Raw genomic sequence first — 72,089 nt, 5'->3', positions numbered from 1 at the left:
CCAAAGCAATCTTGAACAAACAACAAACCTGAGGTTATCACACTCCCTGACTTCAGAATGTACACCAAAGCTACAGTAATGAAAACAGTATGGTACTGGAACACATAGATCAATGGAACAGAATAGAGAGCCCATAAATAAATCCATGCACTTATGGTCAGTTAAACTATGACAAAGTAGACAAGAATATAAAATGGGGAAAAGAAAGTTTCTTAAGTAAATTGTGCTGGGAAAACTGGACAGCTACAGGTGAAAAAAATGAAATTAGAATATTTTCTCACACAGTATACAAAAGAAAAACCTCAAAATGTATTAAAGACATAAATATAAGCCAGGAAATCATAACAAATATAGAAGAAGCATAGGCAGAATACTCTGAAATAAATCATCATAACATTATTTTTTTTCATTTTTCTTCCTAAGGCAAAGGCAACAAAAGCAAAAATAAACAATTTGGACCTAATTAAATGTAAAAGCTTTTTCATAGCTACAAAAAAAAATTGACAAAGAGAAGACAACCTAGTGAATGGGAGAAAATATTTGCAAATGATATGAACAATAAGGGGCTAAAATTGAAAATATATAAACAGCTTATACAACTCAGTATCAAATAAAACAAACAACACAGTTAAAACTGAGCAGATGGTCTGAATAGACTTTTTCCAAAGAAGACATATATGGCTAATAGGTACATGAAAATTTGCTCAACACCACTAATCATCAGGGAAATGCAAGTCAAAGCCATAATGAGATATGACATCACACGTTTCTGAATGGCTATCATCAAAAAGGCTGCAGATAATAAATGTTGCTGAGGATGTAGAAAAAGGAACCATAGATCACTGTTGGTGGGAATGTAAATTGGCATAGTCACTATACAAAATATTATGGAGGTTCATCACAAAACTAAAAATAGAACTACCATATAATCCAGCAATTCCACGGCTGGGTATTTGTCCAACAAAAAAGAAAACACTATTTGAAAAGAGAAATGCAGCCCAATGTTCATAGCAGCATTATTTATGATAGACAAGGTGTGGAAGCAGCCTAAGTGTCCATCAACATATGAATGGATAAGAAAGATGTGATATACACACACACACTTACATACACACACAGTGAAATATTACTCAGCACTAAAAAATTAAAATTTGCCATTTGCAGGAAAATGGATGGAAATAAGACAGTGAGAAGAAAAATACTGGATGGTATCACATATATGTGGAATCTAAAAAATAGTGTATCAAATGAAAAAAATAGGGCTTCCCTGGTGGCACAGTGGATAGGAATCTACCTGTTAATGCAGGGGACATGGGTTTGATCCCTGGTCCAGGAAGATCCCACATGTCGCGGAGCAATTAAGCCCGTGCGCCACAACTACTGAGCCTGCGCTCTAGAGCCTGCAAACCACAACTACTGAAGCTCGTGTGCCACAACTACTGAAGCCTGCATGCCTAGAGCCCGTGTTCTGCAACAAGAGAAGCCACTGCAATGAGAAGCCTGTGCACCACAATGAAGAGTAGCCCCCGCTCACCGCAACTAGAGAAAGCCTGCGTGCAGCAACGAAGACCCAACACAGCCAAAAATAAATAAATAAATAAAAATTTTTTTTAAATGAAAAGAATAACAAAGAGAAACAGACTTCTAGTTATAGAGTACAAACTTGTGGTTACCAGCAGGGAGAGGGAAGGGGGAAACGTATGTTAGGGTTAGGGTATTAAGAATTACAAACTGCTATGTATAAAATAAATAAGCAAAACATATATATCTTACAATGCAGAAAATATAGCCAGTATTTTATAATAACTTTAAATAGAGTATAAGCTATAAAACTATTGAATCATTGAGTTGTACACCTAAAACTAATATAATATTATAAATTAACTATACTTTAATAAAAAATAAAATAATATGGAAAGCAAAATTCCATTGGAAAAGAAAAGCTCAACCAAAAGTTAGTTCTTAGGTAAAATTAATAAAATTGATAATTATCTGGAAAGACTAAAGAAAAAAGGGAGAATGCACTAATAATAACAGGAATGATAAAAAAATGATAATTACGAAATATGATTCAGTCTTCAAATAGATACAATTACATTATAAACAACTTTGAATATTTATATGAAATTGGTAAATTCCTAGAAAATATATAATTTATCACAACTTACAGAAGAATAAACAGTAAATTTGAATAATAATGTGTCATTAAATAAATTGAATTAGGAAACAAATATTTTCACATGGGAAACTCTGGCCTCATGTGGTTCTATAGGCAAGTTCGACCATATATTCAAGGAAGAAATAATTCTAATCTTACACAAACTATTCCAAAGAATGGAAAGAAATGGTAGAAGTCCAACACATTTTTTGAGAGTAGGATAATCATGATAGGAAAACAAGGAAATTACTGGCCAATTTCACTTATAAACCCAGATGCAAAATCTGCATATATATATATATATATATATATATATATATATATATATATACACACACACAGATTCTTGTATATATATATACAAGTATACCAAAAAGAATTATAACTTATGACCAATTGTGTTTATAAGGAATAAAAAATATGCTTATAATTAGAAATAAATCTAGTCTTTCAACATATTAGAGAGTAAAGAAGAAAGTTCAAAATCATCTCAATAGACACAGAATTTTTCTCATAAAATTTTGTATCTATATATTTTTTTCTAATTTAGCAAACTTGGAATAGAAAAGAAATTTGTTAATATGATAGTATCTACAAAACAAACAAATAAAAAATTTCAGCAAGCTTTTTTAGCCCAAGTCCTCTTGAATCCAAACCCCATGAACTTGGCCAAATTTTAATGCTTCCTTTTCAAATAAATCCAAGAAGTTGAATAGAGCTGGAGAGTAGCATGAAAGAGTAAGGAAAAACAAACAAACAACAAAAAAGTGAAAAAATATCTAAACACTTGAACTAAAATGAAATAAACAGTGAAAAGCCACATGGTATTGGATATTGATCTACTTTATTGGATATGACAACAAAATAATAGACAACAAAAACAAAAAATATATAAACTGTACTATATCAAAATTAAACAGCAAACAAACAACTAATTGTCTTCATTAAAAGACACAGTCAACAGGGCTAAAAATGAGCCTATGTAATTTGAAAAATATTTGAAAATCCTATATCTGCTAAGAGGTTAATATTTAGAATATATATAAAAAACTCCTACAACTCAACAACAGATAAACAAATAACCCAATTAAAAAATTAGCAAAGTATTTACACAGGCATTTCTTCTTGGAAAATATACAAATATCCAACAGTCATAAAATGCTGTTCAACATCACTAATCATTAGCAAATGCCCGTCAAAACCACTATAAGGTAACATCTCATTCCAAGTAAGATGGCCCTTATTTTTTAAAAAATGCCAAAGATGTGGAAGAGTTGGAACGCTTGTACACTGTTGTTGGGAATGTATAATAAGGCAGCTGCTGTGGAAACAGTATGGAAGTTCCTCAAAAAATTAAACATGGAATTACTCTATGATCCACTGATTCAACTTTTGAGTATACATTCAAAAGAAATGAGAAATGAAAACAGAGATCCAAAGAGATATTTATACACATGTGTTGTAGCATTATTCACAATAGCTAAAAGATGGAAGGGAAACAAGTGTCCAACGATGGATGAATGAATAAACAAAATGTTGTATATACACACAATGGAATATAATTCGACTTTAAACAGGAAGTAATTCTGACTTACGCTATAAAATGGGTAAATATTGAGGGCAATATGCTAAGTGAAATAACCTGTCACAAAAAGACAAATATTTTATCATTCCACTTATACGAGGTACCTAGAATTTTCAATATCATGGAGACAAAAAGTAGAAGTTGATAGTCAAAGGCTGGGGAAGGTAATCATGAGGAGTTATGTAATATGTATATGGTTTCAGTTTTGGAAAATTAATCATTCTAGAGATTTGTTGCACAACAATGTGAAAGTGCTTAACATGATCTGTACACTTAAAATTAAGGTGGTATATGTTTTTTGTATTTCACAATTATATATAAAAATGTGATACATGAAAATATTAAATATAAGTTATCTCTAACCAACAAAAAGCAGGAAAGTTTGAAGTTCAGTACTCAAGTAAACTGAAGCTCAAGAGGAATTTATTATCATAATGTAAAAATAATTCAAAACAAAAGTTTTCAAGTTTGATTTTCCAGAGATACACTGTAAATCAAATTTTGCACTCTAATTTACTTTTAGAGAAAACTCTTTTTTATCATTAAGTCACTCTATTATGTTTTCCTAGTCATTTACTAATGAATAACTAATTTCCAAAATATCAATTTACTAATTATGAAATAAGAACTAGTAAGAATGTGAAGTCCCTAAAAGACAAAGATGTATATGTATGTCGTTCCTTTCTTCAAAAAATCCAAAATGGGAGAAAGACACTCAGATCATTATTATTTATCATTGAAAGTATAGTTACAGAGATAGCTAATGCGTGTATTGTGTCTAAGAGGCTGTTCAATTAACCCAATCAGTGATGGCAAGAGTGAAATTTAAGGCAATATGGAGTAGCAGGTATCAGGGGAAAATACTACGGAAGATGTAACACCTCAGCCAAGTTCTTAAAGACGACTCACATTTAGAGTTAGGCAAACATGTGAAGATATTCCAGGCAAGATAATATTCTGGTAGCCCTCAACTCAATAGTGAAACTATCCTATATTTATTTAAAGGAAAAACGTGTTATTACAATGGGATATTCATAGAGAAAGAAGGTTACTAGAGTACACAAATTACTTTAATAAGGAGCAATTTAGCTCTGATCTCATATTTCCATTTCTAATTTCTCATATCCAAAACCATACAAACAATAACAACAAACTCAGCAGTTAATTAGAACCTGTGTTTTTAAAAGGATCTGGTGGTATGTCAACTCCCTTGGATAGCCTCTACTCTGACGTGACACCACTACCTACTTACATACCTCAACAAATTACATTTTTCATCCACAGTCAACAGTCTTCATAGCAGATATCCTGATGAATAAGTATTCTCTCCACTACAAAGCAATCATAATCATTTTATTATGACTAGATATATTGATATCCTACACATCTCCCCAGCTGTTCTACATCCTAGATCTACTCTGCAGAGAGTTAAAATTATGAATGGCAGAAGGGTTGATGTTATTTCAAATACTAGCATGTTTGATCACAGAGTAACAGTATGGTAACATAAAAGATTAAGAAAAAATGATCGTCGTGCCTCAAAATGCCATGCAGATAAGCACATAAATATATTGAAGAAGCCAGCTGTGTGCACTTATCTAGCAACCTATACTTCTATATCATAAACTTTTGTTGAGAAAATTAGTTTTCCATGACGTTCTGCTTGGTATGGTAAACATAATGCTACTAATAGAGCTCCACTATTCTGTATGTAAAACAGTTTCTTAGTTTTCTTCTTAATAATTTAGTTTGTGTACAATTGTTATCTGCACAGTACTGATCTTCTAATCTATGACCATGGAGCATCTTCCCATTTAGGTAAGTCTTTCATTTCTTCCAGCAATATCTGTAATTTTCTGTATATAGGTCTTGTACATCTTTTAATAGAATTTCTAGCAGTTATTCATATTCTAAATGCCATCGTATATTTAAAATTGTATTTTCTAATTTTTGCTAATGGATTATTCACCTTTATCCAGTGCTCACATTACATGTTCTTCCCTGTTCTGTTTATTCTATGAAATTAGTGCGCTTCTGGTGTCTGGCGTGGTTAAACTAATGGGAGAAAGTAGTAGGGTATTTGAGGGTAATGGAACCACAGCCCACAAAGGACAGATTATAAATTCTAACCTGAACAAAACAAAGTTAGTGGCCTGCTTAAACAATACAAAGCAAATCAAAATGCATGTGTGTGGTAAATTAAGAAAAGACAAAGGTCTACCAGGAAGATGGAAGAGCCCCCTAAAAGGCATCTTACTCATACTTAGGTCATTGGCATAATATTTTCAAACCACCCTCAAGTGTGCCAAAATAGTAGATATATTTTTCTATAGTTAAAGATAATAAATTTCCTGGTGGCATAAAATATAACCTTCATATAAAAATACATTTGTGTTTGCACATTTGTCATGGTATTAAACAAGATTCATAACATAATATTCAACATGTATAATTCAAACTATATATGCAATAAATCTTGCTGCTAGCTTCATATTGATGAGAATGTCTATTTCTACTCTATATTCAGGAATTAAAGAAATTAGTATAGTGTGGTGTCATGAACACACTATTCCCACTGGAATATATCCAGGTCAAGACTCCATTTATCGAAGGAGAGTCAAGATGGCAGAGGAGTACGAGGACATGGAGTTCATCTCTCCCCACAAATGCATCAAGAATACATCTATGAAACAATTCTCACAGAGCACCGACTGAACACTAGTAGAGGACCTCAGACACCTAAAAGGACAAGAAAGATCCCTGTATAACCGGGTATGACAAAAGAAAGAAGAAAAGAAGAGGAGAGGAAGCGGGGTGAGACCTGTGCCCCTGGTTGGGGGAGCTGAAGGAGAGAAGAGGTTCCTGCATGTGGGGAAGCTCCCTCACAGGTGGGGAGATCAGTTGGGACAGAAGGGGAGCCTGGGGGGCTATTGGAGGGGATCCCAGCAACCAGTCTGTGGCAGACAGGACAGAGTGAGACCTACACAGAAGGTCTGTGCCACAGCCCTGCTTGCCTCAGCCTGAGACATATATCTGCTTGTGCAGAGAGTGGCTAGGTGCTGGAGTGTGGGGTTTGGAGAGCACCCGGGGAAAGGACTGTTGTTGGCTGTGAGGAGACAGCCTGAGAGGAGGTAAGTGAGGAAATCTGCAACCAGGAATACTTGTGGAGGAAACCCGGACTGCCACAGAAGCAAAGCACCATTGTTGAGTGACGTGCAACGGGCAGGGCCACCATTGCAACCTCTCTCCCCACATCCCCACCTCTGCCTCCTCAGACACTTAGGAAGGGCCCTTGCCAGGGCAGGCTCTCTTGCGCCTGTGGCCTCTGGCTCCCCGGCATGCCCTGTCACTGCCAAGGACAGCTCTATTGTGCCCGTGGCCACCGGCTACCCTGTGTGCCCTGTCCCCACTAGGGCTTCTGCGACCCTGGCCACTGCAGTCTCCATGCCCCCTCCTCACCAGGGAAGACTCAGGAACAGACACCTGTTGATGGCCCACACACAGAGGTGGGGCTGAAACCAGAGTTGAGCCCCAGGGGCTGTGCGACTAAGGAAGAAGAGCTGAAATCTCTCCTTGCAGCTGTGCAAACCATGAATTGACTCCACTATGCCTAGCTTTGTAAACTCAGCACCTACAGAACATCTGGACAGACAATGAGTGCTCCCACAGCCCAGACAGTTCTAGCTTTAGCAGCTGTAGACTTTGTGGGCACATACACATGGGGGTTTGGCAAGGCCAGAGACTCAGCTGCTCCCATAGTGCCCACAGTGGGTCCAGACACATGATTACTGCAAACCTGGGCCTGACTTCAGTGGGTCTACGCTGGTGGCCTGGTGAAAACAACAATTGAGAGACAGCAGGGTCAATTGCTGCATACCCACAGTTAAGGTGAGGCTGAGAGCTGTGTCAACAAGCGTACAATCTGAGAGCTTGCACAATGGGTAAAAGGTGACACAAAAGAGCACACCCACAGGTAAACAGCTCCAGAGGAGGAATACTCATTGGCTTCCCTCCCACTGAGAGTGTTCCAATCCTGTCTACCTCACACTACAGATCACAGATAAGCTAAGAAACAGATATGGGGTCCTCTACTCCAACAACTAGGGAGCAAACCCCACTTCTGACAGGGCAGTGACAAGCACAGAGCAAAGGGGAACACAGACCTGCCCATCAGCAGACAAGCTGTCAAAAGTCATACTGAGCTCACAGTCACCTCAAAACACACCACTTGACAAGGCCCTGTCCATCAGAGGAGCAAGGCCAAGCTCCAACCACCACTGGCAGGCACCAGCCCCTTCCACCAAGAGGCCTGCACAAGCACCCGGACCAATCTCACCCACTAGGGGGCAGACACCAGAAGCAAGAACTATGATCCTGCAGCCTGAGGAAAGGAGACCACAAACAGAAAGTTACACAAAATGAGACAACAGAGAAATATTTTGCAAACAAAGTAACACAATAAAACCCCACAAGAATAGCTAAATGAAGAGGAGATAGGTAATCGACCTGAAAAATAATATAGACTAATTATAGTAAACATGATCCAAAATCTCGGAAAAAGAACGGAGGCACATATCGAGAAGATGCAAGAAATGTTTAACAAGGAGCTAGAAGATATAAAGAACGAACAGTTGAACAATACAATCATGGAAATGAAAAATACACTAGAAGGAATCAATACCAGAATAACTGAGGCAGAAGAACAAATAAGTGAGCTGGAAGGCACAGCAGTGGAAATCACTGCCACAGAACAGAATAAAGAAAAAAAGAATGAAAAGAAATGAGGACACTCTCAGAGACCTCTGGGACAATATTAAACACACCAACATTTGCAATATAGGGGTCCCAGAAGGAGAAGAGCAAGAGAAAGGGCCTGAGAAAATATTTGAAGAGATTATAGCCAAAAACACTCACTCAAGTCCAGGAAGCACAGAGAATCCCATACAGGGTGAAGCCAAGGAGGAATGTGGCAAGACACATATTAATCAAACTGAGAAAAATTAAAGAAAAAATACTAAAAGCAACAAGAGAAAAACAACAAATAATATACAAGGAATTCCCATAAGGTTATCAGCTGATTTTTTTCAGCAGAAACTCTACAAGCCAGAAGGGAGTGACATGATATATTTCAAGTGATGAAAGGAAAAAAACCTACAACAAAGAATACTCTAACCAGCAAGGCTCACTTCAGATTGGATGGAGAAATCAAAAGCTTTACAGACAAGCAAAAGCTAAGAGAATTCAGCACCACCAAACCAGCATTGCAACAAATGCTAAAGGACTTCTCTAGGCAGGAAAGAGACCAGCAATTTATAACAACCTTGTAAATATATACATTGCTATATCAAAACCCCATGGGAACAGCAAACTCAAAAACTACAATAGATACACAAACAAACAGGAAAAAGCAACCCAAACACAACACAAGAGAAAGAAGAACAAACAAAGCCTAAAGTTAGTAGAAGGAAAGAAATAATAAAGATCACAGCAGAAATAGAGGCAAAGAAAACAATAGCAAATATCAATGAAACTAAAAGCTGGTTCTTTGAGAAGATAAACAAAATTGAAAAAGCTTTAGCCAGACTCATCAAGAAAAAGGGAGAGGACTCAAATCAATAAAGTTAGAAATGAAAATGGAGAAGTGATAACTGGCACTACAGAAATAAAAAGGATCCTAAGAGACTACTACAAGCAACTATATGCCAATAAAATGGACCACCTAGAAGAAATGGACACAATCTTAGAAAGGTACAACCTTCCCAGACTGAACCAGGAAGACATAGAAAATATGAACAGACAAATTATAAGTACTGAAATTGAAACTGTGATTTAAAAACTTCCAAGAAACAAAAGTCCAGGACCATATGGCTTCACAGGCCAATTCTATGAAACATTTAGAAAAGAGTTAACACCTATCCTTCTCAAACTCTTCCAAAATATAGCAGAGGGAGGAACACTCCCTAACTCATTCTACGAGGCCACAATCATCCTGATACCAAAACCACACAAAGATGTCACACACACAAAAACGAAAATTATGCGCCTATATCACAGATGAACATAGACACAAAATTCCTCAACAAAATACTAGCAAACCAAATCCAACAATATATTAAAAGTATCATACACGGGCTTCCCTGGTGGCGCAGTGGTTGAGAGTCCGCCTGCCGATGCAGGGGACACGGGTTCGTACCCCGGTCCGGGAAGATCCCACATGCCGCGGAGCGGCTGCGCCCGTGAGCCATGGCCGCTGAGCCTGCGTGTCCAGAGCCTATTGCTCTGCAATGGGAGAGGCCACAACAGTGAGAAGCCCACGTACCGCAAAAAAAAAAAAAAGAAAAAAAAATGTATCATGTATCATACACCATGATCAAGTGGGATTTATCCCAGGTATGCAAGGATTCTTCAGTATACGCAAATGAATCAATGTGACACACCACATAATAAACTGAATAATAAAAACCATATGATCATCTCAATAGATGCAGAAAAGCTTTTGACAAAATTCAACACCCATTTATGATAAAAACTCTCCAGAAAATGGGCATAAAGGGAACCTACCTCAACATAATAAAGGCTATATATGACAAACCCATAGCAAACATCTTTCTCAATGGTGGAAAACCGAAAGCATTTCCTCTAAGATCAGGAACATAACAAGGATCTCCACTCTCTCCACTTTTATTCAACATAATTTTGGAAGTCTTAGTCACAGGAATCACAGAAGGAAAAGAAATTGCAGGAATCCAAATTGGAAAAGAAGAAGTAAAACTGTCACTGTTTGCAGTTGACATGATACTATACATAGAGAATCCTAAAGATGCTACCAGAAAACCACTAGAGCTCGTGAATGAATTCAGTAAAGTTGAAGGATACAAAATTAATACAGAAAAATCTCTTGCATTCCTATACACTAACAATGAAAGATCAGAAAGAGAAATTAAGGAAACAATCTCATTTACCATTTCATCAAAAAGAATAAAATACCTAGGTATAAACCTACCTAAGGAGGCAAAAGAAGTGTACTCTAAAAACTAGAAGATGCTGATGATAGGAATTGATGATGACACAAACAGATGAAAGATATACGGTGTTCATGGAATAGAAGAATCAATGAAAATGACTCTACTACCCAAAGCAATCTACAAATTCAATGCAATACATATAAAATTATCAATGGCATTTTTCGCAGAACTAGAAAAGTCTTGCAATTTGTACAGTGACACAAATGACTGTGAATAGCAAAAGCAATCATGAGAAAGAAAAAGTGAGCTGGAAGAATCAGGCTGCCTAACTTCAGACGATACTACAAAGCTACAGCCATGAAAATATTATGGTACTGGCACAAAAACAGAAATATATATCAATGGAAAAGGAGAGAAATTCCAGAGATAAAATCACACACCTATGGTCACCTAGTCTATGACAAAGGAGGCAAGAGTATACAATGGGAAAAAGAGTCTCTTCAATATGTGGTGCTGGGAAAGCTGGACAGATACATGTAAAAGAATGAAGTTAGAACATTCTCTAACACTATACAGAAAAATAAACTCAAAATGGATTAAAGAACTAAATGTAAGACCAGACACTATAAATCTTTTAGAGGAAAACACACAGGACACTATCTGACATAAATTGCAGCAAAATCTTTTAAAATCTGTCTCCTAGAGTAATGAAAATAAAAACAAAAATAAGCAAATGGGACCTAATTAAACTCAAAATACTTTGCACAGCAAAGGAAACCATAGCAAAACAAAAAGACAACCCACAGAATGGGAGAAAAATATTTGCAAACAAAGTGACCAATTAGGGATTAATCTAAAAATATACAAACAGCTCATGTAGCTCAATATCAGAAAACAAGAACCCAATCAAAAAAATGAGCAGAAGATCTAAATAGTCATTTCTCCAAAGAAGGCATAAAGATGGCCAACAGACACATGAAAAGATGCTCAACATCACTAATTAGTAGAGAAATGCAGATCAAAACTACAATGAGGTATCCCCTCACACCAGTCAGAATGGCCATCATCAAAATATCTACAAACAATAAATGATGGAGAGGATGTGGAGAAAAGGGAACCCTCTTGCACTGTTGGTGGGAATGTAAATTGGTACAGCCACTATGGACAATAGTATAGAGGTTCCTTAAAAAAATAAAGTTGCCATATGATCCAGCAATCCCTCTCCTGGGCATATGTCTGGAAAAGATGAAAACTCTAATTAGAAAATATACATGCACTCTGATGTTCATAGCAATGCTATTTACAACAGCCAAGACATGGAAGAAACCTAAATGTTTATCGACAGGTGAATGAATAAATAAGATGTGGTATATATATATATATATATATATATATATATATATATATATTACACACACACAATGGAATACTACTTAGCCACAAAAAAGGAATGAAATAATGCCATTTGCAGCAGCATGAATGGACCTAGAGATTATCATACTAAGTGAAGTCAGACAGAGAAAGACAAATACCATATGATATCACTTACATGTGGAATTAAAATATGATAAAATGAACATATTTACAAAACAGAAACAGGCTCACAGACATATACAATAAACTTATGGTTGCCAAAACATATGAAAAACTATCAATGAAAATATCTGAATCACTTTGCTGTATACCAGAAACTAACACAACGTTGCAAATCAGCAATACTTCAATAAAAACTTTTTCTAAAAAGAGTAAGTTTGGGGCTTCCCTGGTGGCGCAGTTGTTGAGAGTCTGCCTGCCGATGCAGGGGACACAGGTTCATGCCCTGGTCCGGGAAGATCCCACATGTCGTGGAGCGGCTGGGCCCGTGAGCCATGGCTGCTAAGCCTGCACATCCAGAGCCTATGCTCCGCAACGGGAGAGGCCCCAGCAGTGAGAAGCCCACGTACCACAAAAAAAAAAAAAAAAAAGAGTAAGTTTTTCTTGCCTTTGATGTGCATTATTTTCACCAATAACCAGTGATAATTCAATTAACTTTTTTTTTTTTTTTTGGTCACAGTATAGTCTGGAATACTTGTTCCATCTTCCACTGGCAATTATTGTACCATTCTATTGTCATCTGATCAGATTAGGAGATCAATTTCCGATTCCTATTTTTGAATTTCTATCTCCTAGTACATTTTTTGGCAAAAAAAAAATGCTGTGTATAAAGCATTTCTATTATATTGTAAATAGAATTCACTCATTATTTTCCAGGTATAATTGATTTTTACCATAGGAAATTAGATGCTTGTTTATATTTTAGAAGGGCTGGAAGAATGAAGGCAATTTTGGGGTGGTCTTAGAAACTCACTTGGAAGGTGCTACAAATCTCAGGATTTGTGTGATGGTCCTACAGATGGTCTCAGTCTCTAGCACCTATATAGTATATTTCTTAGAAGCTCACCAGGAAGCTAATTAAAACTCATGTTTGCTTATACATCTGCCTTCCTCAGATAATAACTCCTTTTGTTGTCTTCTATTTTTCAAATCATGTGTAAATTCCTCTCATTTGTAAATGTTAGCCATGAACCATACAGGTAATGGTATTCTGGGGAACATGGGTCGAGTTGATGCCAACCTAATAACAGTGAGCCTGGTATATAAAGATTGTTACTCATGTTAGAAGTAGTGTGATTTTTTTGGACCTTATGCTTCTTTAATAGAAAGGAGATCTTACTGAATGGTCCTTATATTCCCAATTATTTTCATTGATAACAAAACTAGATTAAAACTTTGAGTTATCTTTAAAAAAATTCTAAAGTATTATTGTGCATACGCTATTCTAAAGCCCAAAGGAAACTTTAAGAAAAGACTGAATTTAAGAGAAAAAAAATATATTAATTCCAAAATTATTTTTACACTTTGCCCTTTTTAGTAATTATAATACTAATAATTGGTTTTTTTTACCCTTTTTCTGAATATTTTGGTAAGTTTGCACAAATGAGCACAGTTGTGAAAGGAGAGATGGGCTTTCTAATTACATGGTTGTTGTAATGATTTTGAGGTGTGTTCAAGTCCCTCTCAAATGCTGATTTCTGTTGAATTTAGATTTTCACACTATATTTAAAATTTTTCTAAGTAGAGTAAAAAATTCTAAATCAAAACTTTAGTGATATTAAAGTTGTGTGTATGTAAAACATGGTGGATATGATCACAGGCACTGAAGCAGTATTATTCACAGTGCCTTACTGGTAGGGACATTAGCAGGCCTGAGGATTTAACATAAAGGTAAAGTACTTAGAACTCTGGTTGACACATAGAAAGTAATCAATAAATGATAACACTAGTTTGATATACAAATACACACTAGAAAAATCCAATGGCTAACACTACAACCAATACTACATCAAACGAATCTCACCATGTGACCTAACCTAACTAACCTCACAGTGTGACCTAATTATCTCCCAGGTAACTAAAACTCAGCTAGATGTATCATTCCCAAATTAAGCTCAACTTCTGAGAAACATTATATATGCCTCTCTATATATAGAAAAATGAGAATAATTTTGCAATTAAGAGTGCACAGGGTTACTTTAATAAGATATGTGCAATACTATCACAAATGTACAAAATTCACAAAGGTAGATGCATATTTCTAGTTGAAAAAGACCCAGAAACTTACTGTACATGGGTGATATATAGAGTCACACAGGTAGTTCATTAAAAATATATGTTGGCTGGGCTTCCCTGGTGGTGCAGTGGTTGAGAGTCTGCCTGCCGATGCGGGGGACATGGGTTCGTGCCCCGGTCCGGGAAGATCCCACATGCCGTGGAGCGGCTAGGCCCGTGAGCCATGGACGCTGAGCCTGCGTGTCCGGAGCCTGTGCTCCACAACGGGAGAGGCCACAACAGTGAGAGGCCTGCATAACGCAAAAAAAAAAAAAAAAAAAAAAAAAAAAAAATATATATATATATATATATATATATATATATATATATATATATATATATAGGCTGTTACATAGGTCTCTAGTTTGTGATATGACCAGAAGGTAACACAAAACTATATAGATCAATTCATAGTCCTAATTATATTTAGTCATAAAATTCAAGCTCAACTCCACATCGTGAAATTTTTATTCTCTCCTGTGCACCTTTCACTGTCCTAATAAATTTGCAATAATTAATTAACATTATCCTCACAAAACCCTATACATGTATCCTCTTATTATCCCATTTTATACATGAAAAATCAAAGGTCAAGTAACATATCTGAAGTCACTAAACAATGGTGAAGTCAGGAAAGAAGTACACTTGCTCTGGATCTTAAATGACAGATATTCTATAGTCACATCTATTAAATTCTGAACTGGGATATTGACATGGCAATTTTTGAACTGTCAAGGTGGAGGAATCTGGTGCTGACAAACAAATGATTATGAAATTGACTGATATTATTGTTTGTTTCTAAGGGGACAGGCTTATTTATTTGGGTATTTAAAGGACAATGGAACGATTATGCTACTGTCTACCTAAAGGAGGAGAGAGGCAAACAAGGGACATTTTCTCTGAGGACAGTACAGGTGGAATTATAAGTTGTCACAACTCTTTATGGTAGAGAGGTTTTTGTGGGCTATTTAACCTCCTTAGTTCATTGATAATGTATGGACCTGACATCAAGAGATGAGTCACTCTGGATACTTCTATGTGCAATGCTTCCGTCTACATAAAGAAATTTCTGGTGATATTTTGAGGGAAAAAAATTAAAATTTATAGCTAGTATTTCTGGAAAAAAAATGGATTTATTTGATGCCAAATAATTAGTTGAAAGGCTTGATGTCGACCAGAAGCTTTTCTTTACAAGACACAACATCAGCCTTGTTTTGCAATACAGGTAAAAATAAAATTACAGAATAATTTATTCAAAATTGTAATTCAATATAAATAATAAGTGAAATAGAGCAATACTTTTAAATATCAGATTTATGTACTTACCACATGTATCTGATGTGATATATCCTTCCATTAAAAAAAGAAAAGAAAAACTTGGCTCAATTTTTGAATTAAAAAATATACATACCCAGAATGTATAGCCATTGAATATCTTTTAACATGGACAGTGGGATTTATCTATTTGTTTACTTACTTACTTATGTATTTATTTGCCTCTGAAGATTCAAATTAGGAATCTTTTTAAAATTTGTAAGTGTAAAAATTTTGACTTTATCAAAATAAATATAACAATTTAATATATTTTGTTGAAAAAAGATACATTAGGGAAAATGCATCTTTTGCTCCTAGTCTTAATTAAGCACAAAGGACTGCATATTTGATATGCTTCTTATTCATAATACTTAAACAGTGTAAAAGGTAAGTATTTGAGTTAAAACTGGTTAAACTTTGAGCCGTTTGGATTTTAAGATCCTACCAGTTATTTCAGTTGAATAAATTGACTCTTCATGTAAAAAAAATCTATGCAGTTTTTTAATAAGTTGTCAGTCACATCTGTAAATGTGTTTTTAAAAAGTCTTCAGTACTTAAAATATTGAAAATATAATTGACATATATACACTAATATGTATAAAATGGATAACTAATAAGAACCTGCTGTATAAAAAATTAATAAAATAAAATTTAAAACTTTTTAAAAATTTAATTAATTTTAAAAAAAGAAAATATAATTTTCATCAAATTATGGACTATTATATAAAATATCATTTGTGGAAATCATTTAAACAACATGAGGTAAAATAACATTTTATATTAATACTAAAACAACAGTCTATGATTCTGTCTACTTTCTTGCATGTTAATTTTCACTTTGGAGTGGGTAAACAGAACAAAATACTCACTTCATGTGGTCTTGGACTTCAAGAAATCACATACCAAGTTATTTGGTTGTAAACAAGAAGAGTAGCCAATTGGAAGTAACTCAAAATTTCAAAATTCTTACTGAGTGTCTAAGGTCTTTATGGCGCTGTAATAACACTATCTGTTCAAGGGAGAACATCACACTAAGAGAGGATTAAAGATATAGAAGGATAGCCTTTTAATAAATTACTTACTATTTTATAATTCCCTTATCCTATCTAGGTTACATCTGCATCTGCCAACAGTGGTAACATGCACTACTGGTTTAGGATAGCTGACTCTGTAAAATATACATTTTTATACTAAAAGATGCATTTATATTTAGAGACAATACAATTAATTTACCATCAGGAATTAAAATACTTAGTGTTTTTTTTAAATTTTCTCATTGAAGCATTTTACTCACTTCTTTTCCTTCAAGCAAAGTGTATGTAACTTCATAGACACTGTTCATAAAGACTTGGGATAAGAAGAGATACCAAATAAATCCTGAGTGAAGGTAATCTTTTTTTTTTTCCTAATTGAGTTGGCTTGTTTAAAGAAATTCTTGTTCAGGAGTCAATGCTAATTTTGGTGGAATTTCTTATATAGAACAACATATAAATGGTCAAGTTTCAAGTCATAAAAGCAAGTCACTATAGATCATGACAGCCACTAACTACATTCTTCAAGGAGCAAGTCTAATTGTGTGAAATTTAATTTTTGGTATTATTGTGCTTTATTATGTCACAATTTTGAGGGACACCTTGAAAAATGTAATGCCTGTACATAAGCAAATTACTTCTCAAATTGCACTTGAAACCTATCAATGGAGCTTCTCTCCAGTTTTTTCTCTACAGAATAGGTTATTTTCTCATTAGATTAGGTGCTGTATGTTTTCTTACACCCAGAGTTTTACTGAACTACAGCACAGATAAAGAAAATTACCAAGCCCACTGGCTAGAATAGATCAATAACAGTCATTTGATTGTTTGCTACTGTTTTGTTTTTCATAGTATCAACAGTCTTGTGATTATGTGACCTCAGGATTTGGAATCTGACTCAGCAAGCAGCCTGTTTGAGCTTTTTTCTGTACTTTCTGGATGGTCTTAGATTGTCAGTTGTCAAATTTCAAAAAAAAGTTCTTATATATTCTTTATTTAAAAACAGAACACCTTAAACCAATTTTGTTTTTAGAGAATTAGGTAACAGCTAAGACTAGATCAGAACACTTGCAAACATTTACATCTAATTATAGTTCTAGTTCCAGTACTCTATATCTGCACGTATTAGTTGATCTCTTTGAGAGTCTAATCATATTTTGAAAACAAAGAAAGTAACCCTTTGAAGACTGTTATAGTGGTCAAAATGACATATGTAAAACACTGAAAAGATTTTGTGTAGGTGTACAGAAGATTACTTATTTACTTAAGACTGAAAACTTATCTAATCTCTAGTACTTGGAAATCAGAACTATTCAAGACCACGGAATGACTTTAAGTATGTGTTGGATATTTTTTATAGATAAATAGATAGATCTATAGAGATCTATATTTAAGTTTTTATTCTTTTAATTAAATTGTACTTAGAAAATTTCAAAGATTTTAAATACATTTCCTTAAAATACTGAATGTGTCCAATCCTGAGAATTATTTATAAATCTGTCTTAAGAAATTTTGCACTAAAGTTGTGAGAGTGACAACATTCTGTGATAAACACATATAATTAAATGTAGTCAAACCACATTATATATAAAATATATCATTGATATTGCTAAGAAGAAAATGAAAGTGACACATTGTAAAATAAGAGTGGTACAAAAGTGGATAGAGAGTGGATCTAAAGATTTTTGTAAACTCTATCCAAGGTAATGAATTAGGATGGACAGAAAGGAGATATGGAAAAATAGGACCACCGGGACTGCCTTTGTTCTCCTGGGACTGTTTTACCAAATCCAGACCCCCAAGCTACTTTTTACTTTCTTCTTCCTAGTTTTTCTTGTCTCCCATATTGTCAATGTTATGATGGTGATTCTCATTTGGTTGGACTCTCACCTCCATACTCCTATGAAATTTCTTCTCAGTTAACTTTCTTTGATGGACCTCTTGTATATCTCTACTTTTGTCTGGAAAAAACAACATTTCCTATACTAATTATGTAATTCAGCATTTCCTGTTCATGACTCTGGTGGGAGCAGAGTGCCTTCTCATGGCAGTCATGGCTTACGACTGCTACGTGGCAATATTGCATCCCCTCCACTACTCAGTTCTCATGTGCCCTACAGTTTGCATTTTCATGGTGGTTGGCACTTGGCTGGATGCACTTCTCAATGCCTTCATCAATGTTGTCTATGTTCTGAATCTTCCTTATTGTGGCTCCAGGGACATCCATCATTTCTTCCTTGAGATTCCAGCTCTCCTGGAACTTGTTTGTGCTGACACTTCTCTTTATGAAAATGGTCTTTTTGTCAGTGGTGTTGTATTTCTCCTCTTTCCAATATCCACCATAATGGCTTCATATGGGCAGATTCTCTACACTGTTTTGAGATTAGGATTAAATATGGGGATGAGGAAGACTTTGGCAACGTGTTCTTCCCATACGATTGTGGTGACTCTCTTCTATGGACTAGTCATCATCAAGTATTTTCTCCTCAAAGCCTATCACACTGTTGAGCAGGACAAAGTGGTCTCTATCTTTTACACCATCTTCACTCCCATGCTCAATCCCCTCATCTACAGTCTGAGAAACAGAGATGGCTGGAGCCCTCAGGAAAGTCTTCAGAAGAAAAGTAACCATAAGAAGTTGATATCTATTGAGAATAGGAGAAGAAAGGATAGACCTTAGTTACAGAAGGATTTCACTGTAACAGAGATAAGCAATATGCAGCCAGCAAATGGTACTTTTCTGTAGACGTCTCATGGCCAAACCACTTCACCCTATCCCCTGTGGGCTACTAATGAAACAGAGCATGCCTTGCTGCTATGCCGCATAAGATCTTCACACGTTTATTAAGAAAAATGCAGTGTCAAAGATCTGCCAGTCGACAATCAATATAAAAAACAACTCTTTTTTTTTTGATTAGGGAAGAGAAAAAATGTGAATCCTAAGTAGTATTGACTCTATACTACATTTTAAACTAATTTTCCCTAAACCACTGTATTGTAACAATATTTGTCAATACTTATTATACATTGCTCATAACTTTATTTTCCAATTCTTATGACAACATATTTAATTTTGAATATATTATTCAAGTGTGGCTCACAAACACAAAATTTTCTTCTTGTTCTTACCACTTTATATTGGAAGTGATGTTGTATGTTTGTTTTTTTTTTGTTTTGTTTTACTAACTTCTAGAACCACAATAGTATAGCTTTGATAATATTTATCTAATTATCTATAGTAGTTTGACTTTATAATTATAGTCTATTTAACTATTTTTAAAATTTATCATACCATTTCCTTCCAAATTATAAACTTCTTTCTATGAAAGGTCCCACTTTGTGAAAAATTCTTTTTTCTTCCTAAATCTTCAAAAGTGAAAATAATGGGTCCAAGGGAATAATTATTTTTTGATGTTTATTTCTTATCAAATTGATGAGTCATGTACATTTATAACATAACAAATAGATATATATATGTGTGTGCATAGTTTATGTGTATACAAACCAATTCATAAAATTGGTATATATGATTTTATGCTTTTTATTTTATTGAGTTAGTAAATGATGAGTCCTCATTGTAATTGCAATATATATTTATTCATTTAGTTTCAATTGATTTTGAAAATTTTCTTGTGTGTGTGCTATATTAACATTCTTGTTTTGGATTTTTTTCATGCTATACTTACCCATTTATTATTTCTGATCTTTATATTTTTTACATATTTGACTTATTGACATATTTGACCTTTAACAATTTATTCTTAAAAATCCATTAATTCTCTTATAGTTCAATGCTGTGGCCATAAATTACACATTTGAATTTACACAACTTTCACTGAGTAATTTTTACTGGTTGTTTTTGTCTTTTAAATGTAAATTAGAATTACATCTTCAACTAGATTAAAAATATTTTATCTTTGTGTCTACATATAGTCCTGCAGCTGTATTTAATAAGCAATAAATTGTCTCTCATTCTGAAAAGATACTTAATTAGATATTATGTTCTCAGCTAGACCTGATTCACCACAGCAATGAAAGTAAATATAATTGTTTTCCGGAGATAACAACTGTTCTCATTTTTATAGTTTTATAGTATACTCTAATATTTGAATTTTTTTATCCCTGCTTATATTTTTAATAAACACACTCTATTAATTGCATGATAATGGGTCCTACGGAGATTTTCAGGAGTAAGTAATGATTCTTCAATAGAGAAACTCTGACAGGAGATGTTTAATAAATAGAGCAAAAATAAACTGAAATGAATGTAAAAAGTGTGCATGTAAAAATTATTTCTTTGTTTTAGGTGACCATCTTTGTTCACTTACTTATTTAAAAGAGAATTATTTCTCTTTTCTCACTTTTCTAGTTAGCCAATATTTTCAAACTGTGATTTTTTCAGGTAAAAAGCACCAGAATTTCATAAACTAATATACATTAAATTGTCCCAGTATTTCAGTCACCCTATAGATAAATGTTTTACCTCTCCCATAGGTTTAGCCTATCCCATAGCATATCTGGACTCTCTACTTCAGGAAAATGAACTATACAAATTGGGTATATTGAACAGATAACCCCTTGTTGCAATATTTCTGGTAACCACACATCTGTATATTCAGAAAATACATCTCCTTCATTTTCATTGTCAGGATCTTGACTTGTCTGTCCATCACAGTATCCTAACCCTTAGTGATATGTGCAAACATGTGATTCAGGCCCAGACAATATTGCTCCATCTTTCTGGCCACAAATACTGACCCAGCAATGTGCATACATTCAAATCAGGATCACCCATTCTCTTCCTTTCGATTTTTAGAAGTTAATCTAGTTGGCAAATCAAGAAGTAACAAATTTCTCTTTCAGGTGAAATATTCAACTTAGCAAAGACTTCTGTTACTCTTCATAGTGTTTGAAAACCCATTGAATCAATATTTAAAATTAGTTGTCACATACAAATATTAATACTAATAGAAAAATCCCTAGATTTTGAAATAACAAACATACATTTTCCCATGGATTATCAGATGGAGCTGAGCCACTCCTGTGTTTCTCACCCAGGAATGGCTTTCTACCATTGGCCACCCTTCTCAACTGTACATTTTCATTTATGTGCATTAGCAGACAGGTCTCTGTGAATACTGAATTTGCTATTCTTTTAAAGAGAAGACTTTACTATGTCCTTAGTAACCATTCATATAGTTTAACTAGGGAGTGCTATTATATGTATAATGTTAAGATTTTTGATACCTATGTACAGGAAGGCTGAAATTGTATATGGATTTATAATCCATTTACCAATGTGCAAGAATGTGCGTTCTCTTTCCTGCTTTGCTAACGTTGTCCAGTTAACTTAAAAAATATTTTACTTACATTGTACCAATGATGAGAATTTTTTAAATGCATTTTTCTACATTTTAAGATTGTGTTCTTGAACTTAATCAGTCTTTATATTAGAGTGTTTGTATCTTTTTGACAGATTATTTTTTTAACATTGAACATATTAAATTATTTTGTATGCATATGAGAATTGTGTTTATTTTTTCTGCTACCTCATAGTATTTCATGTGTCAGAATTTGGAAGTAGCAGAGATAAAAGCACTGGATTACAAAAATAGTAAGTTGTGTTTATTATGCATATAAAAATGGTTCATTATCTAGGAGCTTTTAAACTAACAATGGAATGAGGCTCAGAGGAATATTGTTATAAGACAACCTATAGAGTGGGAGCACAGAGGCTGTTTATTATTTACAGTGATTGGTTATAAAATTAGAGCTTTCCAAGAGGTAGATAGAGGATTGGTTAAAGTGGTTACCTCATAGCTATTTGGGGGAACAGTTTGTTTTGGTTATGATTTCCAGAGGCATTTAAAAGAAGTGGTCTATGATAAGTTTTGCTTGCTGTGCAGAATAAGCTAAGTTAAGTTTTGCATGTATGTCTTAATTGGTTTTGCCTGCTCAGGTAATTTTCAAGTCTGGTATCTATTTGTACTTGATTTTAACACTTGGTTTGACTTCAGATATGGACATAAGGCCACCAAAATATATTTACAAGTTATTACAAAGAAATAGCTTAAGAAATAAATGTGAGCTTAAGAGATTCTCTTTTCACCCATAACTTAGATATAAAGAAAGAAGAAAATATCAAATCTCAAGAAGAGATTGCTGAATTTTAACTATCACTTTACAATGCCACCACTAAGTGAACACAAAAACATTATATGCATTCATGCTTAACAGTGTGGGCACTTAATTGTATTTAAAATGTTAACATTTAATCACACTCTGAGTCATATCATGTAGGATGACCAGTGTTCAACATATGTTCAAATTAAGATTTATCTCTCTGGAGAGTATTTTGTTCCATTTAGTTTTTAGTATCTTATTGTTAATTTATTTGGATATGTTTTGAAATTTCTCTTCTCTAATTTGGATGTTGACACATCTGCTTTTGCTATTATTTATTTTTGTTTTATGAAAGGCTATTTACCTAGGTACAGCTTAACTATGACCCTTTCATTTTTATATATTGCTTGGAATTAACTCCTTAGTCCATAGATATGTAACTATGCCATTAAAAGTTATTACTCTTTTACTAGAAAACTTTTACAGAGAGTGTTTTTAATTTTTAAGATGTTGACAACTTTAAACTTCAAATTTTTACTTGAGAGAAATGTTCACTATGTTTCTGTCTATTCATGCAGTTTCTAACTTTACAGAAAATAATGTGACATGAATTATAATAATTTGTTGAGAATTTGGAAAAAATAAACAATTCATTTTTTGTGAATATTCCTTAGATGTTAGAAAATATACAACTTCCATTATTTTACAAAATGCTTACGATTTATTATTCATTTTGTGTATCACTTAAAATAAAAGGTATCTTAATTAAAAAGGAAGAAATAGAACTATCACTATTTGCGTATGACATGATTTTATATATAGAAAACCTTAAAGACTCCATCAAATACTATTAGAAATAATAAATACAGTAAAGTTGCAGAGTACAAAATGGATAAAAATCTGTTGCATTTATATATACTGATGATGGTATAGCAAAAAGGGAGAGTAAAATCCCATTTACAATCACAACAAAAAGTATAAAATACCTAGGAATAAATTTAGCCAAGGAGGTGAAAAACTTGGTCACTGAAAACTATGACATTGCTGAAAGAGATTTAAGAAGACACAAATAAATGGAAAGATATTCTATGCTAATGGATTGGGAGAAGTAATATTGTCAAAATGCCCATAGTAGCTACAGATTCAATGCAATTCTTATCAAAATTCCAAGAATATTTTTCAGAAAAACAGAAGCAAAAATTATAAAATTTATATGGATTCACAAAACACCCTGAATATACAAAATAATCACACTCCCTGATTTTAAGCATATTACAAAGCTATAGGAATCAAAATAGCATGATATTGGCAAAAAAATATATACAAATTAATAAAACAGAATTGAGAGTTCAGAAATAAACCCACACATATATGGACAATTAGTTTATGATGAAGGAGCCAAGAACATAACGATGAAGACAGGATAGTCTCTTTAATAAATGATGTTAGGAAAACTGGACAGCCACATACTAAAAAATAAAACTAGACAACTATCTCACACCATATACAAAAATCAACTCAAAATGGATTAAAGCCTTGAATATAAAACCTAAATTTTAATTTTTAACCAAATATAAATTGAAAATATATGTATCTGTTCTGTCTTGTTTCCTTCTACTTAACATTTTGCTTGTGAAATTTTCCCCAAAGTTTTTATTTTAATTATAATTTATTTTTTACCTTTATAAACTTTTGTAGCATTAATATACATAAATTATTCAACTTTCAAATGTATTGGACTTTGGAGTGCTTTCTGTTCTTAACTGTTGTGAACAACTTCACTATCAATACTCGTATACATATATCTTGGTACAAATAGACATGAATTTTAAAAAATTATGCCTGTGAGTATAATTGCTAGGGAGAAGGTACACACATCTTAAAATTTATGATGTGTATTAAATTTCTAAGGTTACCATAAAAAAATCAACACACACTTTGATGAATTAAAACAATAGAAATTTATTCTCTCACAGTTCTATAGGCCAGACATTCTATTTCAAGTTTTTGACAGGGCCAGGCTACATGTAAAGGTCCCAGTTGGCTATCCTTCTTAGACTCTTTCAGCTTCTGATTGTTCCTCATGTTCCTTGGCTTGTGCAGCATAACTCCAATCCGTCCTTTTCTTCACATGGTCTTCATTCTTCTGTACATTTTAATGTGTTCTTTTCTCTTATAAAAACATTACTCATTTGATTTAGAACCCACTCTAAATCCAAGATGATTTCCTCTTAAGATCCCAAAGTAAGTACATATGCTAAGCCCTACTTCCAAAGGTCCCATTCTCATGTTCTGAGGGAACATGAATTTTGGGGGGAAATATTTCAACCCACTATACTAGGTAATATCAAACTAGTTTTCTAAATTGTTTTACTAGTTCAACACATTCTAGCATGAGTTCCTTTTATTTCACAACCTTAAAACATGCATGATTTTTAAGATAATATATTTCTGCCTATATAGTGAGTGTACTTGTATGATATTGTTGCTATTTATTTTGCCTATTTTTGATTACTAGTGAAGTTGTGAAATTCCTCACATGTTTACTGTATGTTTTTATTTCATTGTTTCAGAGTTGCATTTTAAACAGTTTGCCTCTTTTTATGTTTTTTATTCTTTTTTATGTTTTTAATTAATTTTTATTGGAGTATACTTACTTTACAAAGTTGTGTTAGTTTCTTGCTGTTCAGCGAAGAGAATCAGTCATACATGTACATATATCCACTCTTTTTTAGATTTCCTTCCCATTTAGGTCACCACAGAGCACTGAGTAGAGTTCCCTGTGCTATACAGTAGATTCCCATTAGTTAAATATTTTATACATAGTAGTGTATATATGTCAGTCCCAATCTCCCGGTTCATCCCACCCCCTTGGTAACCATAAATTTTTTCTCTACATCTGTGACTTTATTTCTGCTTTGCAAATAAGTTCATCTCTACCATTTTTCTAGATTTCATATATAAGTGATATTATATATTTGTTTTCTCTTTCTGACTTACTTCACTCTGTATGACAATGTCTAGGTCCATCCAAGTCTCTGCAAATGGCACTATTTCATTCATTTTTATGGCTGAGTAATATTCCATTGTATATATGTACCACATCTTCTTTATCCATTCCTCTGTCAGCTGCTTCCATGACCTGGCTATTGTAAATAGTGCTGCAATAAATATCAGGGTGCATACATCCTTTCAAATTATGGTTTTCCCAGGATATATGCCTAGGAATGGGATTGCTGGGTCATATGGTAATTCTATTTTTAGTTTTTTTAAAGGAACCTCCCTACTGTTCTCCATAGTACCAATTTACATTCCCACCAACAGTGTTGGAAGGTTCCCTTTTCTCCACACCCTCTCCAGCAATTATTGTTTGTACATTTTTTGATGATGACCATTCTGACTTGTGTGAGGTGATACCTCATTGTAGTTTTGATTTACATTTCTCTAATAGTTAGTGATGTTGACAATTTTTTCATGCGTTTGTTGGCCATCTGTATGTCTTCTTTGGAGAAATGTCTATTTAGGTCTTCTGCCCATTTTTGGATTGGCTTGTTTGTTTTTTTTTTCTTTTGATACTGAGCTGCATGGGTTGTTTGTATATGTTGGAGATTAATCCCTTGTCAGTCACTTCATTTACAAATATTTTCTCCCATTCTGAGGGTTGTCTTTTTATTTTGTTTATGGTTTCCTTTGCTGTGCAAAACCTTTTGTTTCATTAGGTCACATTTGTTTATTTTTTTTAATTTTCATTACTGTAGGCAGTGGGTCGAAAAAGATCTTGCTGTGATTTATGTTAAAGATTGCTCTGCCTATATTTTCCTCTAAGAGTTTTATAGTATCCAGCCTTACATAAAGATCTTTAATCCATTTTGAGTTTATTTTTGTGTATGGTGTTAGGGAGTGTTCTAATTTCATTCTTTTACATGTAGCTGTCCAGTTTTCCCAGCACCACTTATTGAAGAGTCTGTATTTCTCTAGTGTATATTCTTGTCTCCTTTGTTGTAGATTAGGTGGCCATAGGTGTGTGGGTTTATCTCTGGATTTTCTATCCTGTTCCATTGATCTATATCCCTGTTTTTGTGCCAGTACCATACTGTTTTGATGACTGTAGCTTTGTAGTATAGTCTGAAGTCTGGGAGCCTGAGCTAATCTCCTTTAAAATGTATGTGCCTATCTATGTGTGACAAATACTGATAGAACTGCAAGGAGAAATAGGTGAATCCACTATCATAGTTGGAGGTTTTAACATGCCTGTCTCAGAAAGGGAAAGGTCCAGCAGGCAGCAAATCAGTAAGGACTTAGTTGAGCCCAACAACAGCATCAGTCAACTGGATATAATGGATATCTACTGATTACTTCATACAACAACAGCAGAATACACATTTTTTACAAGCTCATATGGAACATGAAGCAAGACAGACCACATTCTGCGGTGTAAAACACACATAAGCTAGGGTTTCCCTGGTGGCGCAGTGGTTGAGAATCTGCCTGCTAATGCAGGGGACACAGGTTCGAGCCCTGGTCTGGGAAGATCCCACATGCCGTGGAGCAACCAGGCCCGTGAGCCACAACTACTGAGCCTGCGCGTCTGGAGCCTGTGCTCCGCAACAAGAGAGGCCGTGATAGTGAGAGGCCCGTGCACCGTGATGAAGAGTGGCCCCCGCTTGCCACAACTAGAGAAAGCCCTCGCACAGAAACGAAAACCCAACACAGCCAAAAATAAATAAATAAATAATTTTAAAAATATATTAAAAAAAAACACACACAAGCTAAAGAAAGAAGTGCATATTAAATCCAAAGTAAGCAGAAGAAAGTAAATAATTAGAATCAGACAGATGTCAATAAAATTGAAAATAGAAAATCAGTAGGAAAGGTCAATATAACCAAAAGCTTGTTCTTTGGAAAAAATCAATAAAACTGATAAGTCTCTACTTAGGCTAACTAAGAAAAAATAGTGATACAGACATTATTAATATCAGAAATGAAAGAGCGTAGGGCATTGCTATAGAGTCTATGTACTTTAAAAGAAGAATAAAAGAATACTATGGACAACTCTATGACCACAAATTTAATAACTTAGATGAAATGGGCCAATTCACTAAAAGTCACAATTTGTCAAAACTCATAAAAAAAAGAAAATCGACAGTCTGAATAGACTTATCTTTGTTACAGAAATTGAATCAATAATAAATAACCTTTCGAACTACAAAGCATCAGACCTAGACAGGTCTGCTGTTGAAGTCTCCCAAACATTTAAGGAATAAATTAGACACGTTCTCTACAATCTCTTTTAGAAGGTAGAAGCAGAGATGATACTTCCGGGGACTTCCCTGGTGATGCAGTGGTTAGAAATCCTCCTGCCAATGCAGGGGACATGGGTTCCATCCCTGGTCCGGGAAAATCTCACATGCCATGTAGCAACTAAGCCCATGTGCCACAACTACTGAGCCTGTGCTCTAGAGCCCTTGAGCTACAACTACTGAGCTCATGTGCCACAGCTACTGAAGCCCACATGCCTAGGGCCCGAGCTCCACAACAAAAGAAGCCACTGCACTGAGAAGCACACGCACTGCAATGAAGAGTAGCCCCTGCTCACCACAACTAGAGAAAGTCCACACGCAGAAATGAAGACCCAATGCAGCCATAAATAAATTAAATAAATAAAAAGCGATGATACTTCCTACCTCATTCTATGAAGCCAGCATTACCCTAATACCAAAACCAAAGATGCTACAAGAAAAGAAAACTTCATATCTCATGAATATAGATTCAAAAATCCTCAAGAAGGTATTAGCAAATTAAATCCAACAATGTATAAAAAGAATTATACATCATATCCAAGTGAGCTTTTCCCAATTTATGTAAGGCAAGTTCAACTTTTAAAACATAGTTGATGTAATCCATCATACCAACAGGCTAAAAAAGAAAATCACATGATCATATCAATAGATGTGGGAAAAGTATTTGACAAAATCTAACACCCATTCATGATAAAAACTCTCAGTAACTAGGAATACCTTGACTTACAGAATACCCACAAAAACCTACAGCTAAAATCATATTTTATGGGGAGAAACTTGAAGCTTTCCCAGTAAGATCAGGTATTAGAAAAATGACATCCCCTTTCACAACTTCTTTTCAACATTATACTGGAATTTCTGCTTAATGCAATAAGACAAGATAAGAAAATAAAAAATATCAGGGAAGGAATAAATAAAAATACATTTGCTACAGATGACATGATTGTCTATGTATAAAATCTGAAACGGCTGACAAAGAAAACCTTTTGGGATGAAGAAAGGTTTTTAGCATGGTTACAGGATAGAAGATTGATATAAAATGTCGATTGCTTTTTATATACCAGCAGTCAGCAAGGAAAAATTAAAAACACAGAACCATTTACATAAGTATCCAAAATGATATACATGGGTATAAATCTAACAAAATATGAACAGGAAGCCTACAAAACTCTAATGATTAAATCAATGAAGAACTAAATAAATGGAGTTATTCCACGTTTGTGGGAAGGAATACTCAATATTGTCTTGATATTAGTTTCTTTCAACTTATTTTCTAGATTCACTTAAATTTCGATCAAGATCCCACCAAGTAATTTTGTAGATATCAACAAACTAATTCTAAAGTGTATGAGGAGTGACAATAACTTTATGGCAGTGTAACACATTCATCCTTTTTGTTCCCCCTAATAAACAAGTAATTCTACATCTATCTGCAAAGGAATGTGCTCCTGTGGGTATTATGAAATCCAGCACCATATGCCAAGGAACCCAGGAGGAGTCTTGCCCACCTGTGCATCCAATAATAGGCAGACAGAACTCAGTACAGGCTGCAGAACCAGTGTAGTCAGAAAACACCTCAACCACTCTCATTCACAGTTGGGAAAAATTTGGAGAATGCTGACTTGGGAAGATACCTATGGATGAGGCTTTGTGGAAGTCCAACTTTACTGAAGGGATATTCCAGCACAATATGGAGCAAAACATGTATAAGTATATTACACATTTGTATATGTATATATACATATACATAAATATATATATATTTGAATGCTATATATATATATATTTGAATGCAATGGAGAGAGTAAAAATGAGCTTTGCCAATAAAAGGGAGCACTTACTATAAGCCAGGCAATCTTCTATGTTTTTACATTTATTTACTCACCAACTCTAAAAAGAATGATTTGAAGTTGGCACTCTTATTATCCCTGACTTACAGAAAAGGACACTGAGGCAGATGTATGTTAAGTAAGTCATCGTATTCTAGGAGTAGAACTAATTTTGAAACCCAGGAAATGGGGCTTAGAGTCTTTATCCTTCACTGCCGATACTGCCTCTAATTCCAATGACAGGAAAGATAAATCACAACCCAACTACTGATTCTTCTCAAGACACAAGTTCTTAAGCTCCTGCTAAAACCTTAAAGGCCCCAAATGGACTCCATGAATAACCATTTCATAGTATTTATATGCAGAATACTGATCTACTCTTTATCTCAAAGATACACTTCACTCATTTGATCATTATTCTTGAGGTAATTTTAAAGTATCTGAGTAGATAAGTAATGTATGAGATGATAAAATATTACTAAAGCAATATGCACATAAAGTTAATCTCTCCCCCCACCCTCTCTCTCCCTCTGTCTCTGTCTCTGTCTGTCTGTCTGCCTGTGTGTGTCTCTCTCTCAGATAGGTCTGGTAAAAAAAGACATTTTATTTCTCTTCCAAAATACTATATACTGCTCGAGGGGAAAAATTCACAAAATTTTATAACGGATGATACAACCTGAATGCAATAATTCACGTACATGTTCAGAAACCTCTATTAAATTGCAATTCCAAGAACATATCACATTCAAAGAAAATTATGTTTGAGGACACAAACCACAAGTCTTACAGGGAGATACAGAGGAGTAGATTGAAAACATCTTGGGCTACAGTCCCAATCTCCCCTGTCACAATCCCTTAGCCAACAAGATCTTAGAAAGCTCACTTACCTTTACATAGTTTTCTTATCTAAAATGATAATAGTCAAACTACTTTACAGATATGTTTTAATATTTTATTAATATGAAAGAAAGTTGGTAAATATAAAAGTTTATAGGTATGTTACATAAAACTTATATGACATACAAATGGAATGGGAAAATAAGCCCATGAGACTAAGCATTCTAGTCTAGGAAAATTCTGAAGGAAAAAGAAAAAAGTCTAATGAGGAGAAATTATCCTTAACATATATCCAAACATACACTAAAAATATAATAACTAAAACATGACCATTGACAAGGCATTTGGGGTTGGGGTGTGTGGATACCTAAATTACTCCATTCACCAAAACTAATTACAAATCAAATACTTAAAAACGTTAAAAACTACAGCCACTATAAGAAAGCATGATCATTGTTCAATACATCTCTCTCTCTCTTTCTCTCTCTCTCTTTTTTCTCTCATCATCTTGGATTTAGGTAGATCTCACTAGGCAAGTTGCAATTTTTGAAAGCTATGATACAAAATATAAATAAATTTGATTCCATATTGTTTTTCAAATCTATACTATAGAAAGATGACTAACAAAGTCTAAAGAATAATGTCAGTACTAGAGAAATTCAACATGCAAATTGAAAGGCTACCTTGTTTAATATGTTTTTCAAAAATGGCAAGAAAAGATGTAACAAAATAAAAGAAGGTAATGCTTGAAGAGCAGTTAACAGAAAAACAATTATTTACAACGTGACTTAAAAACATCAGAATTGTTCTCACTGATGATTGAGTATATAAAATTAAAATGTAAATATAAAGATATTTGCTTTTTTAGATATGTAAATATTTAAAGGTATGATATATACAGAGATGGGAAAAGTGTGGGGAAATGAGCCCATTAATTCTTGATAGGAATTTAAATTGGTATAGTATCTTCGACAGGATCTTAGAAAAGATAATTAATTGCGAATAACATATATTTTGACATTCTTCATGTTATTTTAACAAAAGAAATATCTATCCTCCATAAAATTACATGTTTAAGTTACATGTTTAAATTACATGGTTTTTTGACCCATTAATTCTGCATATTGAACTATTTCCTGCATTTATTATTGCACAACATGTAATATAAATCCTCCATAATCTTCATTATAGCATTGATTGAAATGGATAATACTCAGAAACAATGTATATGTCCAAAGTTATTGAAATGATTTTATAAACGATTTAATAAATAAGACTTATGAGCTGGAAACAAACAATGACTAAATGAAAATAGTATATGTTATGTGGCTTCACTTGGAAATTTTTCCCAAAATCTTATTAATTTCAAACAAGGAGAAGGCAAAGTGTAATATATAGTGAGATTTTATAATAAAATCTCATGTTTGATAAAAACATGATAACCCATGTTTTTGGTCACAGAATCTCTCTATGTATGAATATTTACATTAAAATAGAAACAATATCTAGAAGTATATAGACTGAACTGTCAGAAAGACTCACTTCTAGAGCATGAGATGGAGTTTAAGGGAGACTTTAATGTTTACCTATCCTTCGTTTATAAAGTAGTAATCAATAATCATGAGTCATTAAGAAATTAGAAAAAAAGAAATTAGAAAAGAATACATATACATGTATGCATATAAGATAATATGATATTTAGGAAATTTCCCTATGAATGATTTTCTGTCTTTTAAAAAAATCTCTTAATATATCTTTTTAATTTTGTTATTCCTTCTTTACACAAGTCATTGCCTCATTGCCCTTAAGTGTTTTTTTTATTGTTGTTTTGGGTTGTTTTTGTTTGTTTTTTTGGTAATTATCAAACTGAAAGGGAGAAAAGTAGGAAGAAAGACAGGAAGTTAGGAAAGAAAAAAGACTGAAAGGAATTTTCCATCTCCATAGTAACACCAGTGTTTTAAAACAAACTGCTGCACAATTTCACAGTCTTAAAACTGTAAATCCCGTGCAACACGAGAAAATTGAGAATGAGGAGCTGAAAATGAGCCAAATGCAGTGAAAGGGCATGAGTTTGGTTTTCAAAAGAACTGGAGTTCCAATCTCCGGAATCGTTTTCACAACTTTGATGTGGAGGTGAGAATGGCTTCTTCACGGGAAGTTTGAGACAATTGAAAGAAAACGTTCTTGCTAATAACTCACAGCTTGTCAGGTTTTAACCAAAGTGTTGCCCCTTTTCTCCTCTTGGAACAAGACTGGAGCACTTGTCTTAGCCACTGGGGATCTGGGATGGATGTTTCTAGCACACACCTCTGTCCATGGAAGAAACCTGTCTCTCAGATGGGATACAGAGTACCTTTACTTTCTAAATGGCCCTGGGAAGGGACAAATAGTTTCTCCCCTTAAATTAAAACTTTGGAAGGAAGATAATCAGTTTTCTTTTCTCTGTTTGAGGTCCTTCTCAGCATACTGTTCTAGTATTAACAGTCTCCCCACCCTTTCCACTTCTCCACCTGCAGTTTACACTTCATAAGTACCTTCTATAGCCCCTGTGAATATCTTCATATTTAATTGTGTACTTGTTCTTGCACACAATGAATTTTACTGTATGTCATGTGGATCTGTCATCACTCTCTTGGTGAGGGGAGAGATCGGGCAATAACCATTCATTCATCTTATATACATGGGCATAGCTTGGAAGCTCAAAGAATGAACTATTAGGGACTTCCCTGGTGGTCCAGTGGTAAAGAATCCACCTTACAATGTAGGGGACGTGTGTTCAATCCCTGGTTGAGGAATTGGGATCCCACATGCCACAGGGCAGCTAGGTCTGCACACCACAACTACTGAGCTCGTGCACCTCAACTAGAGTCCGCATGCCGTAAACTACAGAGCCCATGCGCTCTGGAGCCTGTGCGGCACAACTGCAGAGCCCACGCGCCCTGGAGCCTGCGTGCCACAACTAGAGAAGCCTGCACACTGCAACTAAAGAGAAACCCATGCACCACAATAAAAAGCCCGTACGCCCCAACGAAAGATCCTGCATGCCTCAACGAAGATCCCGCATGCCGCAACTAAGACACAACACAGCCAAAAATAAATAAATTAAATAAATCTTTTTAAAAAAAGAGTGAACAATTAATTGCTTAATGTGGTAGTACAAGTCTTCTCAGCCTTGGGGAAACACTTTCTCTTCATTGCTCAAAGTTAGAAAAACTGAAAGGCGGTAACAAGTGCTAAACTGGAGAGATCTGAGCTCTCCCCCCACACATGGGCAATGACTCATGGAAAGGTCAGGAAATGAATCCAATGACTGACAACTCACAGCTTTTCAGATATGATTTTGCATGAGTTGGAGACAGCAGAGCAGATCACCTGCATTAAGACTATTAATTTGTAAAACATTTAATTTGTGTATTTAGGAAAGTGTGTGCTAACAGTGTACCAAAAGGTAAACTTTATTTTCCCTGTAGATGCTGGTCAGAGTGTGAGCACTGTTGTCCCCAAATGCACCATTCCACCTCAGAAATGCCCACACTCAAACAACAAATCAAAGAAATTATTTTGCATTGGTAAATTTATTGCTTTCTTGTGATTAAAAATATGAGTTTTATGTATGTATTTGTCTATAAATTTGTGTCTTGGTATATCAGTCATAATCCACAAACTTTCCAAGAGCAAGGAGGATGTTTCCCATTTTCTATTTTTCTATTTCTTTGATGCATTTCCTATGTTTTTTAAACTTAACAAAACAACAAAGAAGTGCAGACTTATGAGTAGAGCTCCTTTTATGGAGGTTCTGAGACCCAGTTTCCAACATGGTGGATGGGGAGTGTCCCCACACCAACAAACCTTGGACAGCAGCAGTGTGTCTAAGAGTACAACTCAATTCTGACACTAACTACCCAGGCAAAGTATCAGATTCCACAGGTTAAGTGTTCAGTCCTATAAGATTTCCTCAACGCCCTAACCACTTCAGAAGCCAGTTGCAAACCCAAGCTGTTACCTGCGCTTCTGATCAATTGGCTACAGACTGGAGGTTCCATCAATCCCCTCCTTGGACTTCAGATTCCAGCCACAAGTCCAGGTTGTTACCTGTGCTTCTGAGCAGCTGGCTATAAATCAGAAGTTCCCATGATCCCCTCCTCAGGTTAGATTAATTTGTTAGAGTGACTCATAGAACATGGAAAAACATTTTACTTACTAGACCACCAGTATATTTTAAAAGGATATAACTCAGGAACAGCCAGGTGAAAGAGGTGCATAGGGCAAGCATGTTGGAAGGGCATTCTCCTTGTATCTCTATGTGTTCACTGACCCAGAAGCTCTCCCAACCCTGTCCTTTTAGGGTTTTATGGAGGCTTCATTCATAGATATGATTGATTGATTACATCATTGTCTACTGGCTATTGATTCAACCTCTATCCCCTCTCCCCTCCCCAGAGGTCTAGAGGTGAGACTGAAAATTCCAGCCCTCTAATCACATGGTTGTCCATTGGCAACAGTCCTCATCCTTAGGTGCTTTCCAAACTCACCTTGTTAATATAACAAAAGACATCTTTATCACTCTCAACACTTAGGAAATTCCAACGGTTTGGGAGCTGTGAGCCAGGAACTGTGGATGAAGACCAACATAGGTGAGAAATATATGTTTGGTCATCTGAATGACCAAACATATATTTCTTACAAGTCACAATATCACAGCTCCTAAATCCAGAAATTTACTCACGTTTTTACTTGTATGCCACCAGGTATCATTAAAAATCAGAAGCCAAAATGTGTGGATCTAATGGGAGGATTTCCACGGGATTGTGTGATCTCTTCTTCCCTCCTGTGTGCACACAGGTGGTCCAGCCAGGTGCAATTCCAGATGTGGGAGGAAATGAAGGCATTTCTCCTGGTCTTGACCCATTCCTCTATGAATGAAAGGGGCCATGATATTTGTGCAGAGGAGCATATGGCAATGACAGTAAAATGCAGCTCTCCTGAGTAAAGGCTGAGAGGGACCCTGATGGTGGTTTGGGTTTCTCAACAGCCCCAAGGTCTGGTGAAACTTCTAAACCCACAGGGGTCATTAGTAGATACACTGATGTGTGCTGTAGGTATACATCACAACAAACTCTATAATCTCCCCTAGGGTCCAGACAGAAAATGAGCCCCATGAAAATTTGTCCCTTGATATGGAAAGAATTTATTACTTCATGTAAGTAAAATCAGGGACTCAATCCATTTTTGTTCTCTAAACATAAATACTGATGGATCATTTGCTTCCTTCCTCTTTTCCCAAGAATTATTATGTAACTAAAAAACAACTGAGGTATAATCAGTCCCATCCCACTTGGAAAGAATCACTTTTTTTCCCCTTAGACCTACTGAAAATGGGGCAGAAGTATTCAGACATTGTTTTATTAAGACTTTTATGTATTAAAAAGAAAGAACCCATTGTCCTAGATAGTTGAAAAATTGTTTAGGTGCATCGATCAATTGAAAGTTTATTACTAATTTAAGAAAATGACAGGGAGAACAATTTTGCTTTATTTGGTTAGTTAGTTAGGATTTATACTTTAGTTTCAAAACCTAACTAGAGGGAAATTGAGCAAGTATCATGAACTCCTAATTTATTAGACTGTGTATATATGGCTGTGTTTTTAATGCTCTTACAGAGGCATGCCAAGGCTGAAACAGAAAACGAACAATAATAGATAAATGAATACAAATTGAGGCCCTGCAATCAGCCATGCAATATCAGAGAAAAACAGGCTAGCTTGAATCAATTGGCTAAGAGATTTATCAAAATAATTATTGGGTTCTTTGGAATACACACAGTTACAGAGTCAAGGAGTAAAAATTTACCATATAGGTAAATGTTTAGAACTTGTAGATTTGTGGAATATGTTTTTTATACAGACATATATACATATATGTGTTTATATGCCAACCGCCTCCATCCTTCCCTGTTATAATAAAAGAGTAAATCCACAGAAGACCCCAGAAGCACACAGAAAACATGCATGGAGGGGTCAGTTCTCGGAGAGCAGACAGATTTAATAAATCCCAGTGTTCCCAATTTCTCTGCCCTTTTGGGGCAATAAGTGTCAAATCACCACTGTAAATTAGCTCAGGTCCTTCTGCCTGCTGATGAAGCTATTTTACTTCCTGTTCCCAGCCAGCCCCACATATCACCCTCCTCCTAGTCCCCTTCCTTCAGGGCCTTTCCATCATGCTAGGATAGCTAGTTTAGTTAGTTAATTCACTTGACAAATCAGTCACATGATTGGGTGGTGGGGAAAATGATCAAATTAGTTATTTGAATAAATCAGCCAGTCTTTTGGTAAACTATAAACATAGCTCTGGAGAGTTACAGCTTCGGAAAAACTAAGGTTTGAGAACAACTTTTTAATCATTCTTTATGATTTTAGTCATTCTTTATAATGATTTGTGCTAGAAAAAAGTCCAGCTGTAACAGAGGGATGCCTGGAAGAAAGGGAGCGATGCTGGGGAGAGCAGACCAAAGACATCCTGTAGGGAGAAGAGGTAGCTCTACCTTGCAGTTAAGATGAAGAGGGGTTCATAAAGCATGAAAGAGTCAATTTCTATAAAACTTTTATTCCATATAATTTTATATAACTTTCCCCACATTCTTAGTGAGTATGAGAATTTGCATACGGAGTGCATACAAGGCAACGCATGAGTCAAAGGTGTCGTATTGCCATAGGGAATCAAAGCTACAGGAGGCTCAGTGGAACCATTCCTGGGCACAGCAATTCATCATGTCATGAGAATCATTACCTCTATTCAAATTTCCTCTATTCAAATTTAGCCTTCTATTCAAATTTCCTCTACACTTAAGCATTGATTTTACTCATTTAGAACTTGACATTAAGCTTTATGTCAGTGGTAGTCTAGTTATAAATTAATAATAATACCACTATATTACATTTCACAAAATATTTTCAGACCCAGAATTTAATTCTGTCCACAAAAAGTTAATCATTTATTTATTCAACAAGTATGCATTGAGTGATAACCACATACAAACCAGTACTTGAGGTGTTGAGATATGTCAGATATATCATTATCAATAGACAATGATCCCTCCCCTCAGGATGCTTACATTCTATCCAGAAAAGGCAAAAGCAAAAATAAATAAATAAATAAAAATAAACCCAATAAATAGGATAACAATAAAATATATTAGAAGCTGATAAGTACTATATTGAAGAAAAGTGCCTCCATTGGGCCCAGTGAAGGGGAGTGGGAGGGTAAGCTCTGGGTGGGTTCTGGGGTAGGTCAGGTTGTATAGTTTTGAGAAGCTGGATTTGAGCAGGCTTAAAGAAAGAAAGGGAATGAATTAAAGAAGCATCTGGGAAAAGGAAATTGCAGGTAGAAGGCACAGCTGGGAGAAAGGTCCAATAGTAGGAAGTGCCTGGTGGTGTAAACCCAGCCAGGAGGCCAGAATAGATGGAGAATAATAAAAGGGGAAGTAAGGGGAGGGAGTCAGAATCAGAGTAGGAACTTGTGCTCAGATCTTCTAGGGTCTGAGAGTTTGTTGTAAAGATTTTGGCTATAACTATAATAAGTTGGATGGAAGGTAGCTGCAATGGTACCACAATCTTGGGTGCTAAAAGGATCAGTCTGGCTGCCGCATTGAGAAAGGACACAGAAGTGGCCGAGGTAAAGCCAGGATTATTGTTAGGAAACTAATGTAATAACCCAGAGGGAGAGGATGGATGTTAAGACGATGGTTTTAGCAGCAGAGTGGTTAGGTTAGCTCTGGCTGAACTCTAGATATATGCTGAAGGTAGAGCCAACAGGCCTTACTGATGGACTAGATACGAGAAAGTAAAATCAGGAAAGGAGTTAGCCAGATTGTGGAGTCTTTATCCACTGGAAAAGATTCTGTGTATTGTGTGAGTGAGTGTGTGTGTGTGTGTGTGTGTGTGTGTGTGTATGGAATTGGGGAGGGAAGGAGTAGGGACTATAATAGGAGATGCACAAAGTTTTGTGAAACTTGGAATGCAAGGGATGAAGAAAGATTTAAGTTGGTTTAGTAACTAACATACCTCATGATAAGATGCACATTGGGATAATAGGATTAAAGGGTGACAGTGGAGACTAGGATGTTAGCTTTCTTGGTAGGGAGGAGGCATTCGTGGGATTCCCTTTTCGCCCCTTGAAGAGGGTAGCAGGCCTGAGGCCATGAGGCTTCCTTGTCCTGGTGAATGGGTGGGGCCCCCAGGGGTGACACGATCTTAGACCAGTGACCCTGTCCCTCTTGATCCCTATGGGGAAGGGGCTCTACTGCTCTGAGTGTATGTTCTCTGTCATGACTCCTCTCATAATTGCTGGCCCTATAGTGACATGGACACTCAAGTGTTACAACAAGTTGCCATGTCTCATTTAAGCCCTGATCATGGGGAAGCATGAACTGAGACCCACTGCATGGGCCAGTTTCTACTTAGTTCATGAACAGAAAAGGCCTAGAGAATTCATGGTATATAAAATATCAACAAGAGGGATGTAAGGGTACATTATTATTACCTCTGTTTCCAAAAGAGACAAAGAGGGGAATTATTTGTTCATGATCAAACATACATGTATCAAATATGAATATACAGAAATCTTTGTTTAATACAAGGCCCCTTCAATAAAATATGTAGAGCCATCTGGAAATACAGTTTGATAAAATTTTGCTATTTCTAAAATTATTACACTCCATAATGTTCCTCCAAATGTAAAAAGTCTGAAAAGAAATATATTAATAAATATAGAAAGAAAACTATATTAGTAATGTTACTGCAAAGTATGTGAAAGATTTCAGTCAAAGAAATCTCTCTAGATGAGAAAAGCTCCTTAAAAGTCAAGGTAGAGTTAAAGTAGAGGATCAAAGTCTTGGCGGATTATTATCAGGATTAGGTTATCTAAATTTTCTATTAATTAATAATTATTTAGCATTTAAGCATTTTAGCATTTGGTTAGCAATTATTTATTAGACATAGATATAGAGAAAGATGGTAGCAGAGTTAGCTTTCAATAATTTTTAAGAATTTTGTTGGACATGTACAGAATATACTTTTAAAATAAGTCAAATATTATTATCATTTCATCATTCTGGTCATTTTTACATTGTATTTAAGTAGTAAAGTTGAATTTAAACCAATCATATAAATCACAACCTTACTTATTTCCCAAAACATTGGGAGGTCAATATCATTGTTGCATGTACAGGAATCATACTAAGCAGCTGAGACTGAGAGAGAGAGGTTGCTTGTTTGAAGTCTTACAACTAGGTAATGACTAGGTCAAAGAACTAGTTGAATCAGAATTCTGAGAAATTTCTACTCTAAAAAATGTATCGATGCTGTACACCTGAAACTAACACAATACTAACACAAACTAACACAAAATCAACTATGCTTCAATTTAAAAAAATGTATCCAAAGATAAAGGAAAAAGTTGTAAGGGATAAGGCATGAGGCTCAGTGATATTAGAATCAGAGGAATGAATTTCATCATTCTCAAAAATTGACCCCTGAGTGAAGAGGATTTAAAGGGTAATTGAATAGTCATAGGAATCATGAATATAAAAAGGGATGGTTCTGAATATATTAATCTAGAAGGAAATGGAAGGTTAAACAATAAGAGGTATAAAGCAAGAAAAGAAGAAAGAGGCAATAAAGAGCAAAAGTGAGAGAGACAGAGACAGAAAGATGCAGAGGCAGAGAGACAGAGAAAGAGGAGAGAATAAGAGAAGGAAAATAAGGAGGAGGAAAAAGAATTACGGAGCTGATGCTAGAACAATATTGGACTGTTCTGAACCAATTTAAGAATTGCCATTTCTAATTCTTAATATATGGAAGATTGGAATGAAGAGATATTAAAAGGAATGAGACATTAAAATAAATGTATAGATATCTTTGTTTAATATGAGGTCCATTCATTTGAAGAAAACACATCAAGAAAGTATGTGGAGCTATTTGGGAAAGGAGTGGTAAGACTGCTCCATTTCTAAAATGACTATTCTATACAATCCTTGTCCAAACACAAATATTTTATATTTTCTCTTTTGCCCCTATGGGAAAATGTCCATAGTGACAAGGAATGAAGTGCTGACTGTTGAGCCTTCACATATGTATACCCTCCATTCTACTCCAGGAAACTTTGCTAGGCTTGGGGTGTATCTTAGCAACAGAATTTTAGGAAGGATCGTCTCTAATGTTAGAAGCAGGGTGAAAATGACCCCTGGATGCCCAATTTTCTAACTCCACTTCTGTCATAGGTGGTAAGATAAGAGGAGTCGTGTCACAAATGAAAAAATAAGGTCGAAGGAAACCAGAGAAAAGGTGATTGAACGTGTAAATATAAGACCCATGTGTGATGTTGTAAAAGGAGATTTCACCTGCTTCATAGTCCAAGAAAATCCCAATGCAGCGAGGCCGTTCCAGGTGGAGGAGAGGAACTGATGGAGAGGCAAGGACCATGTACTCACTCCCTTTCAGTAGCCACATGGCCCAGACCCCGTTCTCAGGAGATGGTGTGGTTTCCCCCTTTCTTGACACTGTGTCTTGACAGACACCTAACCCCCATTCTGCTCTTTCTCCCACCATGACTTCCCAGTAATGCCTCCCTGATGAGAAGTTCTGCAAACCCAGGATACAAGGCCATGTGTCAAATCGCTCAGGGTTGTTGGGGACATCCCTCCATAGTTCTCCATCCTGCACACTGCGCAGGTCAGCAGTCAAGAGGAGGCTAGGATGTGCTGTGGCGGGATCCAGTTTTATGTCAACTGCAGAAAGAATTTTGTGGAACATGTAAAAGAACAGAAAAGACTGGTGAAAACTTAGGAAGCCATGATATTGAGAACTGTCACGCCATTCCTCACTCTCCCTCTAATAACTCCTGGAGACAACAAAATATGTATTTCACCTTGCAGATCGATGAGTATATGCTTCATTGCTTTTGAGTGTATTCCACTGCTATGTCTGCATAATCCAGGACTCATTACTGCCGCAGTTCAAACATAACCATTGATGATAAGACAAACCATGTGCATGACCATTTAGATTCCTTTTATCTCTATCCAGAGCACTTTGGAAGATCTTTGGTGCTCTTTGGAAGATCTGCATTTAAAATAAAATTTACAGCTCCCTTGGGATTTTTTTTTTCTCCTCAAAGCCTATAGGAAAAATTCATTGGTATAAAATCCACCACTTTCAAAGCTATGTTACTATGGTAGGAAGAATTCTAAGATGAGCCTCATGACCTTCAGACCCTGGTGGTACTCTCATGATTCTGTTATATTATGTGACAAGAGGGAGATTATCTGAGTGGGTCTAATAAAACCACCTTTTAAAATCAGAGAGGTTTCTTTGGCTATCAGGCTGCCACCAGAAGTGAAAATCAGAGAGATTTGGATTTGATGGGTCATTGCTGCCTTTGAAGATGGAGTGGGCCACAGCTGAGGAGAAGGGTGAGTGACCCCCAACTGATAACCAGCAAGGAGATAGAAATCTCAGTCCCACAACTGCAAGGAACTGCTTTACATCAACAAACTGAATAAGCTTGCAAGTGGACTCTTCCCTGGATCCTTTAGAGAAGGCCAGCCTGGTCAACACCTTGATTTCTGATCTTATGAAATCTTAAGCAGAGATGCCAGCTGATCCCATGTGGTTATCTGATCTGAAGAACTGTGAGCCAATAAATGGATGTGGTTTTGGGTAGCTAAGTTTGTGGTAATTTGCTATGCAGCAATAGAAAACTACTACTGATACTGTGAAGTCCCAGTGAGATTGATATGAAATTTTATTTGTACATATAATTAATAAATACATCTACAAATGAAATGACCTCAGTGAAGAAGGGAGGATGTAAAATATTCAGTGTCTTTTTTTTTGGTAAACATTCAAAATTAGTAAATTTCATTAATCATATTTTAATTTTTAATATACTAATAACAAATACTAATATGCTGACTGTTATTCTTATTTGTCTCTAAACCACTTCTAACTATCTTTTATTGATACTTAAACCTGAATGGGTCACATAAGTAGTACATCATCTATACTATCCCATGGAACCCCACCCTCAAGGGTGCCACTATCATCCTCATATTGTAGATGAGGAGACTCAGAGTCCAAGAGATTATGTGATTTTCCCAAATTATATGATTTTCCTGTCATAAATAATGGGAATTGAAAAGTGGGTCTCCGTGGAATTGTGTTAGGCCTATTTAACAGAGTTCATGTCATCATGCATCATTCCCACTCCAGCACACTTATTTGCTCCATTTATAAGAAAATAAATCTGTGAAATAGTTGTTAATACATCTATCTCCAGTTCCTCTCCCTACCTCTTCTTTCTTAAACTCAGTTGCTCACCAAGATAGAATAATACCTTAAGCAAACTACTCCTTCTTCCCAGTGCCCCATGCATTGATAAATGATCAGTCCTTAAAGTTCACCTTAAATGACTTTTCTGTAGCACTCAACACTGTTGAGAATCCTTTTGTCCTGGGAAACTTCACTTCTCTTTCCCAAAGACACCAGTCATCATGCTTTCCCTCCCTCTCCACTGGCCTCCCCTTCTTGGTCTCCTTTGCTGTTTTCTCCTCTTCTCCTCCATCACTGCTATTCGAGAAGCCAGTGGTCTCAGGATTGGGAACTCTTGCCTCTTTCTCAGATCACTTCTGATGTGTTCTGGGGCTGGCAGGCACATTGCATTCATTAAATTCCATTCATATGCTTACTAATTCCAAATATATATATATCTAGCCTAGACTTTTCTCCTGGAACTCCATATTTGTAAATTCATCTGTGTACCTGACATCAACATTTGGATATTTAACATTCATCACAGCATTGATGTGTCTAAAACCCATTTCCCTTTTTCTGCCTCACCTGCAGCTTTACCTGTCAATGTAAACAGCAATTTCATTACCCAGTTCTGGAGATTTAAATCTTGGAATCATTCATGACTTTTCTCCTTCTCTGACACCTCATATCTAATCCAACAGCAGATCTTGCCAGCTTTGCCTTCAAAATACCAAGATTCTGTCCATTTCTCTGCACCTCCAGTACTACTATCCTTGTCCAATGGACAATCGTCTCTGATTGGATTATTACAACGGATCCTAACGGGCTTTCCCACATCAAGACTTTCCCCTCAGTAATTTATTCTCAATAAAGCACACAGAGTGATCGCCACAAAACATTAATCCAATCATCCTATTCCTCCATTTACAGCTTTTAACTGATGTTCTATTTCACTTGGAGGTAAAGCATTGCTCACAGTGGCCTGCCTGTTGGGTCCTGTGCTACTTGGACTTTTCTTGGCCTCCCCAGCTCTCCCCTCACTCACTCCACCACAGCCGCACAGAACTCCTCATAGCTCCTGGAATGCATCTTCCATATTTCCATCTCAGGCCTTGGCACTCATTTCTGATGCCTGGAATGCTTTCCTCGATGATCAAATTCCAAATTAGATGCCCTAACCCCAGAACTTCCAGCCACCCTTAATTTATTCTTTTTTTCAATATTCTGTATCATCTTCTAACATTCTGTGTATTTTGCATAATTTAAGCAAATATATGCAAATGAAGCTGTAGATTTGTAAGTTGATGTTATTGTTCAATTTTATATTCTAATGTTTAGAAGAGTTGCTGTCATAAAATACACAATATTTGTGGAATTGATTAGTTAATTCAGTAAAAATAAGTGGGAATATGGAGACACTGATTATGAGAGTGTAGTAACTTGCAACATTTCATGCAGTTAGTACATATTACTTTGCCCATCAGAACATTGATTAAATCATTGAACAGGACTGATAAGATGGGTTTTCTCATCATGGGACAAAGTGGTTTCCCTGTAAGTAATAAAGCCACTATTTAGCCACTGTCTGTTTTCATTACTTGGTATAAATTGAACATAAAAAAGAAATTAAAAGTATTGAAACATTACTGTTTTAAAAAACAACATAATAGGACCAAACAAACTAATTATAATACCACAGAGCCTACAGAGAGTACTTAAATATAATTGACTGAATATTTTTGGCTTTATTAACTATCTAATTTAAGAAATTCATCAAATTGCCAGATAATAAAATAATCCAAACCTTATATTATTTGATACGCTGCAATGCTTTCATATATTGATGATTTTTTGTTTTCAAATGTTTCATTTTGTCCTCCAAACAATACAATTTTTTAGCATTTTATAAACAAGGAAATGGAAATTGATTAGAAGTAATGTTACTTATATCACAGCTAATATCACTTTCAAGCCCACCATTCTAACCAAATGTAGCTTATATGGGTGTCAGTGACTCTGATATTCTTTCAGACTATTCAGAAGTATCTCAACATTCTTTTTTTTTTTTATTCTGAGCACGGTGCTCTCTCCCTTCCTCCCTTATAGTTTGGCATAAACGTGTGACTCACTTCTATCAATAAAATCCTCAGGAAAGCCCTGTGTGCCACTTCGGAGTAGTGCATGATTCATCATAATCTTGCCCTTTTCCATGGCTACCAGCAACAGGAAGGAGGTGGGGCTCTGTCTGCACGGGTCCCCAGAGTGAGATTATGTGAAATTAAAGCCTCCACAATCTAGTAATCAACCTAAAACATGATCTCGAAATAAAACCTTTCTGATTTTAGCCACTAAACTTTGGGTCCTGTTTGTTACTATAGCCTGACTGGTACAGTAACAAATTGCAATAAGAGGCAAATTCCAGGTATCATAGTTCCTCGAGCTCTAAAATGCAGCCTACCTTGGAACTTTCTCAACATTTCCCTCATCCCAGGGATGCGACACATTGTCTTCAGCTCCATGGGGATGGTCTCCAGATCCAGCCGTGTGACACTCTCACTTCTGAGAAGAGCGCAGAACCCACAGTTCTCAGTAGGGTTATCCACCAACCTCCCCAGCCTCTCCCAACCCATTCTTTGATTCAGAAAGTAAACATACCGGCTCAAGGCTCCTCCCACACCCTGAAAGTGAAAGAGAAACAAGTAGGTGTGAGTTAGACCTCTGAACTGCTTTTGACAGACTGGGGACACACCATGAACATCTCTTTAGGAATTATTGGAAATCATTAACTATTAAGGTAAAACTATAAGAAACATGACTCTCAATAAAAGCTAAAAACAGGCTGTTGTTGAGTTTTCTCATGAATTTAAAATAATATAATCAGTTTGCCTCTATTAAAATAAAATCAGACCACACAAAGTTTAGGTTAATTCCTATAATATCTATTGGTTTAACTATTTTCTGAATTGATAATTCTGACATTTCAATATTTTAGTAAAGAGTTACATTCTGTGAATGCAATTAGGGTAAAAACAGATTCTAAGTATCTTCAGAATTTATTTGAGTAACAGTGAAAGGTTAGACATAAAATGTTGCTCTCAATGTCCTTTTAAGAAAACCCTAAATTCCTCATTCTTTGAACCAACATACCATGTCTAAATTACCTAAGTGGATAAAAATAAGAGTCATTAATATCTAGCAACATTTTATCTCAAAGTAGATTAAATCACCTGCATTGCATTTCCCCTCTCCCTCTAAAAAATAGCTACCTGTCAGATTAATTTTGACAGCGCATAAAGACAGGGAAATGATTAGCTTTACTTTTCATCAGAATGACAGGCCTTGTTTTTGGCCATTGCGGGTGAAATATAGCTTACTGGTACTGAGAAAGAAAGGGAAAAGAGGGTATAAAAATGAAACTAAATTATTTGAGAATATATTCCCCCTAAGATTTATAAGACATTTTAACATTTCTTCAGTGCTAATAAACGATAACTTTATATACATTGTGTTTTGAGATATGGTAAGATGAGACAATGAATATTATTGAAAATGCCAGAGTTCTTGTGTTTATTTACTGTCTGAAATTTAGAAAATTTTTTCCTTTCTGACAGTTTGCTCACTAGGAAGTGGGCATAGCAATACTAATAAAAATAATAATAACAATATTAATAACAACAACACAAGTTTTACTGATATATAGATATATTGAAGACAAAATGGGACAAATTAAATAAAAATGTTTTGTAAATGCATTCATTTAATGACCCCCCACGCTGTAACCAGTGCTATTTATCACAGTACTTGCATGAGGATAGGAATTACTTAGTTCAGAAATCCCTAAATGAGGCACTGGGGATGAGATACAATGAAGCGTGCCCAGAAAATTTCCATTGCAGTGAGTTCTATCATGATAGCATGCATCCAGCAACAACGATGACTTTCTCAATTCACTTGGGATTTAATGCCTTCAAGGAAGATTAAAAGGAAATATTTCCTTTTCCCTGTTATTTGTCTCTTTGTTCTATAATCTCAAATATAGCATGGGCAAGCTGCATGGAGCCCAGGCAATTTCTCCCTACCACACCTGCAATAGTCATGCAATATGGGCTAGAAAATTAGCATTTGTCTTAAAAATTAACGTGCGAATTTCAAGGTGGACAATTTAAAATATTATTCATACTTTTGGTTATTGACATTTAAATGGGTTAATAAGACTTTTTTGGATTGGCCATCACTGAAATACAGCAATATCATCATTGACCGATTTTGAGGTTATAGATTGTCCTTTTTCTGTTTAATCATCTGTAAATCATTAAATTGATTTTAGTTTTAAAAATATTTAAGTTTTGTCTTTAGTATGAACTATTTTATATGATTCTCTAGGGTCCCTTCAGATTCTGATGCTAAGATTAAGAATTAAGATGCTTTCCAAGTAAATTCTAGGGTGCCCTTTCCCTAAAGATCATAAATGCTTAAGCTGTTTGTCTCTGAAAGCTGCTATTTGTCCCCTTGTTCTCAAGTCTACCCATCCCTCCCCTCCCAGGCACCCAGCCCCACCTCCAGCAGACCCAGGGCTGGGCGCTGGCACCTCTCCTCCAGCTCCTCTGCCAGATCCTTCAAGGCTCTGCTCTGCTGAACCAGCCGGTTCTTGCTCTCCCGCAGTCTCTGCAGGGTGGCTCGTTCCTCCTCCTCCAGTCTTCTAAGCTGCAGTTGCTCCTCCAGGGCTAGTAAGCCACGATACTTTTCAAACTCCAACCTGAAGCGTTGCCTCTGCGTTTCCACTTTCTCCTGGAGTGACACAGTGCATCGAATGATCAGCAGTTGGGGCAGAGCATTTGGCCTCCACCTTCATGGATGGGATGACGAAGCTGGAGAAGGCAATGTCTGGAGTGATCTCATCTTCATAACTCTATGAACGGACCCACTGCATTTTAACAACATGCAGAAGCCAGAGACTACTTATGAGAAGTGGCCTGCTAGAGTTTTCAAATTTAGAGTTTGAGAAATACTGTTGGATTTGGGATCCCATTTCCATGGACTTGAGGACAAGGCACTTTCATATTCAAGTTTCAGTACCATATATAAAATGGGGGAAAAGAAGGGTCTGGGAATTAGAATTAAATATCAAACTGTTGAGCACAGTGACTAACATAGAGTCGTTGCTCAATAGAAGTTAAAATTTACTATTAGTCACTGGAATGAGAACTGTGTGGAAATAACTGAATTATGAAGAGAGATTAGAGAGACCTGGATTTGTAAATGTGAATAAGAAAATGTTTATAGAGATTAGAAAATATTCCTCAATAATGTGGTAATCATGAAACTATAAGGCTAACATTCTCTGCAGAGCCAAGAAAGAAATAAGTTATTCTCAGGTCACTTATTGCAAAGGTTCAGGGAACTCATCTTGATTTCTACCCAAATCTCACCTCTATAATATTTTAATAGACCTAAGGAACACATTTCGATACAGCATTAATATATCTAAATTTTATTCTCTGGAGACTGGTGTGTGGAAAAGTAGCTTTAAACTAAGAATAAGAGGCAAATTGCCCTCCCATAGTCTCTCCACATTTTGAATTCTCTGGTCCATTATTAAACATTATACCATTTTGGTTCAATTTAAGAACACAAGCTAGTGCCTTTAAAAGAATTCTAATAACGATTTTCCTCAAATTTCATAAGATTCAACTCTTTCCTCCAATTTCCCATTTCTACCTCCTTGTGCCACTTTCTAAACAACTAGATTCATATAATTCTGACCTCTTTAAAGTCAACCAACTGTGAATTCCATATTCTGATCTGAAAGGTACAACTCATTGAATTTCTCCCCCATTCTCCATGTTGGAGGCTGGGCTATTGAGGAGTGGTGCTAATAACTCAGTCATTGAAAAACAGTGGAATTATATTTGGGTCATAAGAGATAACATGGTCCAGTGGGTTTTAGTTGCAATTCACTCTTCTCTCATATCATCCTTCTGAGTACTACAATTATATCTACAGATACAGAAAGGCTAAGGGTTTTCACAGAATTCAGAGTTTATTTCATTTAAGCCCATGCTTGTTGCTTTTGGCTCACATAGATACATTTTCAAAGGTAAAAATCATGCTAGTTTATTTGGCCTAGGACAGGGATCTTAGAATCATCTCTACTTTAGAATAATCAGCGGAGGGTTCAAAAAATGAAGGAACCCATATCTCAGATATGGAATTTCTGATTTTGTAAATTTGTGGTCAGGTCAGGATTAAAAACAATTGACTTGGATTGTTAGCATAAAAAGAATAAAAATTATCAATAAACATCACTATCAATGAACTTTACATATAATATACATAACTATGGGAAAAGATAAGACTTATCACAGAAGAAAAATACAGCAAAAATAATCCTTATGAAAATATGGTCAGAAAACAGAGCACAAGACAAATTTTTTGAGAAAAGAAGAAAGAATTATAAAAATAAAAGGGTTCCTTGGAGAAGGACAGAGAAGAGAAATATTCTATAAAATAGATTCTATATATATTATAATACATATTATATAAATAAAAACATCTATGTAATTTCCATATACAGCTTCTCAATATTGACCCTATTGACATTAGACCAGGTGATTCTTTGCTGTGATTTTTTGGGGGGAAAGGTGACTGTCCTGTGCATTAGGGTGTCTAGCAGCATTTCTGGCCTCTACACATGAGTTGCTAGTAGAGCACCCACCCTCTCCCAGTTGTGACAACCAAAAACATCTACACATATTACAAAATATCTCTTGGAAGGCAGCACTGCGCCAGGTTCAGAATCACTCTGTGTATGTTTGTGTGTGTGTGTATGTATAAATAGGTAAGAGAAAAAAAGAGCTCATGAGGGGCTTCCCTGGTGGTGCAGTGGTTAAGAATCCACCTGCCAATGCAGGAGACATGGGTTTGAGCCCTGGTCCGTGAAGATTTCACATGCCATGGAGCAACTAAGCCCATGCGCCACAACTACTGAGCCTGTGCTCTAGAGCCCGCGAGCCACAACTACTGAGCCCGTGTGCCACGACTACTGAGGCCTGCATGCCTAGAGCCCATGCTCCGCACCGAGAAGCCACTGCAATGAGAAGCCCGCACACCGCAACAAAGAGTAGCCCCCACTTGCCACAACTAGAGCTGTGCCCATGCACAGCAACGAAGACCCAACACAGCCATAAATAAATAAATAAATAAATAAATAAGAGAGCTGATGAGGTATAATAAAGATAAAAAATATTTATGGATGACTGAAAAAGACTGAAAACTCAGACTGTCTTTCTATATGTAAGATGATGACTATTAACCTGTATTTCATATATATAAGTGATGTGAAGTATTTACTATTTCATTCATCTAACAAATATATATTTTTTAAACTAGTACTGACAGTACAAAACTCTGTTCTAGGTGATGCAGTGAGTTAAGATGAGTAAAATCAAGTGGGTGAGTAAGATCAAGACCAGTAAAGTTTATTTACAATTTGGACTGGGGTCATATTAACAGAGATAAAAAGAACACAACTGTACAATATAATTTGAGGGGATGAGGTGATCCAGGGTGAAGCTGAGATTTTTTTTCTTGAGTACCTTTGTAGATGGAACAAAAGTGCTGGAGTGCTGGTGGAAGAATGATTTAGTGACCCAAATTTGGATCCTTCAAATAGGCTAGCCTCCTGAACCCCAATATTCTCTCACCTTCCAAATGACAGTTTTCCTTCCCACACTGGCCTCCTGAGTCAAGGCTTCCTCCATCTCTTTCCTCACATGTTCCTGGGCCATCTGGAGCTTTACCTGTTTGGGAAGATATGCGGCAGCCATTACAGATACCCTCATTCAGTACTTAATATTGACTGGGTATGGGGGGAAATACAAAGATCAGCTAAAACAGGCCCTAGAAAACATATAAAAATGTTCAACCTCGTTAATAACTGTTAAATATGTTTTTAAATGTTGATGCCAGATGGAATCAAAGATGTATCTAAAAGTGTGTTCATTGTATTTTAAATAGTAAAACTGTAATTAACCAAAGTGTTAAAAATACGGGAGTGAGAAAATTTTATTTTCACAGGATGGAATTAAAATAAGGCGTTGCAGAATATTTAATGACAAGAAATACAAGTATAAAGAAAATTAAAATAAGTATACTTCATGCAACTTTGCACCAAGTTTGAAAAATAAAAATGCTTATGATGAATATATAAAAACTAGGCAGAGACCAATGAAAATATATTCAATAAACAAAATCTCATATACTAATTCTTGGTTGAAAAGTGATGCTATTCCTTATATCTATATATTTCAACTGCTTACAGAATTATTTATTACTTTATAATCAGAAGTGTATTTATTATATTTGGCAGAAGAAAACTTGTAAGTTAATATTTACTAAATGAAAAAGAAATACAGAATGTCATAAATCTTACAAGGGGTAGAAAAATAATTTAATGACAAGTAAATCTCTTTCAACCCTAGGACCCCTGCTAGAGGGAAACACATGTATTTTATTTACGAAGAACACACACAAAGATAGACATATATACACATTTTAAAACTCTTCTCAAAGTCATTCAATAAGTCTCAGAAAAAACAAAACAAAAACAAAAACTAGCAAACAAAAAATGAGATTCTTCCCAAAGTCACTGAACAAGTCCTACACATCAAGGTTGTTCTTTTTTAAAGATAACATTCTAAGGTAGAGCACATAAAATAGCAGTAGAATCCATGGAGGCATTTAAAAAGATGAAGAAACTAGCAATTTTTTTGGTGTTTGGAAGGAATAGAATACTTCAACACTTATGGACAAAAGAAATTGTAAGCAAAAGCAAGGAAGTAAAAACCTGTGGCATGTTTGGGGACAACAGTGATTAGGCTAGTTTTGCTGGATCGAATGATTGGTTTAGACAAGAGCTATAGTAAGAAAACTTAGGGCCTTAGAATGTCTTGATTGATAGGCTAAGGAGTTTAGAAGATATTTATTTGGTATTTAGTTGAAGAGCTACTGAAATAGAGAAAACTTCCTTAGAAATATGACATTATCTATGCAATATATAGTACCTTATGGATTAAAAGAAAAAAAGGCAGGAATATATTTCAAAAGTCTAGCTAGAAAGTAGCTAGCAACTGAATTTTGCAGAAGACAACCAAAATCAAGAAGAAACAGTAAGAAAGATATTTCTTGGTAGGTCCAGAGGGAAGTTGAGGGAAAAAAAATCACAAACCTTGATTTAGAACAATCAAAGTTAAAATAATAATAATTATTATTACTAATTATTTTGTTATTATAAATTATAGTACATAATATAAATATACAAAATATTATAAATTATACATTATTAATAATAATTTGTTAATTAAATTTATTATTATTTTAGAAAGTTGATATTTGCACTTTATTTCATCGTGATAGTACTTCAGGTAAAGGTTGGTAGATTAAAGATGACTTTAACCTCCTTTGTGCTAGCAGCCGTTCCAGATATTGAGAATTTAAATGTGTTCAGAATATGTCTAAAAACTTTTGATGAGCACCAGCAGGGAGAATCTTATTCATAGGGTTTCACAGATGCCACTTTTGTGGGCCAGGTACTCCAATATGAGTCACCTTTTCATTGAGGATGCTCACATCGTAAGTCCACAAATACGTGTTGACTAGAGAAGGGCCTATGTGCTTAGCTACTGGATTTCTACTTCAGAGTAACATGCATTGGCAGGCTTTAAAGGTGATCAGAGCCCTGTGCCCATCCAGAAACTATTCTTAGCAAATGTTCAAACATGAAGATTGCTTTATGCACCCCAATGTTCACTGCAGCACTTTTACAATAGCCAAGACATGGAAACAACCTAAATGTCCATTGACAGATGGACGGATAAAGAAGATGTGGTACATATATACCATGGGATATTACTCAGCCATAAAAAAGAATGAAACAATGCCATTTACAGCAACATGGATGGACCTAGAGATTATCATACTAAGTGAAGTAAGTCAGACAGAGAAAGACAAATATCATATGATATCACTTATATGTGGAATCTAAAAAAAAATGATACAAATGAACGTATTTACAAAACAGAAATAGGCTCACAGACTTCAAAAACAAATTTATGGTTACCAAAGTGGAAAAGGGCGGGGGAGGGATAAATTAGGAGTTTGGGATTAACATATACACACTACTACATATAAAATAGATAATCAACAAGGACCTACTGCATAGCACAGGGAACTGTACTCAATATTCTGTAATAACCTATATTGGAAAAGAATCTGAAAAAGAAGGGAGATATGTATATATATATTGAATCACTTTGCTGTACACCTGAAACTAACACAACATTGTAAATCAACTGTACTCCAAAATAAAATAAAAATTTTTTTAAAATGAAGGTTGTTTTGGTGACAATATTAATTAACATAAACACTATGCAAAAGCAAGACATTATACAAATGATAGTTATTCGGAAGTGTTTCCAATAACTATGCGCACCTGTAACTAAGAGCCCATTGGACAACACAGCCCTCTACACCAGAGCTCTAGCTGTGGAACCCAGATTACCAACATCAGGAAAATTAAGACCAGCATGAAATTAAATGTCCAGGGAGAATTTCATGGGAGAGGAGGGCAACCTAAAATAATGGTATGTCTGAGCTCCTGAACAGGGGTCCCTAGAGGTGGGGTGTCCCTAGAGGCACGGAGCAAAGGCATGGAGACCTCAAGGTGAATGTGAGCCAGGAGGGTGGTTGGTGCGGAGGGCACAGGTCATTCAGATCAGGTGGTAGCATTTGGCTCTGTCCCTAGCAAGGCACTCTTCACACCTCTGACTCAGTCGGCTCCTCTGTTACAGATCAGCATTTCCAGACCCAGGAATCGTGGCCCTCCACGTGCCGTGGTAACACCTCTCACCTGGTAGCACCTGGCGGCCTCCTGCAGCGGTGTTGTGCGGTGGCTCCTGTGCTCTGGGGTGGTGTCACAGACCCAGCACAGAGCCTCCTGGTCCTCCTCACAGAAGCGGCTCAGCTCCTCGCCGTGCCTCACACACAGGCGCGCCCCCGAGGGCCCCGCGCCGAGCCCCAGCTGCCGCACGCTGTCCACCAAGCTGGCCAGCTGCCTGTTGGGGCGGAAGCTCTCCAGCCTGAAGGGACCCCGGCACTGCGGACAGGCATAGAGGCCGCTCTGTGCACTGTCGGACTTCTCGCAGAACTCGGAGATGCATCTGAGGCAGAAGCTGTGGCCGCAGTCCACACTGACCGGTTTCTGCAGGAAATCCAGGCACACTGGGCACCTAGCCTCCTCGCACAGCCGCTCCCCGGGCCCCCCCGAGGCCATGGCCGGCCGGGCCTCGCCCGGCCCTGCTGATAGCAGAGCCGCCTTCCCCAGCTGCCTGCGCTATCTCCCCTGGTGGTCTGGCACAGAAGGGAGGAACCCCACAGCGTGAGAAACAGACCCAAGATGGGTTTTATCCGCTGGCTAGAGTCCAAATGAGCTACTCCCAGGGAAAAGTTGTAACTCAGGCACCCTCAACCACAAGGATAAAATTAACATTCTAGTTACCCTAGCCTCCTAGGAAACTGATCATTTCTAACGGAATCCCTCATAGTATACCTTATTGGAACCCGAATTCTCATGTTTTCACTGTCAGTAAATTTGGAGAATTGCTTAGCTCCTTCCTTCCATTATTTTCTAACTACCCCATGACCTTCTTATCCTTATACGGCATAATGATTTCTTAGTTTTTTTTTTTTTTCCAAACTTTATTTTTTCTACCTCCTGTTAATTAGCCCATGATAAAAAATTTGGGTAGGTGGGTTGATAGGGAGATCCAAAAAAAATGTGTGTATAATAACGATGGGTCTATAGCCCAACAACAATGCAAAGCATTTAAATAAATACCTGGCCCAGTTCAGTGAGTCCTATAATGACTGCACACATGTTGTGATTGTTGCAAAGCATATCTTGGAGGTGGCAAAGCTGTAGGTTAAGGCATTGGTTATAAGAAATAATTCAAGCATATGTGGCACCTGTGAGGTGGCGAAGGCTGAGAAAGATATAGAAGAAGAGAGATGATTTGACAGAAAGGATGTGATCCCTACTTGGGATGAATATGGTGAGGTCATTAGGTCAGCCAGAAAGTAGACAAATGTGGAAAGTGTCTGTCATCTGCACAAAATGTAATTTTCATTTTGTTGAGTTTGAAGCAAAGATGCGCATGGCATGCCTGTAGCAAATCCTTCAGTCCTTCAATATGTGTTCCTCAGCACAAACTGCAAGTCTCAGAGACAAGGGTAAGCAAAAGACAAATGACCCAGCTCTCAAGGGAACCTTAAGATGCATCAGGAGAACTCATAAAAGTATAAACTAATACCTGGGAGAAAGGACACTCACCAGTGCTGCAAGAATATAACAGGGCTTTGAACTAGCCTGTGGGGTTGGAGTTTGGCCCTGGGGAGTCTCTGAGTTAATAACTGAAGGGTGACTACAGGCTGAGCATAGGAAGGGGACTCTATCAAGCAGAACAGTCAGAGGGCACAGGGTACACAAGATGAACTGCTGCTGGAGGGAGCAGCTTTGCCCCAGGACATGAGGCAGCCAAGCAGGCTGGTATGTGTTCAAGGTGAGGATGAGTGGCAGTGGATAAGGTCCCAGTGGGAGGCAGGGACAGATGACTCAGGTCCTTGCAGCTCCTGTGTGGTTTGTGGGTCCTCATTCTAAGGCCCAGGGCTTGGCCTGGAGCTTTGGTGGAGGGCAGGGCCTAAAGGGTTTTGAAGTTGTCTACCTAAAGGTTAGGTGGATAATTAAAACAGACAGATTCTTTGAGAACAAGAAGAGACAGTTATGAGCACAACATCAAAGATGTGAATTTAGAAAAGAAAGGAAAAGGGCAAAAGTCTCAACAATAGAAAAGCAGACCCTGGTCCCAGGCTGAAGACTGTGCCACTTGCTAGATAAGGGGCTTTAGACAAGTTTCTCTACCAAACTTCCTTTAAAATATTAGGACATTGTTAGTGCCACTCCTACAGGGCTGTTCAGAGGATTGAATAAGCTAATAGATGTCACACATTTGATACAGGTTCCGGCATGTAGTATTTATATTTAATTAAAGAAAAAGAGAAGAAATAGCAAAATAAATGGATAATTAGAATGTAAGCAGGAGATTTTTTTTTCTATTTTCTTCAATATTATATCCCTAGTAACTTGAAGAGTAACTGACACATAAGACACCCAATGAATACTGGTTGAATAAATGAGTGTGGGAATGAATGAACAGAATCAGTACAGTTTATCCTAGAAGCTAATGGAGGATAAAATTTCACTGACTATGTCAAATGTGAGATCCATATTTTTCTACATTTTACATATATGATTTTGACTTATATTGCTGTGACTCTCTAAGATGCTAGAACACATTTCTATGTTATTTGGAGACATAATAAAGCATCATATTGCTCAAATGTATAGAGGAATTAATAACTCAGCTCACCTGAATGCAGATTTCCGAGTGCCTAAAAGGCTAAGGGAAGGTCACTGACCTTGGATGTGGGGGTCAAAGTGGTTTTCAGGAGGGTGAGATGGACTGGGTGAGCTGACATCAGATGGCACTTCTTCCCTGACTGGTTCTAGGGTCACTGAATTTAAGCTTGGCTTTGTCTCTAGCACTGGGAGGTTAGGAATGACCTCTGTACCACTGTTCTTAAAAAACCAAATATTCCTTACAGCGCATTTGTGCAGGTAAGTAGTGGACTGGATTATAAGTAGATGTCACTGTATTTACAAATGCCTTCCTGAGCACTTTCTTGTTTAATAGGATTGGTCTAAATTAAATTTGTGTTTTCTCATGATCATTCTTCTGGGGTGAATAAAACACATCTTAACCACATTTTGGTGCACCCACTCCTGGATCCTTACCCTGACTCCTTTCTCTGATTCATTTGCAGAGTGCATAGTTCTAAATCTTTTAGTTAATATCCTCACCCCTTGCCATCATCCTTCTCTAATACTCCACTTCACATGTGTTCTGCCTTCTCTGACACAGGATTCTCCTCCTCTGACCATTCCTCCCTGCTCACCTTTCCTAACTACTTTGACATGGTGGCTTTGGGCTCCTGAACCATCTCTCCAGGACATCCTTATTTTCTTTCCTAGCCTGAGTCTTTTTCAGCAAGGTTCTCAGATCTCTTGGCCACACCTTTGCCTCAGCTTCGGGAATTTATAATCTCCTAGCCCCAAGCTCAGCCCACTCTGTAATGAAAACAACAAAAAAACAGCCAGCACAAACCTCAAAAGCAACTGACACAGCACTTTCCTTCCTGCTTGTGGTTTTTAAAAAGATCTCTATTGGTTATTTTTTTTTCTCAGTTTTTCCTCTTTTTTTATTGTTTTTTAATTGAAGTATGGTTGATTTACAGTGCTGTGTTAGTTTCTGGTGTACAGCAAAGTGATTCAGTTACACATACATATGTGTGTCTATATATGTATAAGTATATACATATGTATTCTTTTTTATATTATTTTCCATTATGATTTATTACAGGATATTGAATATAGCTCCCTGTGCTATACAGTAAGACATTGTTTATCTATTTTATATATAGTAGTTTGTATCTGCCAACCCCAAACTCCTAATTTTTTCCATCTTTCCCCTTGGATAACCATAAGTTTATCTATGTCTGTGAGTCTATCTCTGTTTTGTAAGTAAGTTCATTTGTATCATACTTTAGATTCTATGTATAAGTGATATCACATGGTATTTGTTTTTCTCTGTCTGACTTACTTAACCTGATAATTTCTAGGTCCATCCATGTTGCTGTAAATGGCATTATTTCATTCTTTTTTATGGCTGAGTAGTATTTCATTATCTGTTGGTTTTCATTTCAGCAGTTGTATCCTGCATTTTTATTGTTCCTTTCCCCCTGAGTCTATATTGATAATTCACTGAGCTTAAGGTTGTCTAATGTCCTCTGTAGGCACAGCTTCAGCTTTCACTGGCTATGTAAGGGGTACTTCTATGGAGGGGATTCAGAGAAAGTTTGGGGCAGAGAAGGCTCCTTGTGACAGTGAGTGATAACTGAAGGTCTCTAAGACACTGATCAGTGCAGTGGGAATAATGCTGGCCCTTGGCCTTTTTCCCATGCATATGAGCTCCAATCAGCACATGTACATGTTAATAAAAGTAGATTTATTCAGTAATGTTATATTCAAAATGAATTTACGTTAAGAATTTTTTAAGTGATTTGATGGGTTCAAGGTTCTTATTCAAATTTTACTCCAAAGTACCTTCACTCTGAGCCTGCATAGAGTAAGGGGCCACTATAGCTTCTGGAATAAATTAATACATGCAAGGTCCTGTGTGAGATTTATAACACTCTCTGAAGGAGGTGTTGTAAACCACATCCATATATTAAATGTGAGAAATTCAAGATGTGAGCAAATGCAGGGTTGTAGAAATGAGCCCTGTCTTACCTCTAGTTCTAGGTCTTGTGTTTGATGATGCTTCTGGTGTGCTCAGCAGGCCCTATAAGGACTCTCATATTCTTTCTGCAGACATGTAGGAATTACAAGATCTGGATTTAGGATCAGATATAAAAACCCTACCCAAAGAGTGGACTATCATGCAGTCCATAAATGGTATTTAATTATTTTTCCAAAATTCAACAGCACAAGAAAAGACCTATGATGCAAATTAGCTGTAAAATTATCTGAAAAAACAGGCCAAGATACAGGCTAAAAATTTACCTGCACATATGCCAAGCTATAGGCTATAAGTAGTAATGCAGTTATACTACCCCACGTGTGGGACACACACAAAAAAGTTTGGAAGGTAAGATATGAGACATTTAATTCTGGGAGACAGTACAATAGACATTTAAAAAGATATATTTTTGTCTGTATTTTCTTCTCCAAGTTTCCTAAGAAATATATATACATGAATCATATTATTTTGAAATCATATTATTATGAATATATTTTTAATTATATTAATTAAATCAAACATCAATATATAAGGAATTATGTCAGCCTACCTCATCTGGCTATAGTGTTTGATTCACTGGTGAATCCCAATGCAGGGATGAGCCCCAAGCACATAGTAGGTGCTAAATGCATATTTGCTGACTAAATGGATCATCAAAAACTATCCAAAATAAATGCAATTTTAATTTTTTTAAATTTGTTCAATCGTTTAATATTTTATTTTAAATTAAAAGAGACAAATTTCATTTAACTAGAAATATTAATAAATTTGGTCTTTAGTTAGACAGACTTCCATACACTTGAATTTTTTTTTTAATTCTGCTATATTATGGATGGGTTAAGAACTTTTTCTTTTCCAATTCATCTCCTAATTCTCAAATTGCATTTTTGTGTTAGATCGACAGATTAACACTCAGAATGAGCTTGGGTACAGATTGCTTTAATTGAATGAATGAATGAATTTGCAGTCATGAGTTTTTAAAATTTAGTCTCACCTGTAATTAAAGCTTGGAGAGGGCTTCCCTGGTGGCGCAGTGGTTGAGAGTCCGCCTGCCAATGCAGGGGACACGGGTTCGTGCCCCGGTCCGGGAAGATCCCACATGCCGCGGAGCGGCTAGGCCCGTGAGCCATGGCCGCTGAGCCTGAGCATCCGGAGCCTGTGCTCCGCAACGGGAGAGGCCACAACAGTGAGAGGCCTGCGTACTGCAAAAAAAAAAAAAAAAAATTAAAAAAAAAAAAAAAAAGCTTGGAGAAATGCCATTCAACAAAAAACAGCTGTCATACATTCAGTCCTCAGGGTAGCCACTCACACTAATTACATGCTTGCTAGATTTAAAAAAGACACTTTTTAAATTGATTTAATTTTTAGTTAAATATCATTGGGACTGATCTTAAGCTAAATTTTAAAATTATACTTCCAAAAGAATGTAAGAATTGCATCTATCCCGAGTGTTACCGACATCTAAGCCTCAGTGGGAAGAGTTGAATCTCAGAAGGTTGGTTCCATGGTTTACTAATTTGATTGGCAAATTACAGAAGAATGTCTGGGGAACAGGATTCTCGGAAGAGCCAAGTCCTCAAGAACACATAGTTATTGAAAGGAGAAGTCTGCTTTCGCAGCATCCAACGCCAGCAAAAGATGGCAAATTCCTGCTCTCAAGAAAAAAAGCACAGTCCGTATTTGGGTTACAAGAGAGCAAGGCAGATCCTGGATCCATGATTTAGGGCTCTTCATGCTGGGGAGACTGACAGGTAGGGGAGGTTCATGTGGACAGGCTCGAAGTTTCTCAGAAGGAAATCCAAATGGTGTGTGTTTTAGTGTTGATGACACAAATTTTGTTATTTTGGTTGTTGTGGCAAGGCAATTTTAGCCTTTGCTGATGCTCTATCTACTTGGAAACAAATTAAATTATCTTGCCTAAATTATTTAGCATATAAAACTGTAATAGCTAAAAAGTAACCAAAAAAGAAATCTTGAGATGCCAAAGCTCATTTAGTTGACTCTAGGAAAGACTGCATATAAGGACAATAACATTCTAGATTATATTTATTTTCACATAATTTCATATGTATATAATTTGCATAATAAAGCTACAGCATTAGATCTGAGGTTACACTGGTTATTCTAGTACTGAAGTAAACTCAGCACAGCATTTTAGGAATCAGCATTTTTTTTTAGCTCAATGTAATTAAGGTAATTCTACCACTTGGAAATAATTAGTAAATAATCAGTATTTCATTAGGTGAGTTTCTTATTTCTGAAAGTATTTAAGCAAAGAATGGTGATTAGTAGAGTTTGGTTTCCTTGTGCACTTGAATGTGCATTATAGGAGAGATTTTAGATGACTAGGAAACTGGGCCAAATGCCTGATAAACTTAGTCTCATGATACAATGTTGTTTTGCTTTCCCTGTGGGCTCCCAAACAAGGTCCTTATTGTTCTCCATGTTTAATTATTTTTTTAATCTATTCATTGTTTATTTTAAATTGAGTCCCATGGTAATATACATACCAAAAAATGAGAGAAGGCAGGCAACAAAGGATCATTTTCCAAAATGGCTTTGTGACTTTACTAAGAGAATTTGTGAGCATTGCTGTCTCAGGAAATCTTCCATCATATCTCTCTTTCTGAACAAATCAATCAATCAAGAAAACAATCAATCAGAATCCCTCCCACAATGCAATTCAAGTGCTCAAGGAAACTGAACTTTTCTTAAATACTTTCTGTAATGAGGAACTCACCAGCTATTGAAATAATTTAAACACTGATTATTTCCAAATGCTAGAATTACCTTAATTACTTTGAGCTTAAAGGATCAATCAATCTTTTTTATTAAATAATAATATTCTAGTATCCTTTAGTTGTTCATTCAATGGCTTCAAGTCAGAACTTTTGGAATATTCTGTCTTTGAACCAAGATACACACAAAAAATTTATCTTGAATTGATGTCACAGGCTCCCAGAATGATGGTAGAGTAGTCAGGGAAGGCATCATGGAGAAGGTGGTATCTGAGAAGAATGGAAGAACATGATATATTAACCATTTAGAAATGTGCAGGGACAATATCCCAGGAAACTGGGATGTGTTGAATAGAAAAGGAGGCAAGACCTGTGTAGTTTGAACAATACTAAGGAAGACAGAGTGTCTGGAGCAGAATGAGCAAGGAGGAACATAGAGAAAGAGATTGGAGAGGCAGTGCATAGAGAGAATAAGTAGGGCCTGGTAAACTGTGAAGGCTTTGGCAATATTTCCCTTTCTAAAGCTTTAAGAAATTTCATACCATACAGTTCAGTATATATTTATACGACAAATCCTTTAATGTGTTCCTGGTAACAAATGCATAGATTTTGTTAAAATACCATTTTTACTCTCCCTGAATTTTTCATTGTCAAATGAAGATAAGATTCCTAGTGATCTTACCCAAGTACAAGAGGAGAAAACAGAACATAGCAAAAATAGAGGACTAAAATAAAAACAATGAATTAGCAGAACAGTGGATTTGTGACATATGAAGAAGCTGATTGGCCACTTATTTACTTATCAGGAAGATTTCACAGTACATTTATATTCCCTGTGTAAGCTGGGTGTTGCACTGGGCTTTAAGCAGAGGAATGGCATGCTCTGTTCTAAAAGTTTCACTCTGGCTGCTTTACTGAGTATTTACTGAAGAAGGGCAGATGGATGTGTAGGGGCTGCAAGGAGACTATTGAACAATCCAGGTGAGAGGAGTTGGAACTTTTTTTTTTCCCAGGGAGGATGCAATGTTGTTGTTAAATGGTGATCAGCTTCTGGATATATTTTCAGGTGGAGCCAGGCAGTTTGGGTAAGAAATCAGATACTGGGTGTGAGAGAAACAAGAATCAAATTCCAGGTTTCTGGCCTGAGCAAGTGGGAGGATGGAAGGACCCAATGAGATGGGAGGAGACTTGCTAAGGGGAGGCTGGTGGGTGAGGCAGGAATGCAGGATAGTTTGTGTTGTTTCAGATGCTGATTAAATGTGTCAGTATGCATTTCAAATAGGGCAGTTGTTTACATGAGTTTTATATTCAAGTTTGATTCACACTTTAGGGTGTTGAAAGCCAAGTGATGGCATTTAAAGTCAAAAGGCTGCATGAAACCATGAAGGAAGTGAGGTAGATTGAGAGGTATTCAGCCCCGAGGTCATACATATGCAGGTTGGAGGATGTAGAGCTGCTAGAAGAAGAAATGGATAAAATGTGAAAAGACAAGCCTGCAGTTGAACTCAAAGAGCATGTAGTCATGCACGTTGATCAACAAGAGTAGATCCAGGAAGAGGGAGGAATCAACTGTGCAATGCTGACAACAAATCAGGATGATTAGGAATGAGGATGGATGATTGAAAGGCAATGGTCCAACAGAGTGATTTTGGTGTAGTGGAGAGGGAAAACATAATTCAGTGGATTCAAGTGGGAATACAGGCAACTAGGAGACACAACACTTTCAAGAAGGGAAGGAGTAAAAATGAGCAGAAAAATGCAGGAGAACAGAATAACAGTAAGACTTTTTTTTCTCTGTTCTGTCATTTTAAAAGGGAGAGAACCAGCCTGTTGACATGCTGAGGAAATGATCCAACAGAGAGGGGGCCATTATTTATTCAGGGGCATAGGAGGGTGCAGTACCTGAAATACCTTCAACTATGTGAGAGGGTATAACACCAGAAGCATATGTGGAGGGATTTCCCTTAACCTGGACAAACAGATGCACAGGAACTAATGGTAGGTAGTTGGGGATATTAGTAGCCTGAGGGTCTGGATATTCCCATTGGAGGATTTCAGTTTTGTTTTTCTGGATTTGTTGTTGTTGTTTAATAGTACAATAGGTATATTGCTGAGGGTATAGATACACAGCAAGGAAGTGTTGGAAGTTTGAAATGAGAAGAACATTATGAAATAATCATTGAGAAGAATGGAAAGTGATTAGACGAAGGAAAGGTAGAATGGTTGCTCCAAGCAATGAGGACACACTGGAATTTACTGGTTGTGAATTTTAAAATGGCTACATTGTTGTCTGTCACCTCCTTTACTGGATGGAAGTTCATGTACGGCAGATGGATGTTGACTAACCGGAACTGGGTTTGACAATGAATTAAATGAAAGCAAAGGAAAGATTTATTGTTGAATGTATACAGGAAGGAGTGATTACAATGGCTGAGCATGGTATCTGGGCAAGAAAGTACAACAATGGAGGTACAGGTTATCTCAGCACAAGGCTTCACTCACACGCACATGCAAACACATGCATGTGAAGAGCAGGTTATCCTTAAATATTTTTTGAGGGGAGAATGAATAAACTTTCCCAAGATATTTTAGGATTTATGCTGCATCTGACTTCTTTTTCAAAGATGCCAATTATGAGAAAAGGAAGGTATTTGCTTCCTTATGTGCTTGACTTTTTTTTAAACTTTGTTGTTATTGTTGGTTTCTAAGTTTGCTTTCAATCAGAGTCCTTTTTGGCCTCTATCTTTCGACCTGAGACCACTTGTAGAGGTCAGAGAATCCAACAAATGGAACTGGCTGAAGTTCTTTCCAAAACCTAATATCCATATTCAGCTTCTGATATCAAAATGTATTTTTTTTTTTTTTTTTGCGGTACGCGGGCCTCTCACTGTTGTGGCCTCTCCCGTTCCGGAACACAGGCTCCGGACGCACAGGCTCAGCGGCCATGGCTCACGGGCCCAGCCGCTCCAGGGCACGTGGGATCCTCCCAGACTGGGGCACGAATCCGTGTCCCCTGCATCGGCAGGCGGACTCTCAACCACTGTGCCACCAGGGAAGCCCAAAATGTATTTTTTAAAAGCAAATTGAAATTATACATTTGCTCCTCTAAAATGCAGTACATAAAGATCTGAACTAATTTAAAAAAATTAGTCTCTGAAGTTCCAAACATCATTAGTTATATTTTTATGCCTTATGTACAGTGATTTTCCAGAATGTTTTTCTCCTCTACAGGCAATGGAGTCCCAAAATGTGTCCATTGTTACTGAGTTTCAGCTGCTAGGATTCCAGAATGTTCTTGAATGGTGGACGTTGCTCTTTGCCATTTTCTTGTTCATCTACTTCCTCACAGTCACAGGGAATATTGTCATTATTATAGTGGTGAGCCAGGACCAGCGACTGCACTGACCTATGTACACATTCCTCAAACACCTCTCCTTTCTGGAGATCTGGTATACATCCACAATTGTGCCCCTTCTCCTAGCCAACCTGCTCTCCCAGGGCCAAGCCATCTCCTTCCCTGACTGTATAGCACAGCTCTACTTCTTTGCGTTCTTCGGGGCTACCAAGTGTTTCTTCTGGCCATGATGGCCTGTGGCTGGTATCTGGCCATCTGTAGCCCACTGCACTACTCTTTCCTGATGAGTCCTGAGGTCTGCACCAAGTTGGTGGCAATCTCCTGGTTGACAGGGATCAGCACAGGATTCCTGCCCTCCTTGATGATTTCCAAGTTAGATTTTTGTGGGCCCAACCAGATCAATCATTTCTTCTGTGACCTCCCTCCCCTCATGCAGCCCTCATGTTCCAATGTTTATATCACTGAGATGGTCATCTTTACCCTGTCAACTGCTGTGCTGTGCATTTGCTTTTTTCTTACACTTGTGTCCTATGTTTTTATTGTGTCCTCCATATTGAGAATTCCTTCAGCCTCTGGCCGAGTGAAGACCTTTGCCACATGTGGCTCCCATTTGGCTGTTGTCACTATCTACTGTAGAACCACGGTCTCCATGTATGTTTGCCCCAATCCCCACCTGTCACCAGAAATCAACAAGATTATTTCTGTCTTCTATACTGTGGTCACCCCACTGCTGAACCCTGTTATCTACAGCTTGAGAAACAAAGACTTCAAAGACACTGTTAGAAAAGTCGTGAGAAGGACTTGTGGCATCTATGGAGTAAGAGCAAAGGCAGGTTTCTTTATTGGATAAAGAAAATCAACACACAGAATACAGAGTGGATTAAGTTCAGGGATAAGTGGGGGGCAGGTTCAGAGCCTTCAAACCTAAATGCCATCACTGGCATTACTTTAAATTCCACAAGCCATAATAAAACAGCTTCTTTATGGACCCTTGCCAACAACTGCTCAGAAGATAAATTGCCTCTATCAAAAAGTTTTGGAGACAACTTTGTCCTGGACACTTTCATCTTCTGATGGGAATCTGACTTTATAATTCCAGGGCATGATGTTTACATACACAATATTTTCAGATTCTATGAAAGGATTACTGTTGAGTTCATAAAGCCTATGTACAGAAAATTATACATCTTTTAAGTACTGTTAGGAGACTTGTCTTGTAGACTCAATTCCTGGTGCTCTCAGTGCTTGTTAAATATCTGTGGAATGAATGAATGAAAAAAAGAAAAGATAGGGCTTCCCTGGTGGCGCAGTGGTGAGTGTCTGCCTGCCGATGCAGGGGACGCGGGTTTGTGCCCTGGTCCGGGAAGATCCCACATGCCGCAGAGCGGCTGGGCCCATGAGCCATGGCCACTGAGCCTGTGCGTCCGGAGCCTGTGCTCCGCACGGGAGAGGCCACCACAGTGAGAGGCCCGCATACAGCAAAAAAAAAAAAAAAAAAAAAAAGAAAGAAAAGGTAAGTGAAATATGTGTTGACCAGAATTATCTTTTAGTGACAGGAAAAAACAAAGAAGGATTTTTGAAGTGCCAAAGATTTAGTATAGTCACTTGGAGGGTTTTGTTTGTTTGTTTGTTTTGTAAATTCTAAGAAAGAAAAGAAAGAAGGAAGGGGGAGAGGGAGAGAAGATAGGTGGAGGGGAAGTAACTGGTGTAAGGAGAAAGAGAGGGAAAAAGACAAAAGAAAGAAGGGAAGGAAGAAAGGAAGGAAGGAAGGAAGGGAGGAAGAGAGAAGGGAAGGGAAGAAGAGGGAAGAGAAGGGAAAAAACTGAAGGGAAAGAAAAGCCCAAAGTATTATATGTTCTTGTGAGCTCTAGGAGTCAAAGTCTCTATATTAAAAGGCTTAAAACACTTTTATATTTTAAGTCAATCAATATTTAGAAGACCTCTACTAATCCTGCCCACTATTCTATTCACTAATTCCAGAAATATTTTCAGTGCCTTGATATATGCCAATCTCCTTGCTGCAGTCTGGGTTACTCAGGAAATGGCCAGGGAAGACTTTGCCTTAAGGGAGCCTATAGTCTTGAGGGAGAGAGAAATATGTAATGAGTCATCAAAGGAATAATTTATTTCTTTATATTTGTGATGATTGCTATGAAATAAAGTGTAAGCTTATACATTAATATAGAACAATAAGGTCTAAATCATCATTTAGCATTCATTTAGCATCATTTAGCATTTAGCATCAATAGCAAAGCATTCTATGTTTATGTAGCACTTTAACCTACAGTTCCAGGATGAGAAGGATAAGAATGGAAATAGTGGTCCATGAAGAGAACATGGCATAAATGGCAGAAGCAACCAGGGGAACCTGGGGATGGAGGAACTAGATGAGTCTGGAGAGAAAGGCAGGAGCTAGTCCATGTAGGTCATTCAAAGCCCTGTAGGGTTTTTGGATTTTACACCAAAAAAAAAAAATCATTGATTATCAAAGGGTATCCATTTGGAAAGACATGATATATATATATATACACATATATATACATATATATATATATATATATTTTTTTTTTTTTTTTTTGCGGTACGCGGGCCTCTCACTGTTGTGGCCTCTCCCGTTGCGGAGCACAGGCTCCGGACGCACAGGCTCAGCGGCCATGGCTCATGGGCCCAGCCGCTCCGCGGCATGTGGGATCTTCCCGGACCGGGGCACGAACTGGTGTCCCCTGCATCGGCAGGAGGACTCCCAACCACTGCGCCACCAGGGAGGCCCCCACATGATATATTTTGCATTTGCAAATCCCACTACTGTTTAGAGAAAAGACTGAAAGAGAACAAGAGATTCTGGAGCCATTGCAGTAGCCCACACAGAAGAGTTTGGTTTGATTTAGATTTGATAATGTAACCTATCATAGAAATGCCTCACAATGATGAGTTCAGGAGTGGAAAATCTAGGATCATTTATTCCTGTGAAGTGGCACCAGTCTGTAGTCTCTTCACAAACTTGTGATATGCTCCACATCTACCCCTGAGCTTCAGGGGTAAGTGCAGTTTGACTCTTTAGTGCATATAATTTCATCTCACCACCTGTCCTTGGTTCTTCTTACCTTCCTTCTCCCAGTGCTCAAGTTCACACTTCCTCCTGGAACTTGACTTGTGAGGACTGTTGTTAGTCCTCATCAGATCCATCTGGTTCAAATACTGGGTAGAAGGAAAGCAATGTACTGGAATCTGAGATAGGACAGGAAATGGGTGATATAGGCTGGAAAGTATCATTGATCTGGACCTTTGGACAGAGTATCCAAAAACAATCAAATATCTTATCTTGCAAATCTTTGTCTCTGATTATATTGATTGTGCCTTACATTTAATAAGACTTAAGTTATCTTACCAAAAGATCCTTTCTAATTTTAAACATGATGGGTGCCTGGCTCTGCATATGGGGAAAAAAGATTACTGACCCACATATGAGGATGCTGAATGGACATTTGGATGTATGGATCTGGAGCTCAGAGGAGTAACCTGACTGAGAGGTAAAAATTAGGAATTTTTTAAAACATATAGATCACATTCAAAAATATGGAAATGAATAAGATTTCCAAGAGAAAGAGTGTAAACCAAAAAAAAAAAAAAAAAAGTGAAAGAGCATGGAGGATTTTCAAAATATAACTCCATAACTTTTAAGTAGAGGAGAGGAACCTGAAAAGGGACTAAGAAGGAATAACCACAGAGGTGGAAGGGTTATTGTGAAGTGGTTGTATAGACTCTTCTAAGGGAAGAGAATGTTCTGGAAGGAAGAGGCATTGAGCATGGAAGGTGAGGATTAATATGTTTTTCTCAAAGTTCTCAACACAGAGGGTACTGTTGTTCCTGGGAAAGGCAGCATCTTTGGACTGGGGAGAGTGCACATCAGACTGATAACAGTGGGGGAGGGACTGGCTTGTAAGGAAATGCAAGCATTTGTGTATATGCAAAAAATTACCCTGAGAAATGCAATTGTGAAAGAATGAGATAAATATACCTATATTGGAGGGGTTGTTGTATTTTTGTAAGATGTAAGATTTTAGCATCTGATTAAGTTTTGAATACTTGTAACAAGGGTCCACTAGTGAGCAAAAATTTGAGGAATAAATATAGAGACTAATTACTGAAGGCTTGAGGTTGAAAAGTAAGGGATCTGGGGGCAAATGTGAAGATATCCGCATTCAATAGGGAAAACATTTTATTTAGTGTGAGAGGCAGAAGGGAGAGAATAATTTTAATCTGACGAGGGTTCAAAGAAATAGAGTTAGGAGTTGGACAAATTCCCATCCAAGGACTTATATGGCTTGTGTTTCTGAGACAAGGTCAGCAGCTCTTATTTGTCACAAAGAATGTAGGTTAAGGTTTGAAGAAAGTGGTAAGGCATTCCAGACTCATTTTTTAAAATGGGATTGATAGCTGGCTGAAGACAGGTGGATTTGAGAGCAAAGTTGAGTTCCTAGTTGAAGTAGGATATCACCAGTTTAATGTGATACTGAGCTACCTGTCTGTGTATTCTGCTTTAAGACCACTCAGTTGTTTTAGCTCAGTCCTATTCGGTGAAGGACAAGGTTCACCTTGAATTCAGGCTCAGCTCTATGGATACAGCTGAAGATAAAGGCAAGGAAACAATGGACTTTAGAGTCTCAGATTGTCAACAAGGGAAATAAATACATGGGAGGGAAGTGAAGGAAACACTGACCATAAGTCCAGAGTTTAAAAAAAAATGCAGTTGTAATAGGTATTTGTGCTATGTGGATTGACAGGAAGTGATACATAGATGTTTAGTGGTTCAAAATAGCAGTGTAATATAGGGTTTAGTTTTGGATCACAGAAAAGTCAAAAGTATAAGAAAAAGTGAGATAAATCAGGTCATGAGAAGAAAGATGAATTGGCCACATGGCTGAGGTCCAGAATTCTGGGAGGAAAGAAAGTCATAATCCTGCATCACCTGTAAATGAGAGGGAGTGCTCAGTAGCTTTAGTGAATTGTCTCAATGAGGGGAGAGTGGGTTCTGTATTCCCCTAGCATGAGCCTTAAAGGATTTTTTTTTTTTAAGGAGTGGGATAACAATAGCCAGGGCAAAACATTAAGTAGCAAGGAATGTATCATTCCAGATTGACTCTGAATCAAGGGGAGGGAGATGTGAAGCAATTCCACTTGAGAGAGTTACTGCTCAGTTTCCATTCAAGCAAGGAAGTGGGGTAAGAGTAATAAAAATCTGATGACTAACCAAGGAACATAAGTTCCAAAGGGGGCAATGACTATGATTGACCCAGAGCTATCAGAGCTTTTCAAGACCTCTCCTGGGCTGGCATTATCCCTGTCCTCTAAAGCTGTTACTCCAGCTTTGAGTGGAATCTGCCAGGTGTGATATCTCTGAGTCTCTGATGAGTAGATTTAACATGTTTTAAATTAAACACAATTTAATTAAGTTCCTTTTAAAAGGGTCTCTAGACCACTGTGTTATAAAGAGAAAGGAACCAATATTATGTTTTGTTGATTATTTCTATTCTCAGTTGTTTAAGAATTAAGTATCATTTTTTAAGGAATCATTTCATAAATTTGAAATGGTTTTGTCACTGTATGGACTAGGAAAATCGTATGGAAGTTTCAATAAATCCATCACTACTACTGTGAATAAATTCCTGCAATTGCATGTTTTACCAATGGAACAAAACAATACATCATTTTTATGGTTGTTTTTTAAAACTTTGAATCATGTGATTGATCTATTAAGTGTACAAAATTTAAAAAAAATACATTTTATATGACATAAATATCTTTTTTTATTAAATATACCACCTTACAAACAGTTTAATAATGATAAAGAAAAGGCAGCAGTACAAATAAAGAAGACAATCCATTTTCATAAAAATTATGGAAAACTGATGTTATTAACATCCCTTTTACATTTACTCTTCATAACTACCAAGTAACATGTTTTATTACAAAAATAAGAAAACTGAATGGGATGTGAATCCAAAGTCTCTGTTGGACTTCTATCTCTTCTCTTACTCATAACTTTGTGTGTTTGGTTTTTTTTTTCTTTTCCATTTTTATTATTACTTTTAAAATTTTCTTTATTATTTTATTTGTATTTATTTATTTTAACATCTTTATTGGAATATAATTGCTTTACAAAGGTGTGTTAGTTTCTGCTGTATAACAAAGTGAATGAGCTATATGTATACATATATCCCCATTATCTCCTTCCTCTTGCATCTCCCTCCCATCCTCCCTATCTCATCCCTCTAGGTGGACACAAAGCACTGAGCTGATCTCCCTGTGCTATGCAGCTGCTTCCCACTAGTATGTATTTTACATTTGGTAGTGTATATATGTCCATGCCACTCTTTCACTTTGTCCCAGCCTACCCTTCCCCTTCCCCATATCCTCAAGTCCATTCTCTATGTCTGCATCTTTATTCCTCTCCTGTCGCTAAGTTCTTCAGAAACATTTTTTTTCTTTTCTTTTTCTGATTCCATATATATGTGTTAGCATACGGTATTTGTTTTCCTCTTTCTAGCTTACTTAACTCTGTATAACAGTCTCTATATCCATCAACCTCACTACAAATAAACCAATTTCGTTTATTTTACGGCTGAGTTATACACCATCATACATGTATGCCACATCTTCTTTATCCATTCACCTGTTGATGGACAATTAGGTTGTTTCCATGTCCTGGCTATTGTAAATAGAGCTGCAATGAACACTCCTCACCAGAGCCACCCCATGGTGACAACGGGACCCAGCTTCGGGCGGCCCCGCACAAGCATCTTCTGGGGGTTCATCATCCACAAATTCCACCGTGGGCACCCATGCCAGCACACGGCTGGGTTTGGGGAGCAGAGCGGCTGCCCTTGATCTGAGCTGCATGTTTGCAGATCTCATCGTTACATCAAGAAAGAGGGGGCTCCCGAGCACCACACATAGCAAAGGGGGCAGCGTGGGCCTGAACTCCTGGGGCCCTCCTCACAGGAGCCACCGCATGGTGACCACGGTACCCAGCCCTAAGAGGCAGCCTGGGTTTGGAGGCACTACTGCCCCCATCTTAAGTCATATCCCTGGGGGGCCTCATTGGCAGCAGCGAGGAACCACCGCCTGTGGTAGCTCTCCCCAGCATAGGAAACGGAAATCTCCATCCTTTGCCTCTGCTCCAGGCCCCCCAGCTTCGGGTTGAACCGCTCAAGCATCTTCTGGGGGTTCATCATCCACAAATTCCACCGTGGGCAACATTGCCAGCACACAGCTGGGTTTGCGGAGAAGAGCGGCTGCCCTAGATGAACTGAGCTGCATGTTTGCAGATCTCATCGTTACATCAAGAAAGACGGGGCCCCCGGCACCACACACAGCAATGGGGGCAGTGTGGGCCTGAACTCCTGGGGCCCTACTCACCACAGCCAT

General features: G+C 36.7%; 3 protein-coding genes across 4 annotated transcripts; 2 read left to right on the top strand and 1 right to left on the bottom strand.

Annotated features, from left to right (window-relative positions):
• Positions 1-18,561: 18,561 nt before the first annotated feature.
• LOC309960001 (olfactory receptor 2T27-like) lies at positions 18,562-19,343 on the top strand (the record flags this gene model as incomplete). Its single annotated transcript, XM_082836542.1, is given in 4 exon segments — positions 18,562-18,621; positions 18,625-18,659; positions 18,661-19,293; positions 19,295-19,343. Coding segments are annotated over 4 exon segments (777 nt in total).
• A 21,640-nt stretch (positions 19,344-40,983) lies between these two features.
• TRIM58 (tripartite motif containing 58) lies at positions 40,984-54,427 on the bottom strand (the record flags this gene model as incomplete). Of its 2 annotated transcripts, XM_082837507.1 has the most annotated exons (6): positions 40,984-41,573; positions 45,557-45,657; positions 45,754-45,776; positions 47,656-47,886; positions 50,802-50,897; positions 54,005-54,427. In XM_082837507.1, 6 exons carry the CDS (start codon positions 54,425-54,427, stop codon positions 40,984-40,986), a joined length of 1,464 nt encoding a protein of 487 aa, XP_082693633.1. The 2 variants fall into 2 exon arrangements, with proteins under 2 accessions (XP_082693633.1, XP_082693632.1); XM_082837506.1 differs by having other exon boundaries at positions 45,557-45,776.
• A 10,113-nt stretch (positions 54,428-64,540) lies between these two features.
• LOC309960000 (olfactory receptor 11L1-like) lies at positions 64,541-65,511 on the top strand (the record flags this gene model as incomplete). Its single annotated transcript, XM_082836541.1, is given in 3 exon segments — positions 64,541-64,708; positions 64,712-64,877; positions 64,880-65,511. Coding segments are annotated over 3 exon segments (966 nt in total).
• Between the last annotated feature and the right edge of the window lie 6,578 nt (positions 65,512-72,089).

This window comes from Leucopleurus acutus (genome assembly GCF_964270905.1).
Source record: "Leucopleurus acutus genome assembly, chromosome: 3".
Taxonomy (NCBI): domain Eukaryota; kingdom Metazoa; phylum Chordata; class Mammalia; order Artiodactyla; family Delphinidae; genus Leucopleurus; species Leucopleurus acutus.
The sequence above is the reverse complement of the archived record's forward strand: the minus strand, read 5'-3'. Positions and strand labels throughout refer to the sequence as shown.